The following is a 68793-nucleotide window of genomic DNA, read 5'->3' as shown; positions in this document are numbered from 1 at the left end:
TAAATCATAAATAATTTTATAATTACATTGTAAATCATTTTTAACATTAGTGTTTACTTGACGTTAAAATGATAAACTTTCTATTTACCTAACATATATATCCGGGGACACTTTTTCTACAGCGGTTACATAGAACTGCTATCTGCAGCTGAGAGCGGCAGAGATCGTATCCTGACTTATTGTATGTGCAGCGGCTGCAAAAATGATTTTCTAATATATATATATATATATATAATATAAAATAATATATATGAGTTCGCTTTTCTGCAGTTACTGCATATAAATTATCTGCAGTTTGCCCAATACGACGTCGGTTTGGGACGGAAATCATGGTGCTTTTGTAATTTTAATTTATTTCAGGGTTATTATAGTCTTTATAATTATAATATTTTAATCCAAAAAGTAGGGGTGTTCAACAACCGATCCAAACCGATTCAAACCGCGGTTACCGAACTGAAAAACCGATAACCGAATAAACCAAAAATCGAAAAACAAAAAACCGAAAAAAAAACCGTAAATTTTAATTGGAAATGAAAACCGATCCAATCCAAACCGATTCAATATATTAATTTTCCTCTACCTACTTGGATCTTTTCTTAATCATAGTCTAAAAATTTCTAAACCCAAGACCCATTAACCCATTATCTAAACCCAAGAAAAAATCTAGTCACATCTCATCAACAAAATTTTATCTTTGTAGAGCTTCATATTTCATTGCAAAAAAAAAAAACTATATTATAATTTACTAATGCTTATTTATTTCAATTTTTTTTTACAAATCCAATATATACAAAAGATGTTATTTGTAATATAATCATGAAATAATTTTAGAATTTTCAAAAAACCGAAAACCGATCCAATCCAAACCGAAAAAATTTGGATTGGATCGGATCGGATTTGGAAAAAAATCCAAACCAAATGGATGATTATATGATCAAACCGAAAGGATTGGATCAGATGATTTTCGCTTCCAAAACCAATCCAATCCAGACCGCGAACACCCCTACCAAAAAGGATGTCGGTTTAGGAGTAAATGCTGATAACTTTTTTGCAATAACGACAGGAATTTTTTTCTAAATATATATATATATATATATATATATATGTATATATATAGGGGTAGGATATTCTTAAACCGATGTAAGCGTTAGAAGTCTTACACTCAATCTTGACCATTGATCCACTTGTATCCAATGGTTCAAATTACTAAAAGAATAGAGCCTTCAGATAAAAGTGAAATCAACAAACAAGATTAAGAGTGTAACTTACACTGGTGTAAAATGATCCTGACCCATATATATATATATATATATGGGAAAAATATTTCTCAAACAGCTTGAAATAAGATTTTGTGTAAGATTTATTATTCTTATGCAATTAAAAGAAAAAGAAATACTGGCTCGAATTTCGATGTATGTATAACATGAGATAAGGTTTCTCATGCAACATGAGAAAAATATTTCTTATATATATATATATATATATATATATATATATATAGGGCTTATCGTTTCTCAAGCTGCTTGAGATAATTTTATCTCCGGCTACTAAATCATAACCGTATAAAGATGGATGGTGATAAACGAAGAGAGAAAAAGAAAATCATAATCATTCAAAGGTGAATCATTTAATATAAAAAAAATATAAATAAAACAACGTAATTTTGGGGCAGGTAGAGATAAACTTATCTCAAGCTGCTTGAAAAATATTTTTCTCATATATATATATATATATATATAGTTAGGATATTCTTACTACCAATTTTTTTACTACCACTCCACTACCACTTTAATCGCCATTGAATTAGAGGAAAAGTTGAATGAAGAGAGAGAAAAGAAAAATAACTTTTGAATCCAATGGTGACTAAAGTGGTAGTGGAGTAGTAGTAGAAATAATTGGTTGTCACAATATCCTATATATATATATATATATATATATATATATATATATATATATATATATATATATATATATATATATATATATTAAATGAGGGGACATGTGAAAGCGGGTCCCAAATTAATAAGTGGTCCTACTAAGTTGATAAAGGTCCCCTGCTGAATTGATATTTGATATACAAATAGATGCAATGGCTAATCTTATATGACATCACTGCATACGCCTCTAAACTATAGATCATATTCATGCTCTTCACATTATGACACCTGCCTTCCCTACAAAACCTCTAAAGTAAACGTTGTTTTCTTCTTTTTCGAATGAATCATTGTGTATAATTATGAAATACATGAAGATTAACCGGAAGTTCATGATCCAAATGACCAATTTGAACCCATCAACACATACAACAAAATTTTAAAATCCATTCTTGTGGGACAAGAAAAATAAGATAATAATAAACCTGTCCAGTTTACTTTCGCGAATTCATTTATAATAAAAGAAACAATATTTGAATTGTACAGTTTTTTTTTTCAAGTAAACTATGAACTACTCTATGATAATATAATATCATTTTCTTTTCTATCTCAGAAGTGAGAAAATCAAAATTGCATGGCATGAAGTAGAGTGAAGATTTGAGGCAGCCTGGAGTGAGAGAAAAACTTCAGTGAATGGATCCTCTAGTGTGCCAAAAGAACATGATATGATCATGTGTGAAAATCACAATCATACAAAGGTAAATCAACAGTTATGATTTTGTAATTACTTATTTTATCATTTTTTTTCTCTCCTCCTTTTTTACCATTGATCCACCTTTGTATGGTTATGATTCTACACATTACATGATCATGTGAATTTTCATATTAGAGGATCGAGATCCAAATTCGGTACTTTTTTTATTAAAAAAGAAATTTTTTTTAGGACTTAAAAGAAATATATATAAAAAAAAAAGCATGGGTAACGTGTGTTGAAGGTTTTCTACTCAAGTGGGTATTGTTTTCCACGGTCAAGTAAAGAAACCGAAGAAGTGGAAATTAAATAACACTGCGCGGAAAAATGATCAGGAACATATCACGTTACTTGTATTAAGTATAAGGGAAATATTAAATTCGTGTCATATGAGATAACAAATTTTTTCTACACACTCAAAAAGACATGTGTTCTACTTCAATTTTTTTCTTTTTCTTTTTCTGTGTAATAAAACTCACATAAAATTATGAGTGCAACATGAAATAAATATTTTCCCTTTCCATAAAAAAATAATCCTAGCTGAAACCCTAAAACTCATAAGTGGGTGTGCTTTTCTACCATCTTATAGTCTTATTTTAATGAAATGGGCGCAATAAGCGAGGAGATCTTAACTTATCTTTTTCCCTCTCTATTTCTTTCTCACCAACTTACATAGACGCGCCATTAATTTAGAGAGCTATATATAATTTCGCCACTAATTTTATTAATTTATTAGAAATATCAGTTGATTTATTAAATCCCAGGGAAATGTTTATCAAAAGCAGAATGCTGCGCCAGCCCACATGGCCTTGTTTACTTGTCGCTCGGAAAATGACAAAGACAAATTACCGCATAAATCGTGATTAAAGCACAATTTTTCATGACATTATTATTGAACCCAATTTTCCCATTAGATTTTGTTTTCGTGCTAAACACTGTGTCAGTGTGTCTTAATAGGTTGTGCTTGAAAATCCACCAAGTTGCTTGTTTTGACTTTCAACAAATCAAATCACCATTCTTAGTTTTGATATCGGTTCCATTTAATTTAAGAATATTTCAAAAACGCCAGCGCTTATTTAAAACGGCCAATTTTTATGGATTTTTGATCTGAGTATGAACATATTAACTAAAAAACAACCAGTGAAATTGGTGACTAATTAGCATTATATAATATTCTAAGTAAGTTATGACAACAAAAACGAATTTTCAACCAAAAAAAACAAAAACGAATTAACTAACAAAAACAACTTACATGATTGAAAGAATTAACCATCAAAACTGAGTACGATTTCTTAAAATCTAAAGTTGACGGGCTATGTGCATTCTAGTCGCTGTAAATTTTGTGCTGTCCTTTTTTATTTTTTGTCCTGGAGGCTGGAACTATTGGATAAATTTCCAACTTCAATAAATTCTGAATCATTAATCTTTCTCTTAATTTTTTTTTTCTTGTTTGTTTCTCTCATTCTGTGTCTTTGAGTTGACGCTTACGATAAACCAAAAAAAAATAAAAAAAAAATAATAATAATAAAGGAAATAGACAAATTGTAGTCGCAAAATTAGAAGATTAAAAACATTTACATACAAAATTTATTATAATTACAAAAACTGCTCCAAACTCCTCTTTTTTATTATGAGAGGGAGTTGGAGTCTTCTGGATTTTACTCCTTTCTCACTTTTCTGATATTTTACACAAGAGAAAAGGAGACAAAAAAAAGAAGAAGAAAAAAGTGAAAGACAAGATTCTCTCAACTCATCCAGAGTCTCTTATTCCTAGAACCAAGGAAGAAAAAAAGAAAAGGAAAAAAATCTACATGCACCATCAAAATTTACAGGACGTAGTCTGTTTCCTCCAAACTCTAGTAGTAAGTACATAGCAAAAGAGAAAACAAGAGTGCAAAATTAGCTACGCTTGCCACCAGCAAGTAGCTTCTGTCATGTCTCTCTAAACTGCAACAACACTCTACTTTATTTTTCATGTCAGATGAGCCGTGTCACCACCACTCAAGATCCATGGATGTCCTGCAAATCAAAACCACAAAAAACAATTAATCTCAATTTTTTTTTGAATAAAATTCATTAACACACGGTAAAATCAAAGTCTCAAATCAAGGGGAAAATAAACATACTCAAGGCTTGTTCTGCAGATAATCTTCTAGAGGGGTCCCTGGAAATCATTTTCCTCAAAAGATCCTTAACAGAAGGGGACACGGACCTAAAGATCCTCGAAGGGAACCTAAGATTAGCCCTAACAACAGCTTCAAAGATCTCAGCAGCAGAATCTCCATAAAAGGGTGGAATCCCAGCCAACATTATATACAAAATCACACCACAACTCCAAACATCAACTTTCTCATCGTACTCACTCCCCATCAGAACCTCAGGCGCCACGTAATACGGCGTCCCCACCACCCCGCTCATGCTCCTCCCGTCGCCGAACAACTCAGCGGAACCGAAGTCGGCGAGTTTAAGGTTGTTCATCGAATCGAACAAAAGATTGTCGGGCTTGATGTCCCTGTGAGCCAAGCCGAGCCGGTGGCAGTGTGCGACGGCTTCGAGAAGCTGTTTCATGATGGAAGCGGCTTGTGGCTCGGGGAAAGGGTTGGCGAGGATTCGATCCAAGAGGGTGTGTGGCTGACAGAGCTCGAGAACGATGGATAAGAAATCGTCGTCCTCGAAGACATCGAAGATTTGAAGGATGTTTGGGTGAGGGGAAAGAAGGGTCATGTACTTTGGTTCGTTTTCGAGGCACTCGCGATCGGTGGAATCGGTTAGAAGGGATTTGTCGATGACTTTGGAGGCGTAAACTTCGTTGGAAATAGGATTGAAGCAGCGGAATATGGTGCCGAAACGACCGCGACCTATCTCCTCGCACACCTGGTACTGCGTTTTCAAGGCCTCGCACATTCTTTTTCTTTCTTCTTCTTCTTCTCTCTGTTTTTGTTTTGTTGTGTTTTGCCGTTGGTTTGTTTTGGTTGCTCTGTTTTTATAGAAAGTAAATAAATAAATAAAAATAAAAACAACTGTGTGAGAGAGTGACTTAATGTGCGAGAATGGAATATTCGTTCGGTGGATACCATACCACAACTGAAAACGCACCTGCTGAGGTCTTCTATTATGCGAGTCTGTTACCAAGAAGGTTTACCGCTCACGCAGTTGTCTACCTAACGGAAAACATCTACTACTTATATTGTATTATGCATGTATATTTATTTATTTAAAGGAAAAGTAATTCTGCTTTTAAATGATATCTTTTCACTCTCGTAAAGAGATGAGATCCATATTTTTATATTTTTTTTGTTTATTCTTTCTCCTATTTTATCTATCTCTTTCTATCACCTAAAATGACACAACTTTACCTCTTTTAAAATGGTGCACATTTTTTTTCCTTTATTTAATACTTTTAATTATCATATTGTATATAGTGTTGGTTTTTTTAATGAGACAAATTTAAAATGACGAGTTTTAACATATATTTGTTGATTTTTTTAATTTTTTGTCGTGTCTTCTTTATGATATTTTCTTGTTCTCTCTTTATCTAAATTTGTGAAAATAAATAAATATAAAAGACCAATAAATATATACCAAATACAATTATTTCATTTTAAAAAAATAAAAATATGTCCTTTAAAATTATAAATAATTTTTTCAAAATATTTTATTATGCAAAGTCAAATTTAATTTTTTAGTTATTAAAATTGAGGTGAAGAGAGATAAATACATGAGTTTGGTGTTTGTCATTTTAAATGACATAAGTTATGTCATTTTTGGAGAGAGATAGATACAGAAAAATGAAAATCATGGAAGAGAGAAAGTGGATGATTTTTTTTAATTTAAAATTCAAATTTTCTGCATTTGTATCTCTCTTAAAATGACATAATTTACTGTCATTTAAAATGACAAACAATTTTTCCTGAATACATACTTTAAAAAAGGTCTTACAAATGTTGGACAGAATTTCAACTATTTAATATTTTGTGTCTATTGCTCTCTTCACTTGCTCCGACCCGACAACTTGAAAACTCATGTTAAAATATTTATTCCCGTATTATAAGAACTAAGGAATGTTCAATACCCCAATTATTTATTTCCAATTTAAATGTGTTTAACTATTTAATATTTTATGTTTAGCTCTCTTTCTCTCTCTTCACTTGATCTTTGAAAAAATTTATTTCCTAAGCATCTTTAGAATTTAGAAACATTCAATCATCTAATGCCTTAATCAAATTATGTTTAGCCATTAAATTTGATAAATTTCATTTCTTCTTCTCCAAGTTTGAATCTCTTTTCTTGGGTCATTTTGCTATTGTTTATTTATTTTTTACAAAAGAAGAATCCTTTTTTATGCCTTTTCTTGGCAGCCGAACAAGAGGAGTAAAGGAATTGGAATAACGAAAGACATTATGCTTGGAATATACCAGGGAAACCAAACAACGATATTTCTTAGTGAATCCCAAATTCGCAATACTTTTTTGAACGCCAATAAGAAGCACGTGTCTCTAAAGAGAACCACATTATTTTCAGCCATTTTTTTTTTTAATAAATCTTAAGTATCCTTTATGGGAGACTGTTAGAGATATATGGAGGATTAATGTTTTAAATTCTTTCTAAAAGTAATACCGAAGAGGATCAAACACACGCTCCACTCCCGCCTACTTTTTCAAACAAATATTTTGTGCATCAAGGACACGTTCGTGATCGTCCCTAAATTTGGGTAATGTAACACTTCAACTTTACGGCCTACCTATATATAGAATTTAATTACAAACTGACATCCTACTATCAATACTCTTTTGTAAATATTTATTTACAAACATTTTTTTAAAACAAATTCAAAAACTATGTACTGAGAGTATATCTATTATTCAAAATATGATTGATGACGCTCAACCGATTGGCCCGTTAAGGCATATCCAAACTCCTTTCTTTTATTCTTGTCAGCCAGCCTTGCTGATCAAGGGTTACTAACCCCCCTCTTTTTTGTCTCCACAGGAAAGTATTTCCAAGGTAAAACATCAAAATTTCTTATCTTGAGATACTACCTCCCCCTCGGATGACCTCTCCCGACCTCCTAAATAGGAGCTTCCCCTCCACAGCTACAGCAGCAATGACTGCCATCAGTATAGCAGGGACTGCACTATTGCCACTGTAGCAACGACAGGCGCCAATGGCGCTCCTCAAGGAGAGTTGACCCCGCTCCCTCTCCCATGCGAGCAGGGCATCTTCTCCCTCTATAAATACCCCTCCATCATCATACAAGGGGATCCATCTTATGTGTCTGTTACTCTGCCACTTTCTAAGCCTTTACTACCACACCACCTTTTCATACAGATTCAGACCTCATACTTGGGACGTCATCGTTTAACTTGGTCTCTACCTCTGTTAGAGATTGACATCCATGTAGTGATAAATATCCCCTCCAAGAAAATATAGTGCCCGTTTGGATGAGCTTTTATTCATAAAAAAGTTACTTTTTCTAAAAAAATAAAAGTCTTTTGAGAATGTTTAGATGTTTGGATAACAACTTTTTAAAAAAGCAAAATTTAAAACAAAAGTTAAAATGCTGCTTTTTTTTAGCTAGTAGTTGGTTACTTTTGAAAAAAAGCAGAAATTAAAAGATAATATAATTTTTTTTTGAAAATAAGATAATACAAAATTTTAAAATACAATTTTAATCGTACTTATTTGTTCTCTCCTTATCCTACGATCATACTATTTTATCTCTCCTTTATTATAATTTTATATATAAAAAGTGTTTTTTTTTTATTTTAACATCCAAATAACTTTTTTATGTAAAAGTAATTTTCAGATTATACATCCAAACGTAAAATAATTTTATCTTTTAGGAAAAATTCTTTTAAAAAAAATAATGCATAAAAAATTATTTTTTTAAAAGCTTATTCAAACGGACCCATAATAAACTTACAGGTACAGATGATAAACTCCCTACATAATCTAACTAATTCCTAAGAAAAAGGAGTGAAGTTATCTCGAATCTATAAACTCCGACAATCAACAGTACAATTTTTTTTCTTTTAAATAAACAAAGTGAGGATTGGTGGGGTACTTTGTAAGTGTTCTCCTCACCATGGCATATTTACTCCTGAACCGGAGTACACGATCGCTTCCATTGAGCCCATATTCTCTCATGTTATCGTGCAATCCATTTTCTTTTACTAATCTAAACAAAAAGCTATTCACGTTGGGGTCCAGCAGAAATCATGATAAGGATATGGACCAAAACTTTTCCGGATATGTAGCCATTAAGAAAAGAGCACTTCAAAAAAGATTACGATTATTTCCTTTTCTCAAATGCCTGGTACCCACCCCATGACTTGCCGGACGGTGTAAGGTACAAGGATAGGACAATCACTTATTCACTACAGATCAAGAACGCTATAGCAACACGTTGCATGCCTTTATGGCCGTAGCTTCGTCCTTCTACTAAAAAGTACCGAAGAAGGTACGGAGAAGAGGATTACCTTATACGATTAAGATTCTAAGGTGAGAGTGGACTTGTTTTAAGCCAAAATTTGAACTTCAAACCAACTCCAGAGTCAAGACAAATGATAAGGGCTAGAATTGAATTTAGAATCTTAACCTTAAAATTGATTTCTTTTACAAATTAATATTTTACTCAATAATTTTCAATTCATGAGGATAACACGGTTGCACTAATGTTGAAAATTATAACCAAATGAGCCGTTAATATATGCACCAATCGAATCAAATTATTAATAAGAATTCGCCAAAAAAAATGTATAAAATAACAAAAAATGCCTCCAGTCTTTAACAAAATTACCCAGATACTGACGTCTTCGGCCCCTTTAAACTCTTTCTGGATTTATATTTGTATAACTTAGACCATACTGACACTAGAGAATACAAAAACTTTCTTTAAGGAAAATACTAGACTGATTAAAAAAAAATATATCCAATGTACATGTACAAAGCTTTTGAATAGTAAACATACTACCCCCAATGCCATTGAATAATAGGAGTGTCTATGCGGAAAAGTGTTAATATAATCCTGCACATATCTTGAGAGATAAATCTAATAGTCCAGAAAAACTGTGACGTTTTATATGACTAGCAGTACTCTTTAAATTCTTCAATTCCTAACAAAAGATTAATTTCAGTGAAAGACAACAACAGGAGGCACAGATGACGACCTAAATGTACCCTTCGACAGATACGGGGCAAAAATGACCCGAAAATTGAAGCAAACTACTAAAAGATTCAAACGGGAAAAATCTTGATATTTATGCTCCTTAATAACTCAAGTGCCCCCAAATAACAACATACTCAATTCAATATAAATCAACCTGGCTAACACTTCTGAGCAAACGTCCTCATTTTGCATGGATATCGGTACAAGGCAACAAAACTTCCATGATAATGGCCCCAATGTATGTTACTACCAGCAGATCTGAATATTGTTGTAGCTTGCCCATCAAAAATACATTCCATAGTCAGTTATTGGAATTTCCCGCTCTTTGAAGCAAAGTTCGCACAATCGACATAAAAGCTGATCTTGTGTCCAGTGTCTCTGAACAATTGCCAGTCCATCAGCTCTGGGGCGATAATTTCTTTTCATCCCCTGTAGTAATATATAATGCGCAAAAGAAATTTAGAAGTGTGTCATAGTAACTGAGTACTTTTAAAAATGGAGAAAGGAGTTAATAGACACTACAGTGTACAGAGACCTCAACTTTCTGAATTCATCTTTCTAGTGTTTAGCATCATAAATAGAACTTTTGAGCATGTACCGTGCTCGTAAGAGAGAGTCACATTAAAAGCACTTACATAAACTATCTCAGAAGGGAGCCTCTAGTGATTCATCCCAGACTTCTGCACTTCCATTAGAGGCATCTTCTACGTCTTCTTCCATTGAAAGTCTAATATATTCTCTATGAGCAAATCGATCCCACTCTGTCAATGTTGGATTCTCACGTTCCTATTCACATCAAACATGCGCACCAATTACCAGAGATGTCACCAACAGGAGCCAAACATACTAACAGCTAACTCAACAATGCAATAATTTCTATCAAATATTTCAGGCACCTGACGAATCAAAAATGGGTCACGAGTTTCAAAGGCCATGAACTTATTTAGATTGAACAGGATATTGAAAACACTTCCTGAGAGTTTACCGCCTTTCAGGTCACGTAGAGTTATGAAGCTCTCATTCTGCAGAGCGAAAAAGTTTTAAAATTAAAAAATGTCAGGATAATAAATCAGTAACAACATGATTTTGAGCCAAAGATACAGAGGACAAGAAAATGGGGGCTATATAAAAAGTGTGGGATATGAGATGTCACAGGACAAAACACAATTTATAAACTGCTCGCCAGATAAGTACTCATTTTTCCAGGTAATGTAACTTCACAACAACACGATGAAAGAAGATCGAACAAACAGTAAAAGAAAGATGGAAAGGCAAACGAAAGAAGATCAAACAACTGGTAAAAGAAAGATGGAAAGGAAAACCTCAGGTTTAATCATATCAATTATCTGGCACAATATATCCTCAAAAAGCACAGGCTCTTGGGCCATGCACTCCATCCGATGCAACTGCTCCTCATAAAAAAATTGTAGTTCATTCCTTGTCAGAACTCCATTTCCGTCCAAATCTATGCACTTGAACCTAATTGTGACATGTTCAAGTCAGCTCATACATTGATGATTTAAAAAATCAGAAACAAGCAAACCACAAGGTCAAATATCAAACATTTTCACTCTTTGGTACTTGGTACAAAGGATGGAAAATATTCCAACTTCCACATAAACAAAAAAAGAAAACTGAAAAAGGTGTATCTCATAATCGATTTGCCTTCATTTCTTCCACACGGTGCTGCCCATATTTTCAATCAGTCCAGTTTCCACGGTTCTAGTTTTTGAAGTACCAAGCATCCCTTAGTAACTCTCTATAGCATTCTAAGAGCTGTTGTTGACAGTACACGTAATCAGCGTAGAAAACTGACACAAAACTTACAATCACATATCAATGCTCTCAAGGAGAAGGGTAAATTAGCACAAGGAACTGGGTCAATATTATTTCACTCTCTAAACTATTCTCTATTGCAACTTGTCTTAAATTATTTACATAACGTTCCACACTTCCAGGAACATAAAAGTTTCATAACCATGGATAAGAGCACATGCACGTGCAAGGTTCAAAATCTAATCAAATAAAACATGCTATGAACATGCTATGAACATGCCCAATAACGCACCATCCTTGATTTGCAACTGCTCAACAACTAATCCGATAACTCCCTTCAGAAAAAGAAATTAAAAAATGAAATGAATAATGAATGGGAAACAAATACCAATACTCAAGACTTGGCTCAGATGATTTATCCTCTTCTGACAGTATGAAGTAAACAAAATCTTCATATCCCATCTTCCCCTCAACCTTACTGGTAAACTTTCTTGGGACCTGAGATAATATTGAAGCAAGTCAAAATCTGCTTTGTCATTAAATGATCTGATAAAACAAAAATGGATGGACAGTGAACCCAAAAATAAAGAATGGGTGCAGGGTTTGTTGCTGAAAACAGAAACAGTTAAATCTCAATACAGAAGCAACATGTAATCCACACAAACCTGAGAAAATATTCTATCAACAATTCGATAGGTAAGCGCATGGTTTCCGTATCTGATAAGGTTCTCTTTGTCTATCAAGAAATCATGATCTGTATCCAGCTCCCAAAATTTGCAGTATATAACATAAAAATGCTCATAAGAGAAGTACCTGCAAACAATTATTAGGAAAAGTAAAAACGACCAATGCATGTTGGTATAAGTATATTTTGGCAGAAAAACACAAGGTCATTGTGTCAAGTTAATGATAATGATATTTCACACAGTATATCTACCTCAAAACCTTATTGATGTCTTCTTCTTCATCAGCGTGCAGCATTGCATCAATTATGTTACCACGCTTCAGCTCCCTCAGTGTAAGACGGCCATTTCCAGATCTATTAATGTAATAATAGATTCTGTATATTACAGTTTCAGCTGGCCAATTAGAGAAACAAGTTAAAAATATTGCACCCAATACTAAAAGGAAAAAGTATTACACCAGAAACCAAAACCAGTTGACACCAAACTATGCATAGATTTCAAAAATCAACTTTAATGAAGTCCCCCTGATATTCAGATGCATGAAGTGTTACTCATTCATAAAAATATAATATTTTATACATTATAATTGCAATTATCAGCAAAAATTGCAAATAAAAAAATATAGACAAAACAAGAAAGCATAAATGGGTTCATCAGATAACCTGTATTTATTGACTAGTAAAACGTAGGAAAATGTAACTTGAAAAATGGAAAAAAAATTATCAAAAAAAATAAAAAAGAAAGAAAAGAAACATGATGTATCAAGGCATTTCAGTATAAACTAGTTGCAGCTATGAACTATAGGGAATATCATGCCAATGCATTAGAGTATATTTACTCCTTATCTTGTTCATTTCACCAACCAGATTTGGCCTCACCTTACCAGACTGACATCATCCCGTAGGTCCTCCTCCAAAAATAGCACACCTAACCACTCCAAATCCTAACCTGACACCTTGTGATCCATACCCACTACCACTCTTTCTTATACAAAAACCACCCATCACTCTACTGTTGGGAGTTGTTCCTTCTTCAATGCTTGGCTCAAGTCCCAAGGGGTTGGAACTCCACTTTGGTGCAAGGCTCAAAGGACACATTATTTGAGTGGTTCAATGCCTCTTCATAATTGATGATCTAGAACCTTCTCCCTTCTCTATATAAGCTTATAGTGTGAGGTTTAGAGACATGAGAAAGAATTGGAATACCTCTAAAGAGAAGTTTGAAGTAAGAGACCTCTTTAGGGAAGTTTGAGAGAACATCACCATTGTAGGTGAGGCTTGAGTGTACCACCATTATTGGTGAAGTTTAAACTTTTGTAACCCATTATTCTCATAGTGGAAGTTTGATTCTAGACTAGTATCCGGTGGGATTTTACTTCTTCTCATTGGAGATGGTTTTCCCACGTTAAAATCTGCTGTGTTCATCTTTCTCTCTCTCTCCTTTACAATTTTCATTTCTGCTGCGTATAGGTCGACCTGGTGAGTTCAGACTGACCTCTCTGATTGTGCCGAGCTTCGAGCTCGACGTTTGACTTCCACAAAAGCTCCTTAGCCGAGATTGAGGGATTGAGTTTGTCCCAACATCTACCACCCGCCAAAACCTCATCACTCCTTAGTCCATCATGTATAAGACCACATGCGAGGTCTCAAGAGTGGCAAATTCGGTATCAGCCCTTGGCAAAGATGAACCAGAATGCCAACAAACTCATTGACTCCCTCTTTAAACCTTCTGGCTCTTGTTCTCTAATAATGACTTCTATTCTCAATCTTTCAATGCTTCTAGTATTGCCTCTGATGATTCATAGGCTATTGACTCAATTGCTACTGAACATATGACCATTTATTCTCCGCATTTTCCACCTTATCTACCATCTTCTGATAATCCTACTATAATCGTGGCTAATGGCTCACGTACCTTAATTGCTGGTTGTGGTATTACCAACCTCCAACCTTTCCTAAACCTGAACAATGTACTTCGTGTTTCCAAGTTTCAGGTCAAGCAAAGTTTCAGGTTAAGGTTCAATGAGTTTGTGAGCTAGATAAATGAAGATTATATTGAATGATATGAAGATAAAGTATGAAACTCCAATAAAGTTATTTTGTGACAACAAATCAGCCATCATCATTGCCGATAATCCAGTTCAGCATAGATGGAATTAAACATATTGACAAAGAATGATATTTCATAAAGGAGAAACTAGACAGTGGACTGATCAACACAACTTATGTTTCTTTAGAGGTTCAGCTGACAGATGTGTTAACTAAATGATTGCCTACAAAAAGGTTTCAGGATCTTACTGACAAGTTAAGGATGACAGATATTCATTCACCAGCTTGAGAATGAGTATTGTAATAGTCCCACATCAGTACCATATACTTCATCATACAGTATTTTCTATAAGTCATTGTAATTATTGTAAAATATTATGTTACCATTATTTAGTCATATTAGAAAAGTAATTATTTAGCAAGGTCTATGTATTAGACTGATGAACCCATGTACAAAACTAGTCAGAAAAAATATTCAGTATTTTTCAATTCAAGTGTTTTGATTTTGAATCCCTCACATAAGATGCCAAAAAAGAAGATACAAAGCGCTCATTTTTCAGTACCATTTTCCCTTTATCTTAAACACTATTTCTTCTACTTTAGAAAATTTATACTCCATATATATATATATATATATATATATATATATATATATATATATGTTCTTACTCAAGAGTTACTCCTACTTATTTTAATGCCTGCATCTATCCTTTTCACTAAACATTACATTAACTTCTTATCCAATATCAGCAACTAGGAATGTATCACAAAGATACAATTTAGAGTCACAAAGGGACCATATCCTGGGTATGTCTCTTTAAGGAAATTGATGATCAGTAAGTGAATTAAAAATTTCTCATGGAAAATGAAGTTTTTAAGAAACTACGTATTAAAAGAATCTTAAACTCATTTGCATCAATCTATAGTTACAAACCATATCTCTCTTGAAACTCAGGTGTGCTCTGCAGGAACTCCAGCCCTGGGTGAGTTGCTAAAAGCTCACGTAGCACAGGTTTAAAATCATCCTGACATGAAGTAGAATATTGTTCTAATATAAGAAAGATGGATACGGAGATAATATCAAAGCCAAGGAAATCAAGTAGGGCCCCTAAAAATATATTGTATCATCCTAGAAAGAAACTGGAACTGAATAAATGACATATTTTGATAAGTATAAGGCCAAGACTAAATTTACCTTTTGGAGGAGTAGAAGGAAATCAAATGGAATGAAAAGCAGAAAGAAAGAAAGAAATAGAATTTTTTATTTTATTTTTTTTCTTAAGAAAAAAACCTGAGTAAGATACTTCAGCTGTGGTTGCTTTAAAATTGAGTATATTTGAGTAGCCATATCCATCGTCAACAGGTTGCCGTTAATCCAATAATCAATAAATGCTTTCCTATAGGAACCGTATATCAAGATTTAAGCATAAGTAATAATAATTACAAGGCCCAAGACCATTCAACAATAGTTGTCTACACCATGAAAAAGGAGAGAATCAAATAAACCATCCTTACTTTTTTTAATCATACATAAGATTTCACACAATAATTCAACCAGCAAAACATCTGGTGCCAAAAGATGGAATTTATGTTCAGAAAAGAAAAAGAATTTGCAAAATGAAGCATTGCTAAACTATAAGCATGATGTCTAGAAACCTACGGCCCAATTAAAATGGTAATTTGTCAAAGAATTTTCTTGTTCAGTGCCAAGCACAACAAGCATCTCAGCCAAACAATGTATAATTTTCAAGGCATATTATGAACTTCTTCTCTATACCTTGGCCACTCCTTTTTAATGTTTCGCTCCTCCTTGTTTGAGCCTTGGACAGTACAGTGTCAAATATTGGATTATACACATTAGAACAAAGAATAAAAAACCCTCATTATTAAATAGAAGAAGATTAAGAAAATGAAATCGGTTTGATATATAAAAACCATTAATATAACATCACCCAACAGCTTAACCTTTTGGGTTGAATTAGTTCTTTACATGGTATCAGAGCCTCGGTATCCTGGGTTCGATCCTCATCGCCCCCACTTTCTCTTATGGAATTTCTTAGCACAGGTAGGTGGGCTTGTGCATTATTCACCCTTCATGCTCAGTGGGCTCTCGTGTGAGGGGGCGTGTTAAAGATATATAAACCATTGATAGACCTTCACTTAATAGCTTAACCTTTTGGGTTGAATTAGTTCTTTACATGGTATCAGAGCCTCGGTATCCTAGGTTCGATCCTCATCGCCCCCACTTTCTCGTATGGAATTTCTTAGCACAGGTAGGTGGGCTTGTGCATTATCCACCCTTCATGCTTAGTGGGCTCTCGTGTGAGGGGGCGTGTTAAAGATATATAAACCATTGATAGACCTTCACTTAATAGCTTAAGCTTTTGGGTTTAATTGGTTCTTTACAAAATCTAAGATATGTTTGAAAACTCAATTTAGTACTAAAAATGAAATCAATCAGCAGTATAGATATTGAAATGTTAAGGAACTCATAGGCTTAAGAAAATCTTCATGTGATGATGGAGATTTCATCAAGCAACCAAACATAACAAACATGATGCTGGTAACTCCTTCAAACACAAATGTGGTTGTACATTGAGAAATTAAAAAGAAAAAAAAAAAGCAAGAGGGAATGGATAATATAGATAAGAAGCCAAGCAAAGGGTCGGACTTCCTATTTGATTAGCCAGTGAAAGAAACTCAAAAAACATCCATTTACAAAAGTAAAATAAAAAAATAAAAAAATAATGCAACAAATGGAGCAGGAATGACTCAAAATTTTGATGCTAGTCCAGCATCTAGACCTAAAACTTTGAAGTGCCCAACAGCTCAAACAAGAATGACCATCCATGGGACACAAAAGTTAAAAAGTTGTGTCCAGAAAAATAAAGTACACACCTTGTCACAAAACCAGTTCCGTCGTCAATCTTTCTGAAAAGAGAAGTGGAAAAAAAAGAAGGCAGCCTGCAAACTTCCTTAGTAATTGATTTGAATTCTGACAAACCAAGGAAACAAGTAAAACAATTCTCAGAACTGGCTGTTACAGCCCTTTATTACATCAGAAAGTGAATTTTATATAGATAAATAGTTTTTTGACTTTTTGCAACATTTAAAATAAGTAATTTTTACTCAACTTAAAGAGATGAGAGTGTGATTAAATAGAAAACTAGAATATGAAACTTATTTAAAATCACTTTTCCCCAGTCGCAACAAACTGGTCCTTCAGGCTATCAGCTACTTATATGTGTCATATCTCACCATGCATCTGCAGGCCATCCAAGTGATCATGGAATAACTGATCGATTTTACTCAAGCATTGTTCTTTCAGTTCATTTGGAGGTGGACATCCATATTGAAAGTAGAACTGCAAGCATGCAAATATTTATGTTAGAAGCATTTACATAGCAGGAATCAAGAGAGAAAAAAGAAACAACATACACACTTACTCACTTAGTAGACCGGGTACATGAGAAAAGTATCACCAAGTAAAATATTACGAGAACTTGACAGTGGTTCCTTTTTAAGATTAATATAAATTATTTGCTGCAAGTTTGTGGGGTTTTAGCAAGCATTGGGTGTGTCCTTCTACTATGGAACAGCTTCTTATGACTACTTATGGCTAGGTAATTGACTTAAGAAAAACAAGGCAAAAATTTGGTGGCAAATAGCAGTTTATGCAATTCTTTGGGGCCTTCGGTTGGAGTGCACTGCTCGCATATTTAAGGGTGTCTTCAACTTGCTCTGGGTCTATGGGATAGGATTGGGTATGACCTTGCTTTGGAGTTTTGTAAATGGCTGTCTCAATAAAAGTTGCTATTTCATATATGCAAGGGGATTGAGAAACTTGATTGCAACTTTTTTCTTCTTCTCTGATGTATTTTGATACATCTCAATAGGGGAAAATATAGATCAACAACAGAATTCAATAGTAGACAGTAGAAATTATGGACAAAAGATGAAATCCACAAATAGTAGAGTCAAAACACAGCAAATGTACAAACACCCAACTACCAAAGGGGCATTGCCCTCCTCTCTGAGACACTTATCAGATCTACAACAGTAAGTTACCTCCTACCCTTCTCCCATAACCCCCCTTCCTATTTATTCCTACATAATTGCCTACCTTTATTGTTTAACTTCTTATATTAACTTCCAACATAACTGCCCTCCCAATAATCTGTTGTCTGCTTATTCCTGCGAGTATACACCTTCCAAATGGGTGGTTTTTACTTAACTGAACCTACAGTCTTGGCAACCATATCATGTTTTTATTTTTCCGTTTTGGAGGATATCTTTTCCTCCTTTTAATGTACTTTCCCTCCCTTTTTTCTAATGAATTAAAAAAAAAAAAAAAAAAATATATCAGACATGCTGAACCTGAGGTATCACTTCTTTAACTGGCTCACTGACAACTTTCAAAGGAGAACCCAAATTAGAAGGCCCAACTCTCTGTTTCATAATACGAGGGGAACCTGACGAACTTCTTGGTGAAAGAGGCGGAGCAGTGCCAGCAGGAAACATGGAAGGCAAAGAATTACTTGAAGCATTTGGACTAGAGCAATTCCCAGGGACATTCAAAGGAACACCTGACTTAGCTTCATTGAGCAATGTTGTTACCTACACAATCAACAAGGGAGATATTCAAACAATATCACAAATGTATATGTTATATTTAGCAGAGTGTTCAAGGAGAACAACATAATCGTTTCAGGAAACCCAAAAATAAAATAAAATACAAAAGGCATAGCATTTTTAACCAGTAATTGATATATTTCAAGTATCACCAAGAGCTTATTTATTTATATGCCTTGGGAATAGGAAGGATTCACAAGAATTGCTATGGTGATTCCTCTGAAGAGATATATGACAGATGAAGTTGATTACTACTGAATACGGTGAGGATAGAAGCATACAGGCATCTACAAAGTAACAAAAAGTCATAATTCTCATGAGGTAAGTGCGTGGAATGCTATAAAAACTCGTGGTATATTGAATTACATAAATTTTGGAGCTGAGGTGATAATAGAACTCCCTATTGGCAATATGTCAATTAACTAAACTTAACGTAAGAATGATGCACCTTTCTCACAAACCTTTATTATCTAAATAATCATTGCCTGATAACCACTGTTACAATCTCACTCCTTTCTACACCACCAGTGCTCTCAAATCACTTCATTCTTCATGCATATATATATATATATATATCAACACAAAAACAACAACAATAATAATAGTAATAATCTAACGAATAGAATAAAAGCAAGTTAATGAGACTCCAAAGTACGCAATGTAGTAATGTGCAGATTCCGAAATGAAATGAGGCCTACCAATCGGTTACTTTCAGGAAGCGACAACCACTGCTCAAAGAGCTTCTCGATGAAATTGAGGTTAGACTTGAGAGCCAAAGCGGAAAACTCTGGGAGCTGCAACAATTCAACGTCCAACGACGCCGCATCAGCGACGACCTCCATGTTCATCTAAACGAATCCCGTTCTAGTATCTCTCATCCACAAACCAAATCAATGAGCACAGAGATCAAAACGAATCCTGTGTTTTTTTTTTCTTCCAACCAGAACAAGTTGAATTTCAATGCCTATAAAATCGAAGCCGCGCGTATAATTATTAGATTCTATATAGAGAGGGAACAAAATGCCGTTGAGATATTCAGATTGCGAGTAGTAGATTCAGCTGGAACCCTAGATTTTTCTGCCATTAGAACCAATCAATTAACAATATGTAATACATGTGGTGGCGGTGATCTGACGATAGATGTTGAATAAATAGAAAGTGAAGGAAAATGAGAGAAAACTATTGCAAGGAAAATTGTGCATAGATCCACGCGATTATGGAGGTAGAAACAGGGAAAGAAGAAATAATTGTGCAGAAGAAAAAGAGAGAGATTTGTTGCATGTATTTTTTTATTTTGCAATGAAAATTGAAAAATTAAAAATTAAAAAAAACAAAAAAATGAATTTTACAAGGTGGACCAAAAGAAGTTGACACGTGCTCGACGTATGGAACATACGATTTACGAATCCAATCACCAGTCACACATACTCGATGACATTACGTAAAGTCAACAACACTTCCATTATACACTTCATGCACTCTTGAATAATATAAGGGTTTTATAAGAGTTATCTCGTAGGAAAATTGATTGTGTTATGTTATAGATATTCATTTTGCGTGCCGAAGTTTTTTTTTTTTTTTGTTGCGGGCTCCACAAAATGTTGTGTGTATAGGAAACTTTTTGTGGTCATGTTAAATGATAGATGATAAACCCATAATATAAATATAAATTAAATTACTGATCCAAGGTATTGAATTCATTGAAGGAGCGTCTTTCCTATCTTATTTATCAAGGTGTCAGCATGTAAAAATTAATTATGCTGACAAATTTATCTGATAAATCTAGTTTAGAAACCACTCTAATTATCATCTGTATGAATTAAACAGGCATATTGATAGGGATTGCAATTAGTTAAGATTGATTTGTAATTTAATATTGCTGTGTTAAATAATTAGTTAATTGATTAGTATTGACTACTAGTATAAACAGAATTTAGAATATGAAATAAAATGGTAAGTAATTTATTTGTAAAACAAAACTGATAATTTTATTAGGTTTTTATATATATTTGATTATTCAATCAACTTGATTCTTGATAGGACAACCAAATTTATATAACCTGATTATTTAGCCTAAATTTTTTTTAGTTTAATTTATTAAAATAGAACGAAATGGAATGAAATGATTAGTTATCATTGTTAAATTATTAAATTTTATTATTGACTTAGTTGTACATTTATCATATAAAATTACACGCATTCTTCTTAATTTACTATACAGTTTTTTCAGTCTCATTAATAACTTTGCAAGTTAAGAACAATCACAATTTTCACGTACATAACTACACAGGTAACTCGGGAGCGGGAACAAAATAATCTTAACTTATGTGAATGAATGATAAATAGTAAAATTAAAATAAAGAAAAAGGTATATAGGAGAGGATCTTGAATTTTTTATTGTTTTTGTTCATATGATAGGGATATGGATGGCTTTTTGACCCTTATGCCCCTTAATTAATAATTAATTACCAAATTGCCCCTCATTCAAAACTATTTCGAAAATTTACCCTCCCCAACAAACATAATACCAATCTGCCCCTGTTTGACCGTTGACCACGAAGCCTACCCGGGTACACCATTACCTACCCGGGTAAATTTTGAAACTTTTTATCTACCCGAGTATGTAGGGGTGTACCCGGGTAGAGTTCTTGAATCCGGGAAAATGTTTGAATTATTTACCCGGGTAAGGAGCAGTGTACCCGGGTAAATCGCGTCCAGAAACCCCAATATGTATGGGTTTCGGCCATTGTTGCGAGGTATAGGGTTTTTGAAACCCCAAATCTTTCTCTCTTACCCTCTCTAATCCGAAACATCACACATATTTCATCTCATCATTTCAGAAAGCTGAATCTTGGTGGGACATTGAGATTACATCTCCACACTCCCATTTTGTGCTAAAAAATCCGAACCAACCTCCAAACCCAAAACCTAGATCTAATTTTTGTGTGAAAGATGAGTTCAAGTCCAAACATGGTTCCTATAGTTATTTACTACAATGGGAGGCATTTTGAAGGTCCGAACGGTGTCCGATTTGAAGGAAAAACAAAAACGATGAAAATCAAAGTGGGCACTACATGCAATGAACTGAAGGAGAGAATTCTTCAAAAAATGGGGTCAGAAGGCATACATTCCATCCACCGCGTATGACATATGTGTGACATACAAATTGATAAAATAATTCGGACAGAATCAAATGATATAAACGAAAATACAATGAATCAGAACAGAAATCATAACATAATTGAAAAAACTGAAAAAAAAATGCACCTTTGATCGATTTCAATCGGTAGAAGGCAGAGAGGTTGCAAGGTCCGCGAATGATGATCACAAACAAGACGAATTAGTGCAAGATTATGCCTGAAATCGCTCAAGATGACACTCCTCCAGCAGCTCTACTCGGGTACCCCTTTTGTGGGTTTTCGAAATGGGGCTGCTGGGGTATTTTAAAACCCTACCGTCGATGTTTACCCGGGTACACTGCTCCGTACCCGGGTAAATAATTCAAACATTTTCCCAGATTCAAGAACTCTACCCGGGTACACCCCTACATACTCGGGTAGATAAAAAGTTTCAAAATTTACCCGGGTAGGTAATGGTGTACCCGGGTAGGCTTCGTGGTCAACGGTCAAACAGGGGCAGATTGGTGTTATGTTTGTTGGGGAGGGTAAATTTTCGAAATAGTTTTGAATGAGGGGCAATTTGGTAATTAATTATTAATTAAGGGGCATAAGGGTCAAAAAGCCGGATATGGATAGGATAAAGTAAATTTCATGAAAATTAAAATAAAATAATAATTAAGGTCTCAATTCACTTGTGTTGTGTTGGATTCATCCCTTATCCATAACTGACCATTCACACGCCCTTCAATTTCTGCTGTTATGTGACAACTGTTTGTCCATGATTTACCAAAAACTGCAACAGCAAACAAAATCATCATCATCATCATCATCATTCATCAATGACAACGGTTTCAACTGAATTTCTGTCGCAGACCCTCCCTTTTAAGCGTACTTGGTATTCAAATTCCAACACTGTTGTTAATTGCACAACCCCACTTCTAAATGAAGGTAGCACTAGCAAACGAAGGAACAACAACAAGAGACATGTCAGGGTTGATTCTTGTGATACAAGGCCGAAAATTGCTCAAAATTACGACTTTCGAGATACCCATCTCATGAAAGCCCTCAACAGATCCTGCAAAGCAGGCAAGTATAACGAGTCCCTCTATTTTCTTCAGAACATGGTCAACAAGGGTTACAAACCCGACGTTATTCTGTGCACAAAGCTGATTAAGGGGTTTTTCAATTCCAAGAAAATTGAGAAAGCGATGAAGGTTATGGAGATATTGGAAAAGCATGGTGAGCCTGATGTTTTCGCTTACAATGCAGTGATAAGTGGGTTCTGCAAGGCTGATAGAATTGATGGTGCAAATAAAGTGCTTGATAGAATGAAGAAGAGGGGTTTCTCCCCTGATGTTGTTACCTATAACATACTCATTGGGAATCTTTGTGGTAGGAGAAAGCTTGATTTGGCTTTAAGGGTCATGGATCAGTTGCTGAAAGATAACTGCAAGCCCACTGTGATCACTTACACCATCTTGATAGAAGCAACCATTATAGAGGGTGGCATTGATGAAGCCATGAAGCTTTTGGATGAGATGTTGTCAAGAGGGCTTCAACCTGACATGTACACTTACCATGCTATTATAAGGGGTATGTGCAAAGAAGGGTTGGTGGATCAAGCCTTTGAGTTTGTTAACAGTATAAGTACAAAGGGTTGTGGCCCAGATGTGGTTTCGTACAATATTCTGCTAAGGAGTCTTTTGAATGAAGGCAAATGGGAAGCTGGAGAGAGGTTGATGTCTGATATGTTCGTAAAAGGTCGTGAGCCAAGCGTTGTGACCTACAGCATTTTGATTAGTTCGCTATGTCGTGATGGCAAAGTTGACGAGGCTGTGAATGTGTTGAAGGTTATGAAGGAGAAAGGGTTAAGTCCTGATGCTTATAGCTATGATCCATTGATTTCTACTTTCTGCAAAGAAGGCAGAGTAGATTTGGCAATAGAGTTATTGGAGACTATGATCTCTGATGGTTGCTTGCCTGATATTGTCAACTATAACACAATCTTGGCCTGTCTATGCAAGAATGGAAAAGCTGATGAGGCTTTGAACATCTTTGAGAAGCTTGGTGAAGTGGGTTGTCCTCCAAATGCAAGTTCTTATAATACAATGTTCAGTGCACTATGGAGTAGTGGGGACAAAATTAGAGCACTGGGGATGATTTTAGAGATGTTAAGCAACGGTATAGATGCTGACAGGATCACATATAATTCACTTATATCTTGCTTGTGCAGAGATGGAATGGTGGATCAGGCCATTGGGTTGTTAGTGGACATGGAAAGTAGCAAGTGTAAGCCTACAGTTATTAGTTACAACATTGTTCTTCTTGGGTTGTGCAAAGTGCACAGAATCATAGACGCCATTGAGGTGCTAATAGCCATGGTTGACAAAGGATGTCATCCAAATGAAACTACCTACACTTTATTGGTAGAAGGGATTGGTTTTGCTGGATGGCGAAATGAAGCGATGGAGCTGGCTGATTCCCTTGTTAGTATGGATGCTATTTCTGAAAATTCATTCAAACGTTTACATAAAACCTTTCCCATGCTTGATGTGTACAAAGAGCTCGCTTTATCAGATCAAACTAAATTCTTGGCATAAACCTGATTTATCCAGGTGTTTTTGTTCAGCTCAATTTAATGAGTTCTATGCTAATTTATTTATTTCTGTTAAGTTTAAGGGGCAGTTAATATCAAGCGGACAGTCATTGCTTCTGATCAAGACACTGTTATCCAGCCTTTGATGCATTGAGTTTGTAATTATTGCTACCCAATGACTTATAAAAAAGTCTGTCAAAATGCATACGTTGTGTAATATCATAACTTAATGTGTACAAAGAGCTCGCTTTATTAGATTAAACTAAATTCTTGGCAGAAAACTGATTTATCCTGGTGTTCTCACATGAGAATTTTGTTCAGCTCAATCTAATGAATTCTTTGTTAATTTATTGCTTTCTGTTAAGTTTAAGGGGCAAAAAATATCACGCGGACAGTCATTGCTTCTGATCAAGGCACTGTTATCCAGCCTTTGCTGCATTGAGATTGTAATTATTGCTACCAATGACTTATAACAAAGTCTGTCAAAATGCATACGTTGTGTAATATCATAACTTGAAAACATATCATTAAGACTTATGAAGTTGTTAAAATAATATGAATCAAGCAAAGCGAATTCGCAAAAATATGAAGTGTGTATAAAACGAAAGGAAAAATGTTTCTAGAAATCAGCACAAAAAGGCAAATGCTTTTAATAATTAGGGTGATTGTTAAGTTGATAACGCATTTGCTTTTTTTGAAGTATAAAAAAAGTTTTGAGACCTCCAAAAGTTCCTTTCCTCTTTTTATAATTAAGTGGATTCTTAGACTGGCTTCTCTAAACGAAAATACGAGTATCATTACACTAGAACCTTTACTTAAACATCTCTCTTGCATTTAGGATTAATGAGTCACAAACTGCATCATACCCATTTTGAACCAATAGCCGAAGTTCACATTCATGTTTCTTCTACACACAAAAATGAAAAAAAAAAAACCTAAGAGCAAATGTATATGTGCAGCATAGCGACTGACTTCAATCCCTTTTAGATGGTACACAATGCCATTAAGTCAACAAAAACGAGCTTATAACTACCAAAACCAAAAAAAGGATCACAATACACTGTTTATCCACATCGAGTTTTCTAAAATCTGCAAACTTGAAGATTGGATTGACATTAAAAATAATTTGACACGAAGACGTGTTCATGTCAACTTCAGCTACCGATCCTGTTGGACTTTGCAGTTCCCAAGTGAATATCTATCAAAACTTCCCAACAACTATATCCTGGCAATGGCAAATACACGCAGTAAGAGCTTACTTCAAGTCTTAAAAGAGGAGAGGGAGAGACCATGATTTATTACATAAAACTACCACTGGAACAAATTCTATCTTTGAATAACACCATGATAGGAATACGACAATAAGAATTTAGTAAAGAGACTTCCTACTTAAATGGATATTCTGATATTCAAAAGGTGAGATCGCACCAGAGAATGAAATTATATTTAAGCAAATGAATACAAGGATTGATAGCCTCATGCTTCGCATACCATGGACATATCATGTCAAAACAACCCTAAGCATACACTAATACACTATAATTTCAGCTTAAGGTCAGTAGTATTAAATTATGCTTACTTTAGTAAAATATAATAACATTGAAGATGATCAAGTAACCCCAGACATGCAAGGAACAAGGTAAATCACAAGCTAACATAAAAAGGGGGGAAATGCACTTAAACCATATAACGTGATGACAGATTTTTTTTGTTAGAATAATTATAAAAATAGCTGCATCAAGCCATCAACATAAAAAATGGCATGAACAAGAGGCACAAAACTTGTAGCCATCATTAAATTCAACTGATGATTAACAGCTCTCACGAACAAGGAATCAGATACTCTTCTTCTCAGAAGAGGATATGTTCCCCAAGTTCTCTATATCTCTCTAGTCTTTACATGATTAGAGGGAAATTGAGAGAACTTGGGGAGTATGACACCATTCCAATCAGGAGAGGATCAAAATCCCACAAACAAAAAGGATTAAAAAAATCACCTGATATGACTGTATAATCTGTACATGGCCAGAAGAGTTTGAGATTTGGCCAATCTTTATGTGCAAACTCCAACTAATTCAACACAATTTCCTCTTTTAGAATCTTCCATTCGATCAACCTCTGATGCAGATCATTAGCCTCTCTTACCATACCCCCGTCAGCCACAGCTTTAGTTAAAGCATAATATATCCTCTCATCTGGCTTGCACTGACTTTTTACCATCAAATCTAGAGCTTGAATTGCAACATCAACCTTCCTTTGTTTGCATAATCCAAGGATTATACATCTATAAGTAGTATTTTTTATCTTTTGTCCGTTCTTATACATCTCCTTTAATAGCTCCACAGCTTCCTCAAGTTGGTCCACTTGGCAAAAACCCCTAATTAAACAACTGTGAGTAATTTCATCAGGAACAATTCCTTTTTCCACCATTTCATCATACAATTTTTTTGCCGATTCTATAGATCCCATTTTAGCCAACCCATCAATTACGGTATTATAGGTGACCAACACAGGAGAACAGCTAGTACCTACCAATAGGTAAAGCAACTGGATGCCCTCATCTATAAACCCTGCTTTACACATAGCACTTAGAAGCGTATTGTAAGTTATAATGTCTGGTGAACAGTTCTCAGAAACCATTGTGCTGTAGAGGCTTATGGCACGATCCAGAAGTCCAGATTTACATAAACCATTTAGCAGAATATTATAAGTAACAAGTGAAGGAGGACAGGAAGTCTCATTCATAATCTTCACAATATCATCAACTTTATCCCAATACCCATGGCTGCTAAGAGAGTGGATAAGAGTATTGTATGTCACAACATTGGGCAGCAACCCATGGGATAGAAGATTAAATATAACCAAAGCACTATCCTCATATTTCCCTCGTTTAGAAGTAAAATTTAGAAGAGCATTGTATGTAACGATATCGGGATAGCAGCCTTCCATTGCCATATCTTCCAGTGCTTCTAGGGCTCGAGTAGCCCCACAATATCTGCAGACCAGCTCAAGAAGCACAGTATAGGTAATCAGATAAGGAGGGCACCCTTTTCTCAATTGGTCCTTCCAGAAAGTAACAGCCTGGCTGAAATTTCCCTTTTCAAATATGCAGCGAATTATTCTATTATAAGTAATTGCATCTGGGGAGCAACCACTCAAGCTCATATCTTCTACCAGATCAACAGCAGATCTTAAATGACCAATTTTACACAGGCCACCAATAACCATGTTGTACGTAATTATATCAGGAACACCGCCAGACATGACCATAATCTTCATGACTTGGCAAGCTTTATCTACCTGATTGTTTCTGATAAAACCTCGAATCAAATTTTCACAAGAAGGGAAATGGGGTATTTGGCTTTTACGTGCCATAATATCAATCAACCTTGCTGCAGTCATTGACCTCCCCTGAATGCATAGTTTCTGAAGAATTTTATTGTTATTCTTCTCATCATTTCTGACAAATGGTCCCTCTGGTAACATAGCTGGAGAATCTATAGACTTGTTTGAATCCTCTAGTTCCCTGGATTTTCTCCTGTCCCTAACATAATAACTTTCAAAGCCCAAATCTTCATGGTCAACTTTATTAACTCTATCAATTAAAACATTTCCCTGCAAACTTCTACACTGCAACCCTTTCCGCAGCAAAGGATATTTAGTTGTACAAAAGTAATCACTAAAACAAATTTGGTGTAGCAAAGGTGATTTGTTACTTGAACTACGATCCAAAGCAGAACTAGCACCCAAAATACAACTCTCTTGTTTGTTACACCCACGCAGACCATTCAAAGAATGGAAGCAGAAAATATTATTTTGCAGAGTAGCTAAATATCCCATCTTTTTTGTTCAAGTATATTGATTGGACTCTCTCTCAAGCTATGAAGATATATAAACGGTGTACTTTTAGCTATTTATACCTTCTTGCTCAATTAATCCCAATAAACAGATCAGTTATGGAACTGGAAGATTGATAAAATCCACGTAGACAGTAAGACATTCACCTTATCCTCTTCTCACTTGATATGAAAAACCAAGCTGTGAAAATTCAAAACAATAACACGTATCTTAGTTACAATAAATATACATGAGAAATAGCATACAACAAGTAGAAAGAGACGGTAATAATCTAAAGGAAAGCATTTCTTAAAACCATCATCATGTAATAATCTAATAAACATCATTGGTAGGGGAAGGCATGTTTATAGTTGAAATAGTGAAAGTTACACTGCTTCGTACATTACAATTGGTAGAAAAATGAAAGTAACCGTGTGTTTAATATACTTTGTTCTGTGATTGTCTATGCAACTAATGGATAAGACAACGTTACAGACAAGAAGTTATACCGTCGATGTGGGAGGGACGACAGATGACGGTCAGTGGTTCAGGTCACCGGCGGCGGCGACGGCTGCAGAATGAAGGAGTCGGTGTGTTAGGGTGAAATAATCTGTTTCTAATGTCTGTGAAGGGAGGAGCGAATTTTTTTTTCTTAAACCCCTAAAAAAACCCTATCTCTGCTTGTCAGAAACAGAGGATTTTTACTTACCAAAAGAAGAAAAAGAAATAGAGGGTTTTTATTTTTATTTTAATCCCTATTTGACCCAAGTTGGTTCAGTGGGTTCAAAAGCAAACAAACTTATTGGATCAGTTATATATCTATCCAAGTTAGTCGAGGAGAAATTTTTCGAATAATAGAGAAATATAATTGATAAAAAAATAATTAGAAAGTGAGTTAGGTAGGAAAATGTAAAAAAAGTTGTTTGATTGGAAAAAAACTTACCGGGCAAATTAGGTAAGATTTATAAAGTTTATATTTGGTTTGAGGTAAAATATAGATGGAAAAATAAGTGACAATTACGAAAATATCCTTGTTTTCCATTGATTTGGTTATTCCTTTTTTGTGCCTTTCTAATCATAAGCGTTGGTCTTAATTGTATAGCTTGGTTTAGGATTTGTAATTGCTGAACCTGTGTTGTCTAGTAACATTGACTTCTCAAAGTTGTTTTGTGACCGCAAGGACTACATAGTTGCCACGTGTCAAGGCAACAACTTGAGTGAGAAAATCGATGACCTTCTCCAGGATGGTGGCATCAGCTATGAGGAGTTTATGGTCGTATCAGTTGGCTTCTTTTCTGGTTGAGAACCCTTATATATTTGGTTGCTTTCAGAGGGTATAATGGTCTGGAATATTTTGTCAAAAAGTGGTTTACTCGGCTATCCACAAAAAACCACCTCCAACATCTCTTTCTAAACAATGAAAAAAGCTAGCATTGGAAGACAATATTGAAAATGCTATGCAAATAGCATGACTGGGGAATCTCAGTGAATCTGTTGAACCGAACAAGTGCAAAGTGGATTGCTTGCTTCATTTGCATAGGAAAATCTTAAAAAACTGTCAACCAAACACCACCTAAAGGGGTATTTGGTATGGGAAAAAATTTTATAATCGAGAAAAAAAAATATTTTAGAGTATGGTGGAAATTTTTTTGATCTGGATAAGTTACAAAAAGATGTTTGGTAGGTGCTAATTTTTCTGGAAAAGGATTATTTTTACTAATACTATGTTTGGTTGATGATGAAATATTGATAGGAATGTATAATGAAATTACAAAATTACCCATTATGTTCAAAATTTTAATTAGAGCAAGTACGTTTTAGCAATCCATTATGTTCAAATACATTTTATTCATGGCATTTTGGTCTTCAAATTGAAAAGGAGGTCTGTTCATTACTCAGATTAAAAAAATACCATGTTTCAAAGTGCATTTTTTTTTTTGCAGTCTAGTACAAAACTATTTTGACTGGCATTTGATAAATTAAACACATACCAAATATGATAAATGTATTTGACCTACACCACTTTTCCAAAAAATTTATCGGATTCTCCATACCAAACACTCCCTAACAGTTAACCGCCCGATCCAACCCAAAAAAAAAATGATTGGGTCGGATTAAGTTAATTATGGGTTGATCCGACCCATGATCACAACCCTAAAACTCAAACGCTTGCTGCCATTACATATTTGCACACCGAGTAACGACAAAATCAACCGAAACAATTCAGGCTTTATTTTCTTGAAAATCATTAATCGATTACCACGTAAAATGTCCGATTGAATAAAAAAGGTTGGAAAAGTAATTGTGGAAGTGAGATAAATAAAGGAAATAAGTATTATTGTTTAAGGACCTAGATTTATGATAAAGCATATGTAATTAAGGGACTGAACTATATTGATCCGGGAACTGAATAACATGTTTTCTATGTAACATTTATGTGCGTTGTCATTACAATGGCATATGTGAGCAGCATGATTGTGTGTTCCTCATGTGAGAGAAAAGTTACAATTGATAAGCTTCCTTAAGTACTCTTCAGTGTCAAGAATTTGATTACAGCTTACTACTTTCAACCATGAATTCACTAGACAATAGCTATGGAGCTAGCTATATTGCCAATGCTTTCACAGGGGTTTTGACCAGTATTTTAAAACTCCGTTCGAACCGGCCGGGTCAACCCGGTAACTGGTAAACTGATCCCTTGCCCAGTTCGAGTTATACATTGAAAGCTATCTGGAAATTCGCATATGAAAACAACATTGACTAGGTTTGTGTTAACCCAGCAATCGGCCACTTTAGCAAGCAGAGCTTAACACAAGAACTGCTGAAATTTTAAATCTAATAAATGGTGATTTTGGTTTACGCATTATGTTATGCTGCAGTAAAATTCTACTTTCAGCTTTGTCTGCATCTGGGTTAGGTGATGTCTTCCAACTCAACTGCTTTTTCTGTCTCGGGAATTTTAATCGTTATGCTACATGAGAATATGTTCCCTTCTTAGTTCTAGCTTGATTAACTTTTCCACAGACACAATAGATGTTACCAAATATTCAACAAAGCAGTTTTGTTATGATACCAAATGAGAAGGTAGCTAATGACTGTTGAATCTTCTAATACATTCATTATTACTCGTAGAGTTTGGGGGTTCACATTACAGGTTCATGCCCTATAAATTTGTGTGTTTAGCACCATTGGTAAGAGGCTCAAACATGTAGGAACCCTTTCCAGGTTTCATTTTGTTGACTTGCACCGTAAGGTATCATTATTTATGCCCGTGACAGCATATTAAAAAAGGTCAAACACGAGAAGTCCCCAAAGATTAGGTGAACAACAACGAATTAATATATTGCTATGTGCTTAAAAAATATTCCAATTTTGTTCCCAGACAAGAATTTTCCTCTTGCTTAGTAGAATAAATCTTTCACTTGATTGATGTAGGTTCTCAAACTTTTCCAAATGATTCTTATGGTTGCACTTGGGAGGTCTAATAGTGAAGGAGTTGAATCAAATGACACAAGCATATATACTAATTTTTTATTTTTTTACCACTAAAAAAAAAAAAATCGTTTCATACCGGGCAATTTATGCTGGTTCGCATAGATAATTTGTTTTTGTTTTTTTACATTGGAAATGAAGTTTAAAATAAGAATAGTATTTAATAAACAGCACAAATTTCCCAGGACACAATTATCTGAAGGTCAAGTTTTATTCTATTTTATTTTATTTTTTTGGGTTACGGTGGAAAATATATTTCACATGGAAAAAATATTCTATTTCGAAAACTGTTCTACTTGGTTAAGTTGGTAGTATGCCTTAAACGGACTCGGCCTAAATCACTTGTGCAGAACACCCTTCCTTGGAAGTTTCGGTTTCTTCTGGATTTGGTTCTGCCATACAAGCAATAAAATAAGCAAATTAGACACATAAGAGGATGCATTAACTGTATAATTTCAAACTATTGGAAAGGCAAATTGCTACCTTCTGTTTATCCAGTGCCTCGTAATCTGTCCTCTCTTTCCACTTGCTTTTGCGTAGTTTTATTGGCCGATTTCCAACATATTTACCTAAAATCAAGACATTAAAGTCATGATACATAAGTCATTGCATTTGCTACAATATTCTCTGCCTGGATTGACAGGATTCTATGACAGAAATTGGATAGGCCATAAATCCATTCATGCATAAGAGAAACAATATTACATTAAATAGGGTTTTGGATCGTACAAGCTATTATTAGTATATACTCCTATAGGGCTATATCATGTATGCTTGTGCTTGTATATGATTTTCAATTCTTAAATATTTCAAACCTTATAATTCCAAACCTCTCTGTTGATTTCAGTAAACCTGTATACGGGGACTCATACAAGTAAATATTATCTGAAATCAAAATATTTACACTGTATCAAAGCTTATAAGTTCATACATCTCATAATAACAGTTAAAAGAGAACAGGCCTCCTATGGGGTTTTCATAAAAGGGTCACCCATATAAAAGAAAGGAACACAATACAGAACAGAACAGTAGAGAAGACATGCATAGCAAAAGTCGGCAATTTACTAACCATTCATTTCTTTAAGAGCGGCAGCGAGGTCAGAAGGATTGGCAAAGCTTATAAATCCATAACCCTTTGTTTTTCCAGTCCGCTTATCTCTGACAACCTAGACAAGGTCAAACACACCTTAATCGCAACACATTACAAGGAAAGTACATACACCACAAACACATTGTAAATAATAAACGTTTAAGATCGTTTAGAGCCAAGCAAAACGAGATAATTACAAATTCCAGACAGACAGACTACCATGTGCGGATAAGCCTAAATTTCTTTAGATAGAATTAACTATATCTCCATTCTCTAATAACCCGCATTCTTCTTTCCAGCTATCAAAACTTAGAACAACAAATTTCTCAGTTACAATGACAGTTGCTAAACACATTTAATTTTTTATTTTATTATTATTATTATTTAAATAATGGACATACATAAAGCAACTCAGGAGGTGGGTGCTGATTTAGCTCCTAATTTCCACCAACTTATAAAATATGCAGATTGTTAATTATTCACAAAAACTCTACATGGCAAAGAATGGTCTTCACCCAAAAACTAGTTAATAGACAGAACACAATGAAGACCGATTTCCCAGCTCATGTTTTCAATAACCACTATTTAACCAATCTTCTCATCCTAAGTGAATTTAAGTACACCCATATCTCTGGCTGACATGCAAAAGCACTGAGTCCCTCCCAGCCCTCCCTCCCGGGTGAGGGATTTTCATATGCCAAATTTAAAAGCTCCTTTGCTAACACATTAATTTCATCTAAACCAAAAAATATCCTCAAATATTGATGAAAGAATTCCACATTAATTTCTTGCAGACAAATACTTACTTGCGTCTAGAATTATTTCTTTCTTAATTCTTATACCCAAAAAAATACATTGGTCGAAAGAATTCTAAAAATAGTTAGAAAGCCATATAGGTTAAGGAGTTGAATAGAGTGGGACAGGTAAAAAAAATAAAAAATAAACCCGGTTGAAAGATTCCACGTTCCTATTAACCTTCCACCAACTCTTCCAAATTTAAACTGGTTAACCAATACTCAAAAGTCAACCTAATTCCAACTGACTTTTGAGATCTTAAAAAATTACAACTACAAGTCAGAACATTAATCTTAAATGAATTGACCATTCAATTCAAGTGCATTAAACTATGTCACCGTTACACAATTCTAATTGCCCTTGATTTGTGAATAATGAGCAATGACGAGAGAACACCAGGGATGACAAAATAACACATCAAAAAAATGTCTAATCAAATGTAAATTATCAAGCAAGACCTACCTTCAGATATACAAACCATACCAACATCCATTGGTTCAAGTAGTAAGATGTTTCATCTCATTAACCAGAGGTCTCGACTTTGAGCCCTCGGAATGGAGACAATAGTCTTGGGAGAGCCGCTCCCTATATTGGTCCGATAGTGCTCGAACCGGATTAGTCGCAATCGATGAACCAATTGGGAAAAATTAACAACTCTGTCCCTTCAAACAAAAATTTGAAGAGGAAATAGAAAATGCTCATACTAACCCAATCATTACCAAAAATAAAAGAATTGGAGTTATATAAGAGATCCACTTACTCGTGCCTTATTAAAGGAAGGGAACCGTGAAAATGCTTTTGAAAGAACATCATCATTCACTTCATTACCAAGATCACCACAAAAGAGCCGATAATCATCTGATTATCAAAAAAAAAGAAAAAGAAAAAGATAGATCAATTCACGAATCCTCATCTAATTTGTTTGAGTGTCTCTCTCTCTCTCTCTCTCTCTCTCTCTCTCTCACACACACACACACACACACACACAGAACAGGATACTAGATCTCTACATCACAAAGATAAGGAGCAATTCGTAAAGCGAGCCAATCACTTTATGAAACTATACCCATAATAAAAATTGGTAAAGACCAGGGGATTTATTATATTACTAATCGAGAAGCCTGGGATTATGTGTTAAAAGAAAAATGGTGGAAATAAAATAACAAGGAGCCAATGCCTAAAAAAATAAAACACTCAGAGCAGGTAAATGAAACTTCAGCCCCTTAATCACTAACTTTAATTTCTTAAAATATTATTCAGAACCTGTTTAATAATATAAGCAATCAAGCAGAAATTAATATCAAGTAAACAGTGCAGTCTATATAAAAGACCCCAAATGATAAATCAGTAATTCACGACACCTCAAATGTATGTCTTCAACAGCAATCTCTGCCACAAATCTTAATACTTTCACCAATGGGCCCATTGGCAAACCACAATGAGTGGTCTGACATCATATCTCAACCAAAAACCTTAAGGCAATGAGCCTATGAGTCTTTTCAACTCATATATTATGGTCTGCACTTGGTGCATTTTTAATGTGTGACTTCCCACTCACTTAAATTCTATTTCCAACATTCTCCCCTCAAATGTGAGTCCTGAAATCATGCTCCTCCTCAAGGACAACTTCCTTTAAACATTGGAGTTACACTACACCAACATTCTCAAAATACTCAACCCAGCCAAACCATTGGCCCTGAAACTAATGTTGGATTGGTACAGGGGATACTTCCATTAATGGGTCAAATGGCAAAATACTAAGTTTGGACTGACACCATATCTTAACCCAAAACCTTAAGACAATGAATTTATGAGTCTTTTCCGTTCATTTTTAGCCAAGGTGTGACTTCCTACTCACATTTGAATTATATTTCCAAGTTATAAACCAGATCATGACTGCTACTATAATCACACTCCACAAGTTAAAAACTTTCTTCCTAAAAGCCTAGTACCATCAGTACGTGCGTGTTTTACAAGTTCCATCCCTCACCAAAATCTTCAAAAGTCAAAATAATGAATGCAATTTCCATATAGGCTGGCTTGGGGACAAAAAAGAAAAACATACGCACGCAATCCAAATTACTTCCACAAAACCGAATTAAGGAATGATAGATTATCATTCATGAGAAAACTTTCAAAATACATAAACAAAACTAACGAATAAACAGCAATAACTAAAAACATCAACGCACCTTCTGGCCACTCTGCAAGAACAGGATCCTCCCAAGTTTGGCCAGCAGCTTTGCGAGGAACCGCTTTCTTCTTGGTCTCAGCTTTGTACTCGACGTCACTGCTCGCAATCGCTGCCTTGACACTCTCAAGAGCCTCCGGTGTTATTATCTGTGCATCCCTCTCAAATAATTGATGTGCCTATTCAAACACAAAACATTCAATCAATTATATCATACCACATTCTTTCTTTTCTTATTTCTAAACACGAACGACACCACCGACCTGATATTGGGGAACGGAGTATACGCCGGCCACCGGCGGCGGAAGAACGGGACCAACAACTGGAGGCGCAGGGATTTGTACAGCCGGAGCCGCGACGTACGATGTACTGTAGTGAGGGGTTGTAGGTTGCTGAAGGTGAAAGGGCACAGGGAAGTAGGTGGTGTTGGCATAGGCGAACTGCGATTGCGTGAAAGACGGTGGTGTTGCCATGGAATTGTGATGAATGGCGCAACTCGATACGGTTATGTGGTGTTTGGATTAGAAATGACGTTGCTGTTTGGTGTTTGGATTTCGTTGATGTCTCCAGAACTTTCATGAGGATTCTGGGTGGGTCCACCCTAACTATCATATATATGTGTGACAGTTTAACTACGGGCCTAAAAATTGTAGAAAGAAGAATAGCAGTACCAACTTGTCTGGGCTATTATGATGAGATAAATGATCCACCACTCACTCAAACCAAAGGTGATTATTCACTTGTTCTTTTCTATCCTTGTTTAGGTTATATCAATGTTTAACGGGTTTTAGTCATTAATTTGGATAATAGATAATGGGAGAGTGACCATTTTGCTACACTTCACCAAATTATTTACCAAATTGCCACGCGAACAGTAAAAATTCTCGGAATGCCACGCGGCATAATTCGCTACACGGTACAGCGAATTATGTTTGCAAATAATTCGCTACACAGTATAGCGAAATATGCAGCGTCAGGCTGCACAGTCAGCAAAAAAGACACATGTCAAGTAATTCGCTGGGGTGTGTAGCGAATTATGCCTGTTATGCTGTCAGCTTGACATGTGTCATTTTTGCTGACTGTGCAGCCTGACACTGCATATTTCGCTACACTGTGTAGCGAATTATTTGCAAACATAATTCGCTGCACAGTGTAACGAATTATGCCGCGTGGCATTTCGGAAATTTTTACTGTTCGCGTGGCAGTCTGATAAATAATTTGGTGAAGCGTGGCAAAATGGTCACTGTCCCACAGATAATATTCAACTCATTAAGGAAATAGGTTTTTTTTTATTTTCTAAAACATAAATAGGTTCTTTTTTCTAAAAGAAGAAAACTTTTTTAAGGTACAAAAAACAAATTTCAAAAGTGATGAAAAAATTTTCAAACCTGAAAAAAAAAAAACATATGTATTGAGTTGGGTACATCTGATGCACCAAAGATTTATCCTTAAAATACATACTTCTTGTCCAAAAATAAAAAAATATGGGATATGGGTGGAAATAAATATAAAGACAAGAATAGTGTAAAAATGTTACTTATAGGGAAAAGTGTTTGTCATTTTAAATGACATAACATTCTGTCCTTTTAAGTGAGAGACAGACATAGAAAAAAAATTATTTAAATTTTAAATTAAAAAAAACCCATCCATTTTCTCTCTCTCATGATTTCAATTTTTCTGTGTCTATCTCTCTCTATCTCTCTCCTAATATGACATAATTTATGTCATTTAAAATGACAAACACCAAACCCTTTATTATATTTGATAAAAGGAGTAACAAGTACTTTGTGCTCTTATGGAAAATATTTTTCTAGTCAAGGTTAAATTATATGTTTAATTCTCATTATTGTATTTAAAAAATAAAGTAATATTTCTGTATTTATTTTCAAAACGACGTTATTTTGAGATTGAAAGATTAAAAAATTATCATTATAAAGACTAAAATAATTTTGAAATAAATTAAAATTACAAAATCACAAGATTTTCATCTCAAAACGACATCATATTAGGCTTATTGCAAATAACTTATATGTAGTGACTGCAGAAAAAAAGTGAACTCTTTCAAAAAAAAAATTAATCTGAGAAGAACTTTTGATATTTGATGTGAGAAAAGGAGTGAGTCGAGTGACAAAAGAACGAGAAGAAAATAAATTAAGGATTGTAATTAATGATTGTTTCAAACAAAAAATCCATGTTCAAAGGAAAATTATTTTCCCTTCTTTTGGTTTGTGAGCGGCTTTTTTTTTTTTCGGTCAAAGTAAGTTAAGCGGCTAAAGTGGATGATGTTGGGCTGAAAAAAAACTATTGGCTTCTCATCGTGGGCCTGTTTTTATGGAATTAAATATTAGTCCTTGGTTTTAACTTACTTCTGTTTAAAATTTCAATACAGCATCCTCGTTTTTCTTTCATTCTTTCTTTTCGTGTGTACGGAGCTCAAGGTTTTTTAATACTGTACAAAATACACGTGATGAGAAGTTTGTATAATTTTTTTATTTAGAGCTTGTGGGAGGCACGAAACCTATTCTTTTATACCAGTGAAATAACATGAGCACTAGGGTCCTGTGGAGATTTATTTATTTAAATTTTTGGACATGATCTCGAGATGGATTATAAAACTACTTTAAAAGCAATAAATAAAAAACAAATAATTATATTCCTTTAGCAAACATTGGGGATATCAATTTAATAGTTTCAAAATACGGAGAAGGAAGATTCTATTATACTCCTAATACTTAAATATTATCGTCTAATTACAAGCATTTTCTTAATTAAAGATAAATAAAAACGAGAGTTTTGATGCATAACACGTGTCTGTGTTGTCTTTTAAGGCGTATTTTTTATTTTTAAACAAGATAAACAGTAAAAAGTACATTATAATATAGAGTTTATAAAAATATTAGGACTACAAAATAAAATATTCAGTTGTTATTACAAAGTAAAATATTTTTATTTAGTTTTTCCATAAAAAAAATATATTTTTATTTAATTTAATTAAATAATAATGTTTCTATATCAGAAAATACTAATTATTTTAATAAAATTAGAAATAAAAAAGAAGAGTCTTCTTTCATTAGCTAATGACTATTATTAAATACTTTTTCAATATAACAAGTGCAAGTGCCTATAGATTAAAAATAGAGCCATCAAAGTGAGTCGCAACTCATAAATTAACTTGGCTCAGTCTACTAAATGGTAGGTTAGATTACACTAAAACTAATTTACCAAAAATTTTTCATTATTTTCACTCTGCTCACGTAACATATTCTAACTTCCTTGATAAAAAAAAAAAAAAAAAAAAAAATTATAAGAAAAAATGTAAATACAACGTATGCATCAAAAAGGGAAGAGGTCCCCCACCATTTGCGTGGAAATATGATCCAATCCATCGTCATTGAAGTCCCCTAAACTAAGAGCAAACCAAAATGGAAAAATTGATGAAGGCAAAAGATGGAAACTGAGAGCACAACGCACGATTTTCGTTTCCGTTTGCATTTGTGTTTGTGTTTGGAACGACGATCCACGTGGCTTGGGAGGAGGGCACGAGAATCAACGAAGGCGCGCATGGTGTTACGTGGTGCCGACAGGTGGTACACATGCCACGTGGGCTCACGCGCCTTGTGGGGACCATAAGAGCTGCACGTGTCATTCGGCCGTTGATTGCGGGATGTTTGTACGGTGCCCAATTTTTCATAGTTTATCGAGCCAAATACTAAATAATCGATTGCAGCTGTTAAATATTTAACCCACCCTCTTTATTTACAAAAAAAAAAAAAAAATATATATATATATATTTAACCCAACAACCCCAAATATCAAAAGCCATTTCAATCCGGAAAGTAGCTTAACCTAGGAAATTTACCCGAATGTTACAAAGAATTTTTTTTGCCAAAATGTCATGATAGCAAACCTGTTATAAGTGTTTAAAATGTCATGCAGCACGATTTCTCAGGCCACCAATTACGTTGTCAACAGCAAGTTTAGTGTTCAAAGAAGTCAGAACGTTTCTGTGCCAAGGACACATGGCAGCTAGAACTTATTGTCAGTAAAAAAATTCTAGACTCACGTAATGATAACATGTAACACAAAATTTTGAAAATGTTACTACAAAATTTTCAAAAGGCCACAATTTTTAATTTGAATATTCAAAATAGGTAATTTTTTTTATTTTATTTTATGTAACTTTTGAGATTTACATGCTAGAAAATCCCGAGTCAATTTTTATTTCAAAAAAATATTTCCTTATCTTCCGTTTGGCACATTTTGGTTATGTGAATGATGTTACCTAGTTTCTATTTTTATTTTTATTTTTATTTTCATTTTCAACACTAAAAAATAATCTTACAGGAATTTGTTAGTGTATAAATATCAAAAAAGTACGTGGAACAAAAAACAATTGTCCGATTCAAACACTGGAATTAAAAATTATGACTTTCTAAAAATGAGTTAACTAATCTTACCATATATTCATTACTAATTTTTTTTTTTTTTTTTTTTTTCATTACTAATTTTTGATTGTATCATATGATAGTTGAAACCCGTCACCATTAACACGGGATTGGACACCGTGGTATTTTGAAAAAATAAATTTCCCCTAGATAAAATCTTTTTAAAAAAGTTGTGGCAGTACCATCAATGTCCCCACTCCCCACTACCACTAGTTTGTGTGACTCTTTTCATTTATTTTATCTTAATTCACTTGTACTAGCATTATTTCATTTGGTGCTTGTCCATCTTTACTTTCTCTTGTTAGTTTCACGTCTAATCACTTTAATGCTAATTAATCAACTTTTAGCGTGAATTTTTAAATAATTCGTATTTAAGCTTTTATTTGAGATTTTTTTTATAAAAATAATTAACACTGAACATATTTTCAGTAAATTAAACTATAAAGAAAATTTTATCTGAAGTTTATAATTTAGAATTTATTGAAAGTAATATAAGGCTAAGCTCATGACCAAGGCATAAATTATCAGCGCATTCGAAAAAGTTGAAGAAAAAAAGTATTAAATTCTGCATCCTCTTTTTAACAAATTTCGTTTATCATTTTAATCATTTAAAAAAGGTAACTTTGTTAATATCTAACAATTTCTTAAAAAAATGTTTAATATTTTTAAAAGTAATTATAAATTAAAGGAAAAACTAAGAATATATATATATATATATATATATATATATATATATATATATATATGGTTTGGTGTTTGTCATTTTAAAAGATATAAGTTATGTCATTTTAAGAGAGAGATAGACACAGGGAATGAAAATCATGGGAGAGAAAGTGGATGATTTTTTTAATTTAAATTTTAAATTAAAAAATATTTTCTTGTATCTATCTCTCTATTAAAATGACATAACTTTATGTCATTTAAAATGACAAACATTTTTTCTATATATATATATATATAGGGTTTTATAAGAGTTATGTTGTAAGAAAAGTGATTGTGTAATGTTATAGAGATTCGTTTTGCGTGCCGTAACTTTCTTTTTTTCTTTTTTCTTCAAAAAGTGTAAGCCCCATAAAATATTGTGTGTATAAAAAAGTTTGTTGTGTCATGTTAAATGACAAATACAAATCCCACGTGTGTGTGTATATATATATATATATATATATATATATATGAGGTAGGATTCTTTGACACCAATGTCAAATTTCAAATTTGACACTTCATCTGAGAGTCGTTAGATCAAAAAAGATCAACGACTCTGATTTGTAAGCATGTAACATCGTTGATCTTTTTTGATCTAACGACTTTCAGATGAGGTGTCAAATTTGAAATTTGACACCGGTGTCAAATGATCTACCATATATATATATATATATATATATATATATATATATATATATATATATATATATATATATATCCGATGCCAATTATGGGACTTGAAAGTTGAAACACCAAAATATACTAAAAAAATTAACTAAATATTATCTATCATATTATTTATTAAATATTTCATTCAATAGTTCAAGTATTATTTAAAGGTTTTTGCATTCTCATCTAGAATCGACCTGTTACATATATTTAACGTTAAATAAAATAAATAGTATACGAGTATACTACAAAATTTGCATCTCGTATTATTTAACATAACTATGTTATATAAGGGAATCTTAACAATATAATGGTGAATTAATAATAATAATTTTGTAACTATCTTTTCTAATATTTTTTCTCTCTTTTCTTATGATCGTTAATTCAAAATATACCAATAAAAGAGATTCCTCTTTCGTTATAGAATATGATTATATTTACAGATTTTTTTATTTATAAATTTTTACAAACTATAGTGAACATAATTATTGGAGATTTTATTAATTCCCAAAAAATGATCTCTACAATTAACATATTTTTTATAGTGTTACATTATATATTATGAATAGTACATACTACTTAAATATGTATATATATTACCCATATATATAATATTTTATAAAAATTTATAATTTTTTTTATAAATATAACCTATCCTTTCGTTCTAATCAAATGTGCATTATTTTTCGTACTGAAAATCCTCATTGATTATAAATGAACATATAAAGACTGTGTAAAGGAAAAAGAGCAATAATAAATTCACCGTTCTACGATTTTGGATTGAAAAGAACCAAACCAATGATTTGGCTGTCCTGTTGGTGTAATTGAAAAGACATCCCAAAAGACTCGTGTAACCCCAATACTTAAATAGGCTCCCACTTGTTATAAAAAAAAATAGGCTCCCACTAAAATTTGTCAATGGAATTTACAAAAAAAAAAATAAAATTTGTCAATGGAGAGTATTATGTGATCAGTCAATTTATTATAATTTGTCATTTTGCCTATTGATAAATGTAACACTAGCAAAGGTTTTAGGTTCTAATAATATGTTTTAAGTTTATAAATAATTTTTTATTTCTAAAATACTGAAGGAAATATTTGAATCGGTAACAGAACATCTCATGTTTTGGTTTAATGTAATTACATCATTTGGAAGATTTCAATCATTCATGCATGAATTAACTGTCATAATTTTAATGACGAACTTCGTAAAATAATAAAGTAAAGATTATTATTTTAATTATTAATTGTTGATCTATGAATGAGTGAGTGAGGATTTTTTATATAACTTCACCAGGTTTAAACAAAATATGAGATGATCCACTACTATTTAAACTACCTCTTATGAATTATTAAGATTCTTTATCACTTTCAAGCCTTATTTTTAGAAAAGAAATGAAATTTAAACTTTAAATAAAGCACTTATTAAAAAATTAATTGTAATAATACCAATAAGTTTGTTTTACTATAATTAATGTGAAAAAACTTTAATTAAAGATTCAAAATGCACAATTCACCACTTTTGATATATTTTTTTGAATATTATTTATCTGTTCAGCATTATTTCATTTGTCCTATTCAAATCGGGTATAAACCACTTTTAGTATTTACAACATTATACACTCCGCCCAACTTTCCTCATTGATTAAATTGTAATCATTTATGCTTCATAATACTGTAATTTTTATGTGTTTAAATTAACTTATTTTATATGTAAAAAAAAATAACTTACACATATCGAGAACTTATTTTATTATTAAATATTTTAATAAAATTCTGGTGAGAACTTTTAAAAAAAAAAATTAAATTAGTGCCACGGAATTGAGTGTATAGTGAAGGACATCGGTTCAGTCCCCGTCAATATCATTTTTGGAAATAACATAAATCTTAATCATTAACCCACTCTCCATAATCAGGGTTGGTATAAAAAAATACCACTTCTTTTTAAAAATTATATTCATTGTGTTTTATTGTTGCAGCATTTATTGTTTATTTCTTATTGATAAATGTTGTTTAAAATCGTGCAAGCTAAGATAACATCGAGTTACTTAAAAGATGTCTAAGTGCTTGTTTAAACTTTTTTTTTTTTAAGTTAAAAACTACTAATAAGTATGAATTAGGCCAAATAAGTTTTGATAAAAGCTTTTATAATTACAAACTCTCTTTTTTATAATGAAAAAAAAAAATTAAAAGCTAAAATCTACTCAGGAGCTTTTTTTAAGCTCTTATCTTCTTTTTTTTTGAATTGTGTGCTTTTTTTTAAATGAAGAGCTATAGAGATAAAGAGAGATAATTTTTCTTGAAATATGTGTTTTAAAGTAACTTTTAAACTAAAATTTTTATATAATTACCAAACAATTTTTAGCTCTTTCTGTAAGCTTTTTTTTTAGATTTAACTTATAAGTAACTTCTAGCTTAAAAAAAAAGATCCAAACAGACTCTAAAACACTCTAGATGTCATGCATAGTTTAGATAAATGAAATGTTTTATAAATGTTGATTGACCTATTATGCATCGACACTTTATATACTTGTATGTGATTTAATAATTTTTCATGCATTAAATTTTGGGATGCATAAAAAATATTTGTCCAAGATAACGATTACACAATTCACCACCACAGGGCCTACAGCCCAGCCCATTAGTGGCCTAGCCTGGCTCGGCCTTTTTACTTGGCAGGTTGGGCTTAGGCTGGTGTAAAGGTTTGATTACATAATTGGGCCGGAGTGTTAATATATTAAGCTTGGCCCATGAGCCTCCAAGGCTGGCCCAATTGTTCTGGATAGTTCTGCTTTGGAATGTTAGTTACTAGAGTTAATAACATACAAAAAATTTCTTTTACTCTTTACTCATATATTGTAAGACGACAGTGTTATTGCTAAGCCTTAATTCACCTGCAAATTGTATGATCCTTCTCACTTCTTTGTCCATGTTGACTACAGCTCGACCTTCTCCTTTCCCTTGGATTAGTTTGCCCTCATTCATGCTTGCATGTATCTTGTTACAACCTACAGTTAATTCATGATATTATGGATGGCAGATATTATATGTGGCTTGTCGATAATTTCTGTTGATTATCTTTTTTTTTTTCTTAATCTTGGTTTTTTTGTTTCTATTCTTTATTCTTGTTTTTTTTTCTACATTTACAAATTATTTGTCAACTTATATAACCTTGGAATTGTATTTACAGGGGAGAAAAGATGAATATAAGTTTTTGGCTACTCTTGTAGTCATCATGATGTGTTTGTTGTATTCATGTAGTTATTTTAATTTACATAGTATGGATTGACTTGTTAGATCTGATGAAATATATGTTATTTAATCTGAGCATTTTGATTTTGATAGTGACTTAAATGCAAATTGTGATGAGTTATTGTTGTAATTCATGTTTCTCTTTGGACGTTAAAATTGTGATTTTTGTTTTAACAATAGAATTTGAGTATTTTGTGGAGTTGATTCATGATCTGTTTGGAAGTTAAAATTTAACAGGCCAACGGGTCAGGCCAGGTCATTTGTTTTTTATAAATGGGCCAAGACAGGCTAACAGTTAGACTCATACTATGCTATCGGGCCGGGCCAAATTGAAATTTTTTGGCATAGACTTGGACTTTACGGGGCAAAGCTCGGTCCAGCCCAGCCCCTAACCACAACCATATTATTTAGAGTAAAATGTTACTTTCACAAAAAAATTGTAAATAATCCACTAGGGCTAGTGTAGTGGTGTGGGTGTGTGTAATAGGGTGTACGTGAGTGTGTAGTTGTCTGTTCTATTCCTTGTAACCTAAAAAAAAAAAAGTTGTAAATAATTAATTAATTTTGATGAGGAAATAGGAAAAATGATAATAATTGAAATTATGTATGTGAGAGGTAATTATATAATGTAGTATCACTCGTGGTTACTTCAGAGGTAATTTTTAGATGACAAGAGTCGTAAAGATTTATCCAGTACCATCTTTGGAGGGGGTTTAAAGTCTTAATCCTGGACCCACCCCGAATCGAATTAGTTGCGAAGCAATGAACCGATTGGAATATTTCAAAAAAAAAGAGTCGTAAAGATTTTTATTTTCTTAAAGGAATGTTTTGTTTTAGACAATTTTTCACACAACTATACAATTTAATTGTTAATATTCTTTTATTAAATTCATATAGCATTCAACATTTCTATATATGAATATAATCTATGTGAATATAAATTATTTTAAAAATATTAACAAAAAGCCCAACATATGTATATAATAATATTGCATAGTTTTGTTGCTCTCTTAAACATTGCCGAACCGAAAGACATTTAATACCTGTTTGGTTTAGCTACTTTTTAAATTCTCTTCTCTTTAAAAGTAAAAAATAAAAGATTTAAATCAAACATTTTTTAAAGCACTGTTAAAAAGTAGTTTTTTTAAATAAAAAAAATAAAAAATAGATTTTTATGAAAAACTTCCAAAAAGAAGTTTTAGCTTTTGGCTGATGACTTTTTCTAAAACACGTGTCATTTATATGGTATCTTTTTTTGCAGTAAAACTCCAGAAAAAAGCCCTAAACAAAATTATGAGAATTGAGAAACTGTTATGCTAACTATGATCTATAATTTGTTTTAGAGTTTTATAATTCTCATGTTGAAGGAAAATTGAAATATCATATTGTAGAGATAAAAAACATGTGAGACCCATATGTTAGAAAAAATATATGTAGGATTCATGTAAGCACGGAAATTGAAGGGTGGGTAGAAAAATTGTAATTCTCATGTAACATGAGAATTATAAAACCCTTTTTTTTTTTTTTTTTTTGGAGGTATTAAACCTTTTTTTTAACACTGAAAGCACATACAAATAAATTTTCTAATTTTAATCCTTAAAATTAAGTTTATACCAAAATGTTGTTATAGTGTAAAAAATTTGTACAACATTTTTGAATTTATTCGGTGCATGTTTAAGAATGTAAAAAACAATATATATATATATATATATATATATATATATATATATATATATATATATATATATATATATATATATGTAATTTTCACGTAAAAAATGTACGAAACTTAATACATAATTAAGCTTGTGGAGAATTTGACCCCAGCGGAGCGTCGGATGAGAGAGCTCCGTTATTTAAGCCGCCTAACCCCTTTATGATTCAACCTGTCTCTTTAAATGATGCGTTTCTTTTCCATTGCTTATGCCTATCTAGTAGCTACATTATGTAATTCCAGTCCTAGGCAAAATTAATTTTGGGTGTATTGGATCAGGAGTTCAAAGAATTTTAATGAATTATTTTTGAATAAAAAAAATTCATCAGTATTCAACTAGAATTTTAAAGGTTTGAAAAAAAGTCATATGATATTCGATTAAGATTTTAAAATATTATTTTAAAGTTGTTCAAATTCATTGGTATTCAATTAAAATTTTAAACAAAGGTAAAATAATCTTGTGATATTTAAATATGACGATTTTAATAAATTTTCTATTGGTGTGAATTTTGTAAAATTTTTTATAAGAAATATAAATAGGATGCTTCTTTCACAATCTCACCTTAATCCCTAGAATTTCTGGAGATTTCTGTATTGCAGTGTCTAATTCTTCCTTTAGTGAGTTGATCAGCTCGAAACTGGGTTCCACATAGGGAGCTTCATCAAAGTTAAAAAATAACAGATTTTTGAGCAATTTTCATCACAAAACAACCCAGAAACAACAAACTAATAAAATTCTATTATAATTCATCTCTAAAACAGCGAATTTTTGAACCATTTTTGAAAGCTTTTGTAAGTTTAAAAAATAATTTTTCAAGCAATGTGTCGTGATTTTTCTTGGCACAAAAAGGTGTAACTTTTGTATTAAAAACAACATGAAACAGCGAAAAAACAACGGGGGAACTAAAATCCTCAAATCAATTTTCGTTTTTCATCAATGAAAAAATATCAATTTAAAAAAAAGATTGAAACTTTCATAATATGAAACCCTATATTTTGTAAGAATACATTTTGAACAAAATTCTTTTGCTATACAAAACGATTTCAAACAATTTTTGTGTCAATAGATACTTAAAAATTTGTTTTTCAAAAGCCCCAAATTAATTTAAGGTTTCAACGTATCGATTGAAGATAATTTGAGAAATTTTCTAAACTTTCATGTAATAAAATCCAGAAATTTAGATTCAAAATTTTCTTAGACTACTCAATAAAAATATGCATATGGTATATATATGGTTAGAAAGCTCTCATTACGTCCAAGATCAATTGCAAATAATTCCAAATGAAATTTTATTATGAACTATAGGTTCTATATGCAAATTAAAATTATTTTAATAAAAAAAATTGGATCTTATAGTCATATATGCATAGCTCTGATACCAAATAAATAAGATAATTTTTAACCCATTCATCTAACCCAATAGCAGGAATAAGAAAATGCTAATGTGTGGAGGATTAGTATAACTTTAGATATGTGGAGAGATGTTACTTTGTAATTTTGAATGTTTTTTGATTGAAAAAATTATATTAGGTTTTACTTTTTTTATTAATATTATTGCATTTCTTTGTTAATTGTTTATTGACTCTTATAATTTTGAATGTTTATTAAAAGTTCATATAATTTTTTAAAATTTTATAAATTATTATCGTCCTTTCAAATCTTATAAATTCTATTAAAATATTTTAAAATTCAATCTTATGAAATTTCTATTATAAAAAAAGTCTTTAAAGTCCCTCAGATTCTAAATAGCTTTTAAAAATCTATAAAAAAATTATCTCAAAAAAATATTTTGTTAAAATCTTAATCCAATACATCCCCTTAATATGAAAACCAAGATTTTATAGCGAAGAACCATGCAAATTAAAGTGAAACAACCATTTTCTCATTATTTTTAATGAGATAGGATATTGTGTTTATTTATATTTTTAATACCGTTAGATCAAAATCTCAAGAAAAAAAAGAGAGAGTAAAGGGTAGTTGAGAATATGATATAATAGTATTGAAAAAGAATAGGTAGAGTATACATGAAAAAAGATAACATTTTTTATACATGTAACCAAAATGATTGCGCAAAGAACGAAATTGATGATTTCATGTATAAGCAAAACAAATATATTAATGAAACCCAATAGATATTGTAAATAAGAAGAATTAGTTTAGATTACCAAAAAATAAGAAGAATTAGTTCTATTAATTAATTAATAACTATTGGTTTAAATGATAATAAAGAAAATGTTTTATTTTATTAAGAGTTTTGAGTTTGTATTCTAAAAAATATATTACTAAATACATAGATCAACTGACATGCGATTGTTCTAACTTAAGCATTTGTCTTGAGTTCGAGTTAAGTAAGTAAATATGTTAAAAATTTGGTAGAAAAAATTATTTTGCCCTATAATTCTAATCAATTTGACCATATTAGATAGAGTTTGGTGTTTGTCGTTTTAAATGACATAAGTTATGTTATTTTAGGAGAGAGATAGACACAGAAAAACGAAAATCATGAGAGGGAGAAAGTGGGTGGTTTTTTTAATTTAAAATTCAAATTTTCTGTGTCTGTATCTCTCTTAAAATGACATAACTTTCTGTCATTTAAAATGACAAACACTTTTTTCTATTAGATATTAGATTACGCACAAAACAACCCATTTTTTTTTATTTTTTTTTATAAACTCAAAACAAAACAACCCATTTTAACTACTGTATACGACAACAATACATAACCCTTCACTGCAAAATAAGTGGAAAAAACACTGAACGGTAAACTGTGTGTTTTTGGAGGAGACCAAATGATTCACGTCTTAAAGACGTCATTAGTGAAAAGAGCTAAAACTTATTATTTTTTGTCCTGAGAAATTAATTTTACGTTCAAAAAGTATGGGAATATATCTTAAAAACCAACAAATAAGATTAAAATCATTTTCGTTTTCTTGTTAGTAATAGATGTTGGGTATGGCTCATACTTCACATTATGATGTTGGCCCTAATTGTCGGGGTCAGCAGAAAGGCAACTGGGGTCCCGCTCCCAGGTGAGCGGGCGGGGGTCCGAGGGGCAGCGCCCCCAGGCCCGTAGAGGCTAGGTAATGTTTAGGCCTCTGTTTCTATTGTAATTTTCTTAGCAGTTTGGGCTTGGGCCCATGAATAGCTGCTGTTAGGGTTTCTTGTAATCCTATTTATATTTGCCTTGTAAACCGAGAGACTTGTAACGAGTGGCGGTGAGGTGAATATAGTACAGACAAGCTGGACGTAGCCTATATTGGGTGAACCAGGGTAAATCATCGTGTCAATCTCTCTACTCTTATCTCTTTTTCTGTTTTCTCGATTCTGTGTGATTGTCGATTTCCAACAATTGGTATCAAGAGCTTTGGTTCTGCGACCAGGGTTCCTGTGACAGATTGGGGTTTCGCGATTTAGGGTTTTTTCTTGGCATAGATAAAACTGCGAAATTGATCTGGAGAGGATGTCGACTGGCCAATCACGGGTCGAGGTTGAAAAGTTCGGAGGAAAAGGGTTCGAGTTATGGAAGCTGAAGACGGAGGCTCTGCTCGTTGACAGGGACGTGTGGTACGTGATCGAAGATGATAAGTCGTCCGTACCAACAAAACCTGTCGGTGAAGAAACGTCAGGTGATGGCGAGTCGAAGGAGTTGAAGGCGTGGACCAGAGACGATCGAAAGGCGCGAAGCCTGATCTGGTTATGCCTGGCTGATAACGTTCTGGTGAACGTAACTTCTGAGAAGACCGCGAAGGATCTCTGGACGAAGCTGGGAAGTCTCTATCAGAGCAAGTCACTCGTGAACAAGCTGTTCCTGCGAAGGAGGCTGTATAATCTGCGGATGAGCGAAGGTGATTCTTTCTCTGCTCATTTAAATGAATTTAATACTATTTGTGCACAACTTTCGTCTATAGACATTAACCTGGACGAGGAAGACAAAGCTTGCACCTTGTTGTGTTCACTGCCCAACTCTTGGGAGCACATCATTGTGTCAATTGGTACTAGTGTTAATAAACTGTCGTTTGAGACGGTTGTTGCTGCCTTATTGTCTGAGGAGATGAGAATGGTAGGTTCTGAAGGTACCAACAATGAGGCTCTGGTTGCTAGAGGGAGGAGTGATGACAAATCAAAGTCTGGTCACAGAGGAAGATCGAGGGGACGATCAAAGTCCCGTGATAAATCTGATAAATCTGAAATGAGGTGCTGGAGGTGCAAAAAGGTTGGACATCTGAGAAGGAATTGCAGAAGTAAAAGTGTAGGTCCTGAGAAGCGGGATGATTCACAACCGTCTGCTTCGGGTACAAAGAAGGATGATGATGATAGTACAGGGGACCTGTACATGGCGTTTGACAGTCATAATGACTGTAATGATTGGATTATTGACACTGGAGCATCGTTTCATATGACACCTCATAGGGAGTGGTTCTGCACCTATGAATCGTATTCTGGCGGTACAGTTAGAATGGGAGATGACATGACTCATGCAATTGTGGGGCGTGGGAAGGTAAAGCTGAAGATGAGTGACGGGACAGTCAAGAATCTGCCGGGTGTGATGCATATTCCGGGGCTTACCAGAAATCTGATCTCCGTTGGTAGTATGGCAGATGCTGGTATTAATTTTAGCAGTGACAAGTATTCTTGCAAGCTGACTCGAGGAGCTTTGGTTATTGCAAGAGGAGAGCGTCATGGTAAATTGTGGAAACTGCTGGGTAGCACAGTATTCAGTGGTGAAAGCTATGTTTCAGAACAGGCGGAGGAGGACACTGCTATGTTATGACATAGGAGGCTGGGGCATATTGGAGGAAAAGGTCTGGAGACTCTAACATCAAAGAAGTTGGTGGATGGAATTCCGAGCTGCTCTATGGGGTTTGGATTTTGCGAGCATTGACTGCAAGGGAAGCAAAATCGGGTATTTTTTGATTCCATAGGAGGAAGAGCTGAGGGGGTTCTGGACTTGATACACAGCGACGTGTTTGGCCCCACACCTGTAGCATCACATGGAAAATTAAGGTATTATGTTTCTTTTACTGATGATTTTTCAAGATATGTGTGGTTATATTTCTTGCGCAGCAAGGATGAAGTGTTCGATAAATTCTGCGAGTTCAAGGCTTTGGTGGAAAATCAATTTGATCAAAAAATCAAGGTGCTGAGAACTGACAATGGAGGGGAGTTCTGTTCAACAAAATTTGACCAGTTTTGTGCGAGCAATGGGATTGTAAGACAGAAGACTACGCCCTAATCACCTCAACAGAATGGGGTGGCAGAGAGGTTGAATCGATCTCTCATGGAGAAAGCACGGAGTATGCTGAGCGGTGCAGGCTTGGCAACTGAGTTTTGGGCAAAGGCAGTGGCTACTGCTTGTTATCTGAAGAACAGATCTCCTACATCAGCTTTGAAGGAGAAGACTCCGTATGAAGCACTGTTTAAAAAAAGGCCAGACGTATCTCATATCAGAGTGTTTGGCTGTGAAGCTTATATGCACGTACCCAAGGAGAAAAGAAACAAGCTTGACAGTAAATCTGAAAAGTGTATCTTTATTGGGTACAAGGATGGCGTCAAAGGTTATAAGTTGTGGAATCCGGATACTAGAAGTGTAACTTACAGCAGAGACGTTGTATTCAGAGAATCTAAGTTGAATCAGATTTTTCCTGAAGCTCCTGAAAAGTCACAGACGGTGGAGTTGGATGTGGGTTTGAAAAAGGATACAATAAACTCACAGATTGAATTGGAAAATTTGAATTCTGAAGCTGCTGAATATAATGAGGTAGAGGATGAATTTTCTGAAACTGAGGCTGAGGTTGAAGCACCAGTGCTGAGGAGATCCACGAGGGAAAGAAGACCATCTGAGAGGTATACACCTGAAAATTATATCCTGTGTGCTAGTGATGATGTTTGTGCATTTAGTATTACAGGTGATGATCCGAGCACTGTAAAACGTGCGAGGAGCTCGGAGGATGCCAAACAGTGGGAGGAAGCTATGAAAGAAGAGATGAAGTCTCTGATGAAAAACCAAACTTGGAGTTTGGTGAATCTACCTGCAGACCGAAAAGCAATTGGTTGCAATTGGGTGTTCAAGAAGAAGGTTGGTGCCAATGAGGAGATTGAACGCTACAAGGCTCGATTGGTTGCAAAGGGATATTCACAGACAGAAGGGGTTGATTATGGTGAGGTATTTTCACCTGTTGCAAAGTTAAATTCCATAAGACTGGTTTTGTCTGTAGCAGCTGCATATGACCTAGAGGTGGAGCAGCTGGATGTGAAGACAGCTTTTCTTCATGGTGATTTGGAGGAGGTTATTTTCATGAAGCAACTAGAGGGGTTCATTGCAAGAGGCAAAGAGGAGCTAGTCTGCAAGCTGAATAAATCTCTGCATGGCCTGAAGCAGTCCCCAAGGATGTGGTACATGAAGTTCGACACTTATGTGCTGAAGCTTGGCTTTGACCGTTGTGATGCTGATCACTGTGTTTATGTGAAAAGGTTAGAAGGTGACTTTGTTATTCTAACTTTGTATGTTGACGACATGTTACTCGTTGGAAACAATTTGAAAATGATCAGCACTGTTAAAGGACTGCTAGCAAAGCAGTTTGAAATGAAAGATCTAGGCGCTGCAAATTGATCTTGGGTATGCAGATTAAGAGGGAGCGTGACAAACGAAGATTATGGTTAAGTCAGCAGAAGTACATAGAAGATGTTCTGAAGAAATTCAAGATGACTGACTGCAAGCCTGTGTTGACTCCCATGTCTACTGGTTCTAAGTTATCGGCTGACCAGTGTCCCAAGACTGAAGAAGAAAAAGAAGAGATGGCGTCAATTCCTTATGCTAGTGCAGTAGGGAGTCTGATGTATGCCACGATTTGTACTCGACCTGATATTGCTCAAGCAGTGGGAGTATTGAGCAGGTATATGTCCAAGCCAGGAAATGAGCATTGGACGGCTGTGAAGCGTGTGTTCCGCTATCTTCGTGGTACGTCTGACCTTGGGTTATGCTATGAAGGCGTGAAGGGCTCAAGGGGACAGACATTGTTAGAGCTGAGATGCTTTGTGGATGCTGATTGGGGAGGTGACATTGATAGTAGAAGATCTACAAGTGGATATGTTGTTTCTTCATTTGGCGGAGCTATCAGTTGGATGAGTAAGAGGCAGAGCACTGTTGCTTTATCTTCTACAGAGGCTGAGTACATGGCCTTGACACATGCTGTTAAGGAAGCTATTTGGTTACGGAGGTTGTGCAAAGAGCTTGGCTTTGCACAAGGAGAGATGATCGTTGGGTGTGACAGTCAGAGCGCCATTTTCTTGGCTAAGAACCCAGGTTTCCATGCGAGGACCAAGCATATCGGCATACAGTACCACTTCATCAGAGAGAAGATTGAAGACAAGGTTGTATTGCTGGAGAAGGTTGACATAAAGGTCAACAATGCTGATTTTCTGACCAAGGCAGTGACTTCGGAGAAGTTTGAATGGTGTACAGATGCTTTGGGATTGAAGAAACATGTGAAGCATTCACCAAGTGGGAAAATGTTGGGTATGGCTCATACTTCACATTATGATGTTGGCCCTAATTGTCGGGGTCAGCAGAAAGGCAACTGGGGTCCCGCTCCCAGGTGAGCGGGCGGGGGTCCGGGGGCAGCGCCCCCAGGCCCGTAGAGGCTAGGTAATGTTTAGGCCTCTGTTTCTATTGTAATTTTCTTAGCAGTTTGGGCTTGGGCCCATGAATAGCTGCTGTTAGGGTTTCTTGTAATCTTATTTATATTTGCCTTGTAAACCGAGAGACTTGTAACGAGTGGCGGTGAGGTGAATATAGTACAGACAAGCTGGACGTAGCCTATATTGGGTGAACCAGGGTAAATCATCGTGTCAATCTCTCTACTCTTATCTCTTTTTCTGTTTTCTCGATTCTGTGTGATTGTCGATTTCCAACAATACACCACATTGATCCTTTTGTGCCAGTTTCCCATTTGTAATCTGTGTATTTCTGTCGAGGATTTCCGTTGATTGAGGTTTACAAAATCCATTTTACGTACACATTGTTTTCCTTAAGCCATTTTTACAGAGCATGTTAGCAAGTAATCATCCATACTGCATCTACCAAGTGATTCTATTTCATTCCCTCTTAATTAAATTTTATTTCTTCGCTTCTTAACAAATACGAACTACTTTATATCATATATTACTAGAATTTGTCTGCACGTGAGAATGTAAGATTGGTTTTACTTAAAACGGATTTTAACCGCCCATATATAAAATTAAATAGTTAAGGTTAATTAACACACATATATAAAATTTCTGACTATATACATGGATGCTTAAGATTGGTTTTACTTAAAACGGATTTTAACCATACATATATAAAATTAAATAGTTAAGGTTAATTAACACACATAATACATGCATATATATTATAATTTATTTTTTTTGATAACATATTATAATTTTTTAGTAATTATATATTAGTATACTTTTTAAATGTGAGGCAAATGATAACAGATATTGTTGAGATATATAAAATTATTAATGTAGCCTCACCCAACAGCTTAATCTTTTGGGTTGAATTGGTTCTTTACATGGTATCAAAGCCTCGGTGTATCGAGTTCGATCCTCACCACCCCCACTTTCTTTCTAGTGGAATTTCTTTCTCCGCACAAGTAGGTGGGCCTGTGCATCGTCTACCCTTCAAGCCCAGTGGACTCTCATGTGAGGGGGCGTGTTGAGATATATAAAATCATTAATGTAGCCTCACCCAGGTTGAATTGGTTCTTTACAGGTATGATGCAAGTTTGTTTAATATTTTTAGGAGAAAAATGTTTGTCATTTTAAATGACACAACTTATATCATTTCACTTTCACAAAGAGGTGGGACCCACACCTTTATTTTTTTTGTCAACTCTCTCTCCTCCTTTATCTATCTCTTTTTCTCTCTTAAAATGACACAACTTTACATCCTTTAAAATGACATATATTTTTCTCCATATATATATATAAAAGGAGAAAACATATTTTCTGAAAAAGTTATAAATCAAAAGATTCAAAACTATAGCGATTTCACTCTTTGTTTCTGTATAGGCGTTCATGCCTTGCACAATGAATTTTTCTGATAATTCGATTGATATATGTCTTTCTAACGGCATGGAGAAACAATCTATTAATTCCTATAACGAAGAATAAAATTATCGACTAGAAAGAATTATCCACTCACACAGACGCCTTCCACAAGAACAATTTAAATCATGGAGAGATTATGATAATAATTAATATGTCTCCCACTTGGAAGGCATGTCCCTCTTTTTTTCCTTTTTAGTAGATAGAAGGTATGTCCTTATGTGGGATTGATACTTTTATTTTATTCAATTCGATTTAATTCGATTCGAGCCATGTTAAACCTATATTGAATGACATTTCCAATACCATTTTCCCTATTTCCAAGACTTGATAGAATTTTGCCTGAACATCTTATTTTTTAGCTACCCTTCTACCAAATTTAAAAGTATTTAATTTGTTGAAGAAAGCTATTATCTATACGTGCCCAATTATTGTTAAACACGTCATTGCTACTATAGCTATCTACGACTGTAGAATTTAAATGCACATATAATTTGGTGTTTATTATTGTATGAAAGATAAAAATAGAATGGTGATTGAACAGATGAGATCAAATAAAATGAGGTAGTTGAGGCACATAACGCGAATTTCCTTAGGTGCTCCTATAATAATAAAAGTTTGTTATAAAAAATTTGACATAAAAAAGTAATAGATAGATCGAAACTTATATGAAAAAAATTAGTACAACAAAACTTAATAGAATATAATATAGATTGACGAAAAATGTGTTTTAAAATAGATCGTAAAAAATCTATTAACATTATGAATGATTAGACCCGTTCAAATGGTTCATTTTTAATCGTTTTCTCCTTTATTTTTCTTTATTTCTTTCTTTTATCTCTTCTTTTTTATGAATTTTCTATTGTTTTTTTTCTTTCCTTTTTCTCTTATTTGTTTATTTATTTTTTTCTCTTTATTTCTTATTTTTTTATTTTTTTACTTTTTTATCTATCTTTATTTTTATTTTTTTCCTTAATATTTTCATACTTTTCATTTGAATTCATACCGATCCCAATTAATTTTGAATAAAAACGTGTTGATATTGATATTTTGGTGTTTAGTGAATATTACAATGGGAAAAATATTTCTGCAGTTAATGCAGATAAGTTATCTGCATTTATTCCCAAAACGACGTCGTTTTGATATTGAAATCTTAAAAAAATTATAAATATAAAGACTATTATAACCCTGAAATAAATTAAAATTACAAAAACACCATGATTTCCGTCCCAAAACGACATCGTATTGACTTACTGTAGATAACTTATCTGCAGTAACCGCAGAAAAAGCGAACCCTATTACAATTTATATATGATTTTACCCAGCAAGCTAATTAATTAGAACTAATCATTGTGATTAAATACCATTCAAAAAATGACTGCAAAGAAAAAGATTTGGAATCAAACTATTATAATTAGTCCAGCATTATACATAGTTAAGAATAAAAACATTTATTTTATTTTGAATGTTACATAAAATTAATAAATTAATTTTATTTACCAAAAGATATAGAAATCATCATATACATCTACGTAAAATACAATCTTGAAATTGAACTTTAAAAAACTTAAAATTGAAAGACTAATGTCGCTTGTACCATTTTATTTTTTTTACAATCATCACAAAATTTATTCTCATATACTGAATCTAGAATTGGATCATGCTTCTTCTGTATAAAACGTAATTACTTGACAGTAATTTTCAATTTTCAAATACTTTAATGGACTGCTGAGTAGTGCAATTCTTTATGGGAAATCATTATCTCCTTCTACATTAGATAAGAACTTTTTCCTACACAAATTCGTTTTCCGTGCCAATTAATTTTTCTTTTCTTTTCTTTTTTAATTTAAAATGTAGGACCCACATTTAACTTATCTCTACTTTTTTTCTCTCCTACTATCCTACAACATAAGAAAATATGCACCCATTCTTTATACACATAAATGATAAAACTAGGCAATATTCATGTTAATAAATCATCCTAGAAAGAAAGTCATGGTCTAAGTTGCTTTGGATTAAATGGTGAAGTCACCACATGTTAATTATACTCAATTAGGAACTCCTGACAAAGCCTTTTTGCATGATATATATATATATAGGTAGTCAGTCACTTACAAGGAAGTCGAAAGTAACTAAACCTAAATATAAATGGGTAAAATAAAAAAGGACAAGAAATAGTTTTCAAAGTGTCCGTCCCACTTTATTTCTTTTCCATTTTTTTAGTCTTAGGCAGAATAAATAAAAGTCACAATAATCATCATCATTAGTCAAGCTCTCCCCATTTTAAAGCATAATTAGATCAACTTTTCCTGATTCTACCAACAATTTAACAAACAATATATATTAGGTTTTGATCTTGTGGGATAATTCATACAAAGGGTCTCTCTCTCTTTTTAGTACATAAGGGTCTCTCTTTTTACCCAAGATGACCTAGTCAGATATTCCCACAAGGAGACAGTCCATCGTCAGCATTGCAAAGAGAACCACTTTTTATATCAAAACTAAATGGGTCGTTCTCCAAGCTACAAGGCATATAGCTTACCCTGATTGTCAATACTCCAAAAGTTAATCTTCCATGGCCACACTCAATTACTTTTGACATACTCATTTTTAGCTGGCACCTATAATAGAGAAGGCAACATAGGTTTGTCTTATTGCCTAACATAGCTTTTGCTAGATCATCTTTAACTAATATACTGGATTTCACCGATTTATACATTAGGCTCGTGAACCTTCCACTTAATCAATGCTTTCTTTTCAATAATAAATCTGTTTATTTTAGCTATTACAATATTCGACTTAAATCCTCAAGAAATAGGTTTCCGATTATTTAACTTCTCTTCCTTTGGATGTGCACGGATGCACATAAAGAAAGCCTAGCAGATAAGGTGTTCGTGTGTTTCATCAAGAAAAACAAAATAACCCTGCGTAGCTATTATAGCTAAAACTCTCAGTGAAGCAATTAATATTAAAAAAAAAAAAAAAAAACACACAATCCTAGCATCGGGCAAATTAAAGTCTCACCATCACAATGCAACCATCGATATATATAGTTTCCTTGCAGCATTATATATATATATAATTAACGGAAAAGAAATAACCTGGCTTATCCAATATCCACACCCAATTAATCTCGTGTAAAGATTAATCATTTTTCAATAAGCTCTCACAGGAGAGAGGAGAGGGTAGGGATTTAAGTGCATGCTTCACAAATACACTAGATGTACATATCATTAATTTCAGTACAAAGCAATCATAAATATTTCTTATACTAGTAGTTGATAAGACCGCATTACTTGGCATAGAGCTCGGGGCACTTAATTTCCCTAACTACTTCCCCAACTCCGAACAATTTCAAGAGCATCTCAACAATGTAGAGGATGAACACGTCTTCATAGAGAGAAAGAAGCAAAGAACCTTGAAATTGCAAAAAAAAAAAAAAAAAAAAAAAACACAACAAAACAGCCAACATTTGGTACACTAAATTTATAAAGATGAAGATACAAAAAGAAACAAAATATAAAATAATAAAACATACCATACATGGTCGACACCTGTGGCCAAAAATTTTCTCCTGCTCCTCACTAAGTAGCAGTGGTTGCTGCAGTAGCAGTAGCACTAGCACTAGCACTAGCAGTCATCTTGGACTTTGGCCTCTTCCTTTTCTTTTCGTAGCTAACACCTCTTGCTTTTGCCTGATAATCACGAACATCTCGCAAGTAAATCCTCACAGCTCGTGCACCAAAAGGGTTAGTCTCGGGTCTGCCACCGTTCTCTTCATAAGCGGCACGGAGGCGACCTATGAGCGCGTCGAGGCTACCCCATGCCTGACGGAGTGGGCATGGACATGGAGCAGGTGGGTTCGGGAGACCAAAGAAAGGGCAAGGGTGGTTGTGAACTTTGGTCTTTCCAAACTGGTCAAGGTAGTGAAGAAATTCCAGAACATGAGCACCGCTACACATGGCAAGAGAGAGTGGTGGACGGTGGTTTCTGAGGTACTGACAGAACGTGTTCCAGTCTCGCCTCTTTTGGTTCTCGTAACGGCTTGGAGTGGTTGAAGACGGTGATGATATGGCTGTGGTTGTAGTTGTTACTAGATTTGTGGTTGGGGTCATGGGGGGGTTTGTTGATTCAGAAACTAAATCCATGGAGACAAAGATCTGAAGTTCTTTTTTTTTTTTTCTTTAAACCCTTGTTTCTTTGGATCTGCGTCTTTAGATCGATCTTGCTGAGGGTAAGGTGAGATTAAATTGCGTTGATGATATATATATATATGTGTGTGTGTGGAGGAGTATCACTCACTTAGGCTTCGCTTGTTCTTCTTCTAAGAACTAGGGTTTTCATAATATAAATAATAATAATAATAATAATAATAATAATATTGATGTTTTCTTCCCGTGCTAATAATTAGAAAAGTGTGTATCATGCAGTGAAAGAAAGATTGCCTGTGACTCAGGTGTTGCTGGAAAGGGAAGACGACAGGAACCAATAGTCAGTGACAGATGAATACTAGATTAGAGCGTGGTTTCCGTTGTGTTTCTATTTCTATGTCAGAAAGAGAGAGAGAGAGGGTTTGGAGAAAGGAATTGAAGAGAATGAGGAATTTGTGTATGGTTTCCTTTGGGTTGAATGTTAATGTTATGGTAGTTGTGTGTGTGAGAAACCTAAGGAGTGAACAGTAATTGGTGGGAAATGGAATGATTCATGGGTAAAGCTTAAAGAGTGGATCAGATAATCAGATATATGTTTCCAGAAAAGCGCAAGCAACTGAGAGTTATATCGTACAATGAGTGAGAGAAAGTGAAGTGGCCATGAGTGTTGTAAGAGAGGTTGAGAAGAACCAAAGGTTAAATGAAGAAGAGGGGAAGTGTGTTATGCTAAAACAGGACAAAGTTTGGCAGTGAGCAGTGATGATGGTGACCAAAGATGAGCAGACATTTCAAATTATCAATATTCGTCACTCTAGTTCTATGCGCGTGAAGCAACATGCATTCTCTTTTTCACATGCTGTATTTAAAACAAAAATAAAAAAAATAAAAAAATAATCGTCTTTTGTCTTTTTTTTTTTATATGTAAAAAGTGTTTGTCCTTTTAAATAATATAATTTATGTTATTTCATTTTCATAAAAATATGTGATTCACACTTTTAATTTATTTTTATCCAACTTTCTCTTTCTTTATCTATCTCTTTCTTTCACTTAAAATGATACAACTTTATATCCTTTAAAATGATACACATTTATTCCTGAGAGCCGTTTGGTACGAGATATTTTTTAGGATTTCTCAAAAACTGAGAGTGATAATCATATTTATCCACTTTTGGTACAAATTTTTTAAAATTTTTTCGAGAATCTGATTTTCCTGAAATTTTATTTTGTGTATAAATGTTTTTGAAAGAAATACCATCCAGGGGTGGTATTCTAGGATTTCTATGGCAAGAGAAAATTTAATACAACTAAACATAACATTAAGAAAATTAACTCAATATTCCTGAAAATATTTTAGTCTACCAAATACCTTTTTGCTAACATTCTCAGAAAACTCATTTTCCTATTATATTCTTGGAAATCGTAATTCCCTGATAAAAAAAAAAATCTCCTCTACCAAACACCACCCTAAGGATTTGAAATTTTTTAGTAAAGCAATACTTTTTAACTTTAATTCTCATATACTTATATTTTTATTATAATTATCAAAATGACCTTTTATTGAATATGTATATATTCAAAAATCTGATAACCAAAAAAAAAGTAACTTTCCAGTGTATATATATATATATATGGGAAAATATTTTCTCCGGAGAAAATTTTTCTCTTACCAAAGACTCATAACATAAGTGGGTCCCACTTTGAATTTTTTTTTCTCTTCACTATTTTGTAGGCCCCACTTATACTATGTGTCTTTGGTAGGAGAAAATATTTTTCCTATATATATATATATATATATATATATATATATATATATATATTGAAAAATCGATTTAGATAAAATAGATTTCTAAATGTCACTTAAAAATAAATAAATAAATAAAAGCATTGGGAAAATAATCTGGGATGAATGGACTTTCCAATGCAAAAATAAAGAAATTTTAAGAATTATAAAAATTAATATAAATATATTAAAAATAAAGTAAAAAATATTATTTAAAAAAAAGGCAAGATGTATAAAAAAAGAGAGAGGCAAGATTTGTATATATGTTGTTAAATGAATAAATTGCTACTTAAATGGAGGAAAGTAAATTAATTCAAGGTTTGAGAAGCGTACGTAGCAGGCAGAAAATTGAATGGTAGGAAACAGCAAACTAGACACACCTGAGATAAAATATTGTTTTTCGTTTTAGAAGATCAATGTTGTTGATGTACGAAAAACCACCCTTGATGATAATTTCCAAGTGTTCAATTTTTACTTATATATATATAAAAATAAACTTAAAGTTTATTTGTGCTTTAAAAGAATGTAAGTTGTGTATTTTAATTTTTTTACTCTATGTATTCATGATAGTACAGAGTTATAATATGAAAAATTGTTCATTTTTCTTTATCCTTAGTCATATTAGCTTACGAAAGAGAGTAACTTTTTATGTTATATCTATGTACTATCTAGAGTACATAAAGTAAAAAATTAAAAGGATATAACTTATATTATTTAAAAGGACAAATATTAGATTCATATAAAAAATGGGATATATGTATTTTCAACTACAGGGAAGATAAGTTATTTCCAGCTAATACACATGTTTTTCAAGATACAGTTCCTTATCCTGAAAGCATATGTCAGCTGAAGGTAACTTACTTTTCTGCAACAATAAGAGATTAATAGCGCCAATAAAAAATACCCTTGACTACATTCTATTTGAGGTAAGTTTAGCCATATATTTTTAAAATGAAGGCATACAAACACTATTTAAACGCGATAAATAATAATTACTACTTATAAATATTAAATTCTATGAGATTTTGAATACAAAATGTTTGTTGTCATATAAATTTAGGGTTTTATAAGAGTTATGTTGTAGGAAAAATAATTGTGTAATGTTATAGAGATTCGTTTTGCGTGCTATAATTTTTTTTTTTGCTTTAAAAAGTGTGGGGCCACAAAATGTTGTGTGTATAGGAAATTTTTTTTGGTCATGTTAAAGGACAAACTAAAACCCCATAAATTTATAGATAAAATACATATGAATCGAGAAAGAGAAAAAAAAATTCTATTCATTTTGATGTGTTTGAAGAAAAAAATACTTAAACCCTTATATATATATAATATTATTTTTTTTGAAAAAAAGTTCTCATTTGCTCTAGGAATAAAATTAATTTTTATAAAAGAATAAAGTTTTTGATAAATAAATTTCATAACTATTTGAATGCCCAAAATATATGCATGAAAGAAAGTATGCTGGCGAAAGACGCGAGAACAAATATAAATCATTGTGCTATTATGAAAATTTTAAAATATTAACTAGTATTCAACTTCTAAGAAGAGAACTATTGCCAGTCTAAACTACGTAAAAAAATTAAGTATTTTTTGTTGTTGAAAATTAGCGTATTAAAAAAAAAAACGCATCAAAAGTAACTAGCATAACTAAAGTGAAGAGCTAAGTTAACCAAAAAAAGAAGAAGAGCTAAGGCAAATATTAATGAAGTTTATTAATCTCATGTTATATAAGATAATATTTTTATGTGAGTGACATAAATATGTAGAGTTTATAATGTAAAAAAAAAAAAAAATAGACACAAAATTCTATAAATGTATGACATAAAATAATTCTTTTATGCAGATACGACTATTATTTCCCAATATTAATATAACCTGAGCTTAAATTCATAATTCAAATATATATATATATATATATATATATATATATATATATATATGAATGATTCGCAATAAATGATAACCGTTGATTGACGGAAATCAACGGTTAAGATGTGGTAGTAACATTATTTGGTTGTCACAATATCTTATCCCATATATATATATATATATATATATATATAATTTCAGCATTATTGGATATTTTGAGACTTGTCAACTTTTTTCCTGCTATCAATCAATCGAATGGGGCCCATGTACTGTCACGATATGGAGAGATTTCATACTCTATATAATACTTTTGTACAAATACATATACAGGGTTCTTTGAGGTGGTGTGATACTACTTTGAAAATATTGAGATTTCTTTTTTAAAATAATCATATTAAAGATCAGTTTATGGAAATATTTCTATAAACAAAAACAAAATATTTTCTCTTGGGCAATATCATATGTCGCGATCGGTTTAATTAAGTTAAGGAAAATGTTACATGCTTACCTTTAAAAGAGATTATATAAAAGATTTTAACGTAACCCCTTGTCATACGTAATTTGCTCAATCCTAATTAGTCCTACAACCAGTTTGTTTGTTTTTTTGTAAATTTTTTATTTTATTTTTGTAAATACAACCAGTTTGTTTTAACCAAGGCAATTTGCATCTGCAATTTTTTGGTTCTCTCCGTTGACCAGGTAATAGTTTTCTTACGGTAGCTTAAATCAATAAATTGGTATTATTACCACCATTGTTATAAATGGTATAAGTCTTGGCATCTGTTGTGTTCCACTTATAGGTAGATTTTGTAATACCAAAACCTACAAATAGGTAGATTTTTGGGGATGTCCAACGGACTCGCCCTATAGGCTAACGTGGGTTGTGGTAGGAACCAATAAATAGATAGATCTATGTCTTGTAGTTAGAGTAAACTAGCTTTGTGCCTAAAATGGAAAGAATAAAAACATTTAAATACCTATACAGATCAGTAATTCTCTGGTCCCTCCCTTCATCTCTAGGGAACAAAATGGCTCTCAAATATGATATCCCCTGTTTCATATTGTTGCTACATTTGCTTTGAAGGGTGGCAAAAAGTAATACTGTCTCATCGTATCCAAGCACAAACACTCTCCCGCTCTCAATAATTCTCATGTGTATTTATATTATATGCTTATATGATAACCATGATTTAATGTTATAGGTGGTTCGGAGCGCGTGCAAAATTCTTGAAGGAAAAAAATAGTGATAAAATTTTCAGTAAAATAAAGTTGTATGAGGACCATGTACACGCAACAAAGTCATGAAAATGACTCCTCTGAAGTGGAAACCTCAAATGTGTAATAATGAGAAGTGATTTTAGGGTGAATTTAAAAAAAAATGAAAGTTCATTGCACCATGGACTAAATGAGGTTGGTTTAGGTGTACTAATTACACCACGTACATCATTTGTCAGTGGGATAAGGGGGACATGACAAAATCCTCGGCGGGACCCGGTCCATCGGAGAATTTAATTCCACCCCAATGTCACGCTCCCAGCAGGAAAGGATACCACACTCTCCCTCTCGGGGCATGGGTCCTGCTGTTAATATTCATTTTTAAATATAACGTGCGTTTTAAATATTAAAGTAAAAGTTAATATTTCTAATGAACAAATTAAATAAATTTCACTTTTACAACTTTATATAAAAATATTATTGTAAAAGTGATCATAAATAATTAAAATAAAGAAAAAGTTTATAAAAAGAATTAATATCAAATGTGTTATCATGCATGTACGACACAGAAAGAGTTTCTGTAGTCTAAGGGTGAAATAGTTAAAACCAAATCAAATCTTAATTACATATAAATTTTTTAAAAATTAAATCTCAATCAAATACAATTTATTTTACAATTAAATTCCAAATTAGTACTTTAAGATTTGAGCGGTTTCAAATATATATAACGAAATATTATATTATATTATCAATTAGGGAAAAATATGTATCGTTTTAAAGGATGTAAAGTTATATCATTTTAAGTGAGAGAAATAAATAGATAAAGAATTCAAATCCCACCAACACCATCTGGAGATGGGCATAAGTACCGTAATCCTTGGACTCGCACCTGAACTCTGGATTAGTCCCATAGGCGGCTCAAAGAGTCGAACCCGTGGGGATACCGGGGGTTCTGATTCGCCTCAAAGAGGTAATTAGGATCAGTTACCAAAAAAAAGAATAGATAAAGAAGGAGAGAGAGTGTACAAAAAAATATAAAGATGTGTGTCTCACCTTTTTGTGAGGGTGAAATAACATAAATTATGTCGTTTAAAAAGACAAACATTTTTCCTATCAATTACTTACAATAAAGTACACGTCGATCAAAGATTAGAAGTGTTCAATAATAAAGGTCCAATGTGACAATAGAAATAGTCATTGTAAAACTTGTTATGATATTCAAAAACATTTCAATCTTCAAGTGATTTGGGCGTAGGAAATGTGTGAGTAAAATGTTCTTTTAATTAATAAATGTAACATTTTACTAAATATTTATGATTATGAGATTCATTATTGAAATTATGATTACCACATATTATTGGTCTTCCTATGGCCACAACCACAACCCCTGCATGTCACCACCATGTCCCATTTTTTTATATGTAATATTACATTCACTTTAAGCAATGGAGTCGAGCTAATTGGACAGGAATTGTGATTTTGTGTCACTAAATCATTATTTTATTTAGCCACCAAAAAAGCTTAAAAAAGAATTTTAAATAATATCTGAAATCATATTCTCGATATTACTACTTCATAAATATATTTAAGATATAAAAAATACAGTATTTCCTATCGCATATTTCTTTCAAAATATTCCATAGATCGAAGGTATCTTTTTAAATTTTAATATTGATCCAGAGGTTTAATTCTTGAAGAATTATATTACACTTTTCATATAATTAATAATGATCAACGAAAATATTTTTTTTTTTTGATAACAATTTTTTTTTTTTTTATATCTCAAAACTACGAATTTCTTAAAAAGAGGAACAAAACTAATATAAAATAAATTGTATCAGTCAAAAATATTTAATATTAAAATACTCATTAATAAACTATAAAATATATTCCATGCTGAAAAAGTTCTCTCATCAGCAATATATTGCATACTTTAAAATACATCTTATATATTTCCAAAAAAAAAAAAAATACATCTTATATGATAAAATCTTTCTCTGCAATATGATTTATTGTCAATACGGTCACTTGTTGCATTGAAAAAATGGATACTTTTTTTTTCCAGTTAAATGATATTTATTAATAGAGGAATGTTATATTTATAAAAAATTTATTTACAAACTATATTAAGTATGACCGGTCATACTTCAATCAAGAGTTCATGACCGGTCATACTTAGTGTAATTTGTAAAAAAAAATTGTAAACAAATCATTTCTCTTACTAATAATAAAGAGGAAGGTTATATTTACAACCTTTTTTTTTTACAACCTCTTACAACTATATATCATAACCGTTGATTTCTGTCAATCAACGATTGTCATTTATTATGAATTAATAATTAATTAATGAGTTTAATTTGTGAAAATCATAACCGTTGATTGGCGGAAATCAACGGTTATGATATATGGTTATAAGAGGTTGTAAAAAAAAAGTTGTAACTATAACCTCTCTCAATAATAAATACAAAAAGTCCCAATATTTTCATTGCAAATTGAGTTTATTGTCATTCCTCTCCAAACTTGAAAATTGGGGAGTTTAACTTACCCTATAAGTGTTACTCTAATGTAAGTGACTCAGCAAATGATAAATGATATAAAGAAAATACATTTTTCATGTTGCAGTAACTGTGACCTACCAAAAAAAAAAAAAAAGTGGATTTTTATTTACTTTATTATATACATAAGACAATTTCATTTCATACTCAATCACGACATAATATTAGGAGGTGTTTGGTACGCGGTATTTTTCAGAATTTTTGAGAAATTAATTTTTTTAAAATTTTTAATTTTTTAATATTATCTTAAACTGAATGTAAAAAATTATATTTTTAAAAATCAAAATTTCTGGATAAAAAAAAAATTTCTCTTCTGCCAAACGTCCCTCAAGTCATTCTTCGGTTTTATCGAATCAAAAGAAACAGAGTTGGCTCAATCATAATTAAACGTCAATTGCCTGTCTGACAACTTTATCATGACATATTCATCATGTGCAGCACAATGGCTACTGAAACAAAATCCTACGCATGTGATTAGGAAATAGACAATGATTTTCTATACACAGCCAAGTGTATATATATATATATATATATATATATATATATATATATATATATATATATATATATATATATATATGGGCATTTTGGCTATGTTCTCTAAGACGCCACTCCCAACTCTCTGCATATGTTTACCTCAAGAAAGTGACCAGGGAAGACAGATATTGTGGAAGCTACCACTAGCGGCCACAAACACCAACACCAGGGAACAATTAAGGACAAAAGTCACCTGAGCCAGGTTGAGGTCAGAGGTTAATCGAAGCAAATGTGAAGTGAAAATGAAAATGAAAATGAAAGAAACTTGACGAAGAAAAACAACAAAAAGGGGTTCAGATTAACATGATTACTGCAAGAGAGAGTTCAAATTCATGCAATTTAAATTAACTTGAGTCACTCTTGCTCATCAAAGAAGTTCCAGTTTTAAAAACCTTGCTCATAGTCTCGGCCACACACAAGACATGTAGAACCTTAGGAAAAGGTATGCCACCGCCCACCATCACATATAAGTTAGTTAATCGTAATTTACCATGCATGCTTTTATATATATATATATATATATATATATATATATATATATATATATATATATATATGTATGGGTCAAGATCATTTTACAGCAATGTAAGTTACATTTTTAATTTTGTCCGTTGATTCCACTTATATCTAAAACTCTAATTTTTTAGTAATGTGAACAATTGAATACAAGTGGATCAATGGTCAAGATTGAGTATAAGATTTCTAACTCTTACACACACACATACACACACACACACATATATATATATATATATATG

At 33.1% G+C, this 68793-nt stretch overlaps 6 protein-coding genes across 8 annotated transcripts; 1 reads left to right on the top strand and 5 right to left on the bottom strand.

Annotated features, from left to right (window-relative positions):
* Positions 1 to 4178: 4178 nt before the first annotated feature.
* On the bottom strand, positions 4179 to 5700 carry LOC133297190 (phosphoenolpyruvate carboxylase kinase 1-like). The gene is made up of 2 exons (XM_061496285.1): positions 4752 to 5700; positions 4179 to 4644 (listed from the first exon to the last, which is right to left on the bottom strand). Exons 1-2 carry the CDS (start codon positions 5527 to 5529, stop codon positions 4598 to 4600), a joined length of 825 nt encoding a protein of 274 aa, XP_061352269.1. The 5' UTR covers positions 5530 to 5700; the 3' UTR covers positions 4179 to 4597.
* Positions 5701 to 9556: 3856 nt separating this feature from the next.
* Positions 9557 to 20186, bottom strand: LOC133297186 (probable serine/threonine protein phosphatase 2A regulatory subunit B''delta). 3 transcript variants are annotated; one of them, XM_061496275.1, is made up of 13 exons: positions 19634 to 20186; positions 18681 to 18920; positions 17562 to 17667; positions 17202 to 17298; positions 15595 to 15700; positions 15238 to 15328; positions 12507 to 12648; positions 12235 to 12382; positions 11958 to 12067; positions 11116 to 11272; positions 10690 to 10815; positions 10429 to 10579; positions 9557 to 10222 (listed from the first exon to the last, which is right to left on the bottom strand). In XM_061496275.1, exons 1-12 carry the CDS (start codon positions 19781 to 19783, stop codon positions 10439 to 10441), a joined length of 1614 nt encoding a protein of 537 aa, XP_061352259.1. In that variant the 5' UTR covers positions 19784 to 20186; the 3' UTR covers positions 9557 to 10222; positions 10429 to 10438. The 3 variants fall into 3 exon arrangements, with proteins under 3 accessions (XP_061352259.1, XP_061352260.1, XP_061352261.1); XM_061496276.1 differs by lacking the exons at positions 18681 to 18920; positions 19634 to 20186 and adding an exon at positions 17754 to 18612 and having other exon boundaries at positions 9559 to 10222; XM_061496277.1 differs by lacking the exons at positions 17202 to 17298; positions 17562 to 17667; positions 18681 to 18920; positions 19634 to 20186 and adding an exon at positions 16081 to 16283 and having other exon boundaries at positions 9559 to 10222.
* Positions 20187 to 22825: 2639 nt separating this feature from the next.
* On the top strand, positions 22826 to 24918 carry LOC133297194 (pentatricopeptide repeat-containing protein At3g04760, chloroplastic). The gene has a single exon (XM_061496289.1). The coding sequence runs from the start codon at positions 22894 to 22896 to the stop codon at positions 24652 to 24654; it is 1761 nt and encodes a 586-aa protein (XP_061352273.1). The 5' UTR covers positions 22826 to 22893; the 3' UTR covers positions 24655 to 24918.
* Positions 24919 to 25538: 620 nt separating this feature from the next.
* Positions 25539 to 29116, bottom strand: LOC133297185 (pentatricopeptide repeat-containing protein At1g08610). The gene is made up of 3 exons (XM_061496274.1): positions 28997 to 29116; positions 26648 to 28688; positions 25539 to 25875 (listed from the first exon to the last, which is right to left on the bottom strand). Exon 2 carries the CDS (start codon positions 28488 to 28490, stop codon positions 26721 to 26723), a length of 1770 nt encoding a protein of 589 aa, XP_061352258.1. The 5' UTR covers positions 28491 to 28688; positions 28997 to 29116; the 3' UTR covers positions 25539 to 25875; positions 26648 to 26720.
* Positions 29117 to 32226: 3110 nt separating this feature from the next.
* LOC133297188 (uncharacterized) lies at positions 32227 to 36626 on the bottom strand. Its single transcript, XM_061496278.1, has 6 exons — positions 36319 to 36626; positions 36057 to 36234; positions 34625 to 34722; positions 33049 to 33145; positions 32463 to 32548; positions 32227 to 32371 (listed from the first exon to the last, which is right to left on the bottom strand). The coding sequence occupies exons 1-6, from the start codon at positions 36526 to 36528 to the stop codon at positions 32318 to 32320; spliced, it is 723 nt and encodes a 240-aa protein (XP_061352262.1). The 5' UTR covers positions 36529 to 36626; the 3' UTR covers positions 32227 to 32317.
* Positions 36627 to 59512: 22886 nt separating this feature from the next.
* LOC133297198 (protein LIGHT-DEPENDENT SHORT HYPOCOTYLS 2-like) lies at positions 59513 to 60076 on the bottom strand. The gene has a single exon (XM_061496294.1). It carries the CDS (start codon positions 60074 to 60076, stop codon positions 59513 to 59515), a length of 564 nt encoding a protein of 187 aa, XP_061352278.1.
* Positions 60077 to 68793: the final 8717 nt, after the last annotated feature.

The sequence above is a fragment of the Gastrolobium bilobum genome, unplaced genomic scaffold (assembly GCF_033153095.1).
Source record: "Gastrolobium bilobum isolate Gb01-03AN ecotype WA unplaced genomic scaffold, APGP_CSIRO_Gbil_v1 utg4400, whole genome shotgun sequence".
Lineage (NCBI taxonomy): Eukaryota > Viridiplantae > Streptophyta > Magnoliopsida > Fabales > Fabaceae > Gastrolobium > Gastrolobium bilobum.
Note: the sequence above shows the minus strand (reverse complement) of the source record. Positions and strands in the feature narration are given on the sequence as shown.

Bases quoted from the DNA above. Each gene is read 5' to 3' on its own strand.
- LOC133297190 (XM_061496285.1), bottom strand. From the start codon at position 5,529: ATGTGCGAGGCCTTGAAAACGCAGTACCAGGTGTGCGAGGAGATAGGT. The intron at 4,645-4,751 runs GTATGTTTATTT...TTTGATTTGCAG, and splicing joins ATCTGCAGAACAAGCCTTGA to GACATCCATGGATCTTGAGT.
- LOC133297186 (XM_061496275.1), bottom strand. From the start codon at position 19,783: ATGAACATGGAGGTCGTCGCTGATGCGGCGTCGTTGGACGTTGAATTG. The intron at 15,329-15,594 runs GTTTTTTTCTTA...ACTTCATGTCAG, and splicing joins AGCTGAAGTATCTTACTCAG to GATGATTTTAAACCTGTGCT. The intron at 12,649-15,237 runs GTTTGTAACTAT...CTAATTGGCCAG, and splicing joins TGAGTTTCAAGAGAGATATG to CTGAAACTGTAATATACAGA.
- LOC133297194 (XM_061496289.1), top strand. From the start codon at position 22,894: ATGACAACGGTTTCAACTGAATTTCTGTCGCAGACCCTCCCTTTTAAG.
- LOC133297185 (XM_061496274.1), bottom strand. From the start codon at position 28,490: ATGGGATATTTAGCTACTCTGCAAAATAATATTTTCTGCTTCCATTCT.
- LOC133297188 (XM_061496278.1), bottom strand. From the start codon at position 36,528: ATGGCAACACCACCGTCTTTCACGCAATCGCAGTTCGCCTATGCCAAC. The intron at 36,235-36,318 runs GTCGGTGGTGTC...GTGTTTGAATAG, and splicing joins ACTCCGTTCCCCAATATCAG to GCACATCAATTATTTGAGAG. The intron at 32,372-32,462 runs GTAGCAATTTGC...CTTGTATGGCAG, and splicing joins AGGCACTGGATAAACAGAAG to AACCAAATCCAGAAGAAACC.
- LOC133297198 (XM_061496294.1), bottom strand. From the start codon at position 60,076: ATGGATTTAGTTTCTGAATCAACAAACCCCCCCATGACCCCAACCACA.